The sequence below is a fragment of the Lygodium microphyllum genome, chromosome 18 (assembly GCF_053477565.2).
Source record: "Lygodium microphyllum isolate KBCC chromosome 18, Lygodium_microphyllum_v1.1.10, whole genome shotgun sequence".
NCBI classification, from domain to species: domain Eukaryota; kingdom Viridiplantae; phylum Streptophyta; class Polypodiopsida; order Schizaeales; family Lygodiaceae; genus Lygodium; species Lygodium microphyllum.
In genome coordinates, this window is record NC_141152.1 from 51175467 (window position 1) to 51247555 (window position 72089).

The window sequence follows — 72089 nt, forward strand, 5'->3', positions numbered from 1 at the left end:
TGGCTCTACACAAGCATAGATGCTCACTTGCAAAGTAACAACCAAAATTCCATACCCTAACAAAGACAAACAGAGACCCTAGAACCTCAATGGGTCAATCTAGCCACAACAAGGGCAAAAAGGCTACACCACAAAAACATGGGAAAAGGAGGGGGAGGAGAGAGAGAGAGAGAGAGAGAGAGCCACATATAATTTTTCAAAGACTCACCTTTTCCCTTTTCATGATCATATCCTATGTTCAATTGAGAGAGAGAGAGAGAGAGAGAGAGAGAGAGAAAGAGAGAATAAATATAACCCCCACTCACCCTTCAAGAAAAATCCCTCTCTATTTCTTGAATACCAAACTTCTCCTCCTTGTGCCACATTGACTTGGGAATCTTCAAGTTGGTTTAGGATCTCCAAGACATTTATCTTCAAATAATATATACAAAAGATTTATTGATAACATAATACAAGTGTCCAAAATAATACTTTGAGGCTCCAATAATAATATCCTCCAAAGAATAAATCCAACACTCTTGCTTTGACTTTCTTTTGACTTTACCTTCCACATTTTCTATTAACACTGAGATGAGTACCAATCCCATGGCACTCACGTTAAAGGTAGATAGGTAGTCAATAAAGGTAAGTAATAAGATCGCAGAGAAAGGAAGGTCTTGCAAAGTGACTGGCTACATGTAATTCCTCGGTAGTCAAATTTTTATCAATCAATATGTGATGTTTCAACTTTGGTGTCAAGTCTAGATTTCAAGCAAGGATGATAGAGCAAAGTGAAGTTGTATCATAGTAAGTTGGGTCAAAGTGAAGGGGTACTAATTGTCTATCAACCATTATTATGAGGCAATCACCATTGTAAGTAATCTCGAATTGATTGAGTGGGATTCCATTAGGAAGAAACCTTAATCATCTCATTGTTTGCAAGGCCCAAATCAATCATGGTGAATAGTTGGCAAAGGTCATGAATGTGGAGTCAAATTGAAGTAGTCATTCCATTTTAGATAAATTTTCCTTCTTTGTCAACTTTTTGCAGCCATATTGCTTCAAAATAATTGTCCTTCTTAGCCAATTTTGCAGCCATATTGCTTTAGAATTGTTCTTGTTGGCCAACTTTGAAACCTCCTATAGATTGCAACCATAGAGGTATTAGTGGATTAGGAGGGTCATGTTTAGTGGCATTGATCTGGGCGTATACTTGAGCAACTCCTCTAGATATTCTAGGGTTTGGCTTGCTTATCTTAGTCTAACTAGTGGGTTGGGGTAGTAGGGAAATCAATAGCTTCTAGTTTAGGATTTGGAATCTTAAGCATACTGCTTTTTGCTACTGTATTTTGATTAGTAGAGGTTTGATATACATCACTCTACTTTACATCATTTGCTGAAGATCCATTCTAAGTGGTAGCAAAAGCAGATGAATTATTTAGCTCTCTGTCATCCCACAACTTCTTGACGGCCATGCTTCATTACATTACAATCTCAATTTCTTTGACTGGCTTATCCCAAGGGTGAATGACATAGCACATTATCTTTCCTTTGCTTTTAATACCACACAAAATAACTCTTCATCCCATGATGTGAAGTAGAGTGATGTACATAAAACTTCCATTAACACTGACACGGTGGCTAAAAGCAGTGTGCTTGAAATTCCAAACCCTAATCCTACAACTACTAACATCCCTACTAACCCACACTATCAGTTTAAGCAAGTTGAGCCAGTTGAACCCCAAGATACTCTAGAAGAGGTTGCTCAGACTTACCTTTAGATCATTACCTCTAGATCAACCCTACTAAACATGCTTTAGATCATTACCTCTAGATCAACCCTACTAAACATGCCCTTCTTTTGGTCTCTAGTCTTTTCTTGTTTGTCGACTACTAAACATCATGGCTATTCATTTGGCCAAGAAATTCAATTCCTCTTAAACAAAATGGCTACTCCAATTTGATGCCATATTCACTACTTATGTCAAGTTGTTTGCAATGATCAAATTTAGGCCTTGCTGATGATGAGATGTGTTGAGTTAGCTCCAATGGAGCTTCTGTGTTGAGATGCAAGTTGAGAGAGAGAGAAGAGATAGAGACGCACAATTTGTGGTACTGAAGAGTGTACCTCAATAATGTTTTAGATAGGTATATGTACTATGTGTAGCCTAGCCCTTACGGGCAGACACAGGCACTGCCCTTTATCCCAAAAACCTCCCCCTAAAGGCAATGTGCCCAAAGGTAGAGGAAAAGAATCAGCTAAGTCTAAGTATGTACAAAGCTAAAGAGACTATACCTATCCAATACCCATCATCTATTGGCAATGGGTAAACCTCTCTGTTGGAAGACCCTTCATGAGAAGGTCTACAGGGTTATCATCAGTGTGCACCTTGGCCAGCTCAATGCTCTTGCTGTCAAGTACCTCTCTAATGAAATGATACTTCACCTGTATGTGTTTTCTCTTTGCATGAAAGACAAGGTTCCATGCTAACATGATAGCACTTTGACTATCATAGTGGAGAATAGGAACCTTAGTAACCCCAAGCTCAGCAATCAAGTGTGACAGCCATAAGGACTCTTTGCATGCCTAAATGGCAGCTACACACTCTACGTACATAGTAAATAGTGCAACACACTTCTACAACTTGGATATCCAAGAGACTGGTCCCCCTATGAAGTTAAACACATATCCTGTAGTGGACTTCCTGCAATCTGCATGTCTAGCATTGTCTGCATCTGTAAAGCCAATGACAAATGCCTTCTACTTAGCAAAGCAGATGCACAGATCCTTTGTGCCCTTGATGTATCTCACAATACCTTTCATTGTTTTCCAATGCTTCTTGCCAAGGTTTCATATACCTGCTAACCTTTCCCACTGCAAAAGCAATGTTTGGACATGTAGCAATCATAGCATACATCAAACTACCAACAACGGCTAAAGCATACAAAATCTTGGCCATTTCAACATTTTCATCATCAAATGTAGGGCTATCCTCTGCATTGAGTTTTACATATGGAGGCAATAAAACTATGATTTCTTTCCCCCCTCCATATTAAAATGCTGCAAAATCTTGGATACATACTCCTACTAAGATAGATAGAGTAACCCTTTTGATCTATCTCTGAGTATCTGCATCCCAATAATGTGATTGGCATCACTAAGATCCTTCATGTCAAAGTTGCCATGAATACTTTTCTTCAATGAATCTAAGGCATGAGTATCCCAGCCACTAGACAATCAGCATGTCATCAACATACAGAACCAAGATAATCAGGCTACCATCTGTTGCCTTCTTGGTGTACAAGCAGTGATCAACTTGACTTCTCTGAAATCCTTGAGACTTAGGAGCTCAGCCACGCAGGCGTCGTAGTCTGTACCAGGTGGCATGGGAATAGGAGCCATGGTGGGGTTGATTCTTCGAGCTTTTGCCATTTCGGGTCTTTTCTGGACTCAGCATCAGCAGGGGAAGGTCTTTTGGTTCTAGGTTTTGGGACAATCTCAGCCACTTTACTGACGAGAATTTGCATCATGCTCATCAGCTGGGCCATGTCCAGAGAGGGCGTGGGTTGTGGGGCATTTGGGGTGTCTGTTGGTGTCGGCACAAAGGAGGGAGGCAGGGGATGTAACAACGACTTCCCCTTGCCTACGATTATTAGGGATGCCCTCATGTTGCCACTTGCTTCGGCCTCATGGTGAGGACTATAGGGGTTGATTTCTCCTCTTCCATGAGTTTCTTCAATAGACTTGCGAGTAGCCAGTTCCTTCATCCTCAGCTCGTGGGCTTCCTCCTCCCCCTTCTTTGCCTTTTCTCTTTTTCCTTTTTTGACTCCTCTTTAACTCTTTCGAGTTCTTCCTCCTCCTCCTTCTGCAGTTGTTCTTCCAACCTACCTAACTCTTTTCAAGCCCTCTTCACCTTGGCCCGCTCCTCTTTGCTCAGTTTCTTTCCCTTCTTTTGGCTCTTGCCATTCTTCATTTGCTTCTGAGGCTCGGCCGTTTGAGTGGGTGGTTCTTCAGGCTCTCCTTTATCTCTAGCCGTCCTTTCGCTCGAGCCTTCCTCCTCACGATGTGGTGAGCCTTGGTGCTTAACTTGCTCTCCCTCCATGCCGGCATCCTTGATAGCCTCGTCAATGATTGTTGTGAGGATACCTCCGTACCTGATCGTAGAGGCCTTGATGGCAGGTTTCTTCCTTGTGGATTGTGTGGTGGAGGCCGGAGATTCCCCACTGGTTGGTGCTGTGGCTGGAGCTAGAAGGGCGGCTGAACTCTTTAAAGCCGTTCCAGTCCACCTCCTCCGGGACTCCTACCGCAATGCTTTCCAGCAGTGGCATGCTGATTCTATTCATGAGTGCATTGTATCTGTGGCTAGAGAAGAGAGAGTGGATCATCTTAGCCTGCATCCTCGTTGCAAGGTCTGGAATGTCAGCTAGACTAATTCCATCGACCGTGTGCACATCCTCTTTTCTGACTCCTAGCATGGCATACACATCTCTTTTTGGGCATCTTTCTTTTTTGGGCACGAGTCCTAGGGCTCTCTTGACAATGACTGTGTTAAGGGGCACATGTATCCTTCTTTCTTGATCACCTGCCCTCACTGTGGCTGTGCCACAGCTTCGTCTTTCATTGAAATTTCTTAAGAAATCTGCGCACATGCTGTAGTCTACTGCCTGCCCAACCTTCTCTATGTACTTTTAGAGGCTACATTTGTCCACCAGCTCTCTCATGGCCGGCTCCTCCGAGATGGCTTCATCTAGGTTCATGGTATGCTTGAATGTGAATTGGTTGACTCCCCGTGTCTCGATGCTGATTCCATATTTCGTCAGCTCCGCTTTCATAAATGGAAGTCTACTGTGTCCTGCCATGGTAGGTGCCTGTCATTACCCAAGTCAACATTAGAGTTACAACTTGATTCATTCCTAGCAAACCCCAAGAAAAAATGTGTGTGACAGTTTGCTGGGCAGATTCAAAGGGATGAAACTTTAGAAATAATTCACAACCAACATCTACTTCCTCCTTGCTCTCTTTCCTATTTGAATTTAGTTGAGCACTTTTGGCCTTTACACTTCTTGATACATCACTTGGTTAGTCCCATGGTTATCACTTGCTCTTCCCCCCTTTTTCCTAAGTGGTATGGGGATCCTTTTCAGGATTTGTGGGGGAAGGGGGAGGGCTCGCATGGGTTGTGTGGGGCGAGCTGCTTGGCCAACAGCCAGGTTTAAAGGTTAGGGTTGTACTCAAACTAGGCATGACGATCAAGTTCGCATGGATGTAAGGAAACTTGAGTGATGTAGGTCAAGACGTCATGAAAGATGTCCCCTTAGTTGAGGCGACTAGCAATGTGCAACTCCTCTTCTGTGAGGAACTGGTCAATGTACGGATGGGCCAGTACTTGATCATCTAAGTGTAAGTTGTGCATAATGGCCAAAACTCTGAATGAAAGAGGTGTCACGTACGTAGGGTCACGTTCAATTGTTTTGATTGCCCTCCTTTGCTCAGCATTGGTCATGATCCGACGGCCTTTTTTCTCCCATTGGAGTCGTAAGGCATACCATAGTTGCAAGAATGGAGAAGCCGAGTTGGCAAGCTGTGTGAGCTCTTCCAGTTCTCGTTCAGGAGTAGAGCCGAGCAGGTTTGCAGTACGAGGTGACTAGTCGTCTGAGAACAGCTTGTTCCTTTGAGATTTCACCATTAGCGATTAGCTCGGCCGCAACTTTGGGAAATTTGATGGTCATAAACTCGTAGTCTTCCCAAATGCATGGCAACGAGCAAACATCAGAAGCGAGGGTTTTGCCAAGAAGTCCTAGGTCAAGCCTCTCATAGCTTCTAGCGAATGTAGTGAAGGTGTCGTCCAACTCCTTAATGCATGTCACTACGTCATTTCTCGAGGTCTCAGCGAGATCCTTGGCCGCTGAAAGGAAGGATCATCTTTCATATGAAGGCTTAAGACCTGCTGGTGGCGATGGCGTAGTTGGGCTAGACAGTGGTGACTCCCTTGCAGGCGTCGTCCATGGGACTTTGCACTCTGGAGCATTTGGAAACGCTGCAGCGGGCTTCCGTGCCATAGGAGGCGTGCTGCATTCTATTAGAGCAGGCATGGGGGTGTCTATCTCCTCTGACCTGGATGGTGCTGGGACATCCGATTTGGGACAATGAATGCGTTGGGTGTCCTATATCATCACCGTTGCTAGTTCGATGTTCTTTGCGACTTGTGCTTTGCCTGTGCCAGCCTATCCAGCTAGAGTGGGGTTGCCCAAAGTTGATCTTCTTGGGTGTCTACCCTTAGGCGCCCATATCTAGGGGTTTCCCTCATAGTATCCTTGTGCTTGTAGGAGATCTTTTGATATCCATCATGGCGTGGTGGTGCGCCCATGTCGATGGCATCTGGGCTGCCTCTTAGGCTGCGGCTGATAGTTTTTGAGTTTAGGAGCATGCTTCTGTGGTCTACCAGGAGGTGGCACTCGCCGTTTTGGCACCCATATGCGTATGGGCTCCTTGGCCATGTGAATGGCTTGGGTGGTTTTGCTTTTGGTGGTTGGAGTACAGGGTAAGATATCCATGCCCTTCTCCTTAGGCTTGGTTGTGGGGGTCTCTATCGGTGGCTCTGCAGTTGTAGAAGACGGAAGATGGCCCTTGTTAAAAGTAGTTACTATGTGCACATTGCCCACGGTCAGATGGATGCGATCTAGGTTGTAGTCCACATTGCAGTTTGTCTGCTTTTTGAAAATGCACCTTAGTAGTGATTTATCACCGGCCCCTTTAGTGTTTGATAACACATAAAAGATGACTGGGACACTTTGACTTGACAGAGACAGCCAGTTGGCATTTTCCTAAGAGAGGGTAAGTGTTGCCCCCCAAATGGGCTAAGTTTCGCGTTTGTGTGTGGGCTGTAATTTAGGCTGACCACTGCATGTCCAATGGTCATGTGTCAAGACATTACGGTCAGCACCTTCGTCGATTAGGGCATCAAAAGAATATGCCCATTCTGCAGTGACCGTGATTCGGAGGTAGGCGGGTGCTACTGCTTCTTCATCTTGATCTGTTAGTTCGGTAATTGTGGCCACGCAGATGTTGACAGGGGCTTCATGGATCGGTGGCTCGTGCAACGGATGGGAAGGAGGATAGTACTTTTTCATGCGATTGTCATTGAAGAAGCCTATTCCTTCCCTTTCGAGTGTCTCCAACTCGACATTGCCCGTTCTACTAATTGCACGCACCCGGAAAGGTCCTAGTCCTCGAAATTTCATTTTCTGTTTGTGCCCTTTCACCGAGTAGAGTAGGACAAGGTCCCCTTGATCAAAGTTGCGCTGGTTGACATGCTTGCCAAAAACAACTTTCGTCGTGCCTTCTCACATATCAGAGCATGGGTGGCTAAAAGTCGAGTCTCAGTGAAACGCTCTAGCTCCACTAAGCAGTTAGTCCAAGCCTCTCTTCCCTCCCAATGCTCCTGTGCTGCTATTCTTAAGCTAGGGACAAAGAACTCTACAGGTAGAATGGCCTCGGTTCCATGGGTTAGCCTAAAGGGTGTTTGTCTGACAGCCGTCTTATAAGCCATCCGATAAGCCCACAAGGCCTCCATTAGTTTATTATCCCAGTCTCTTCGTGATGTGGATACTACCTTAGTAAGCACTTTGACTAGGATTTTATTTCTGGACTCCGCTTGGCCATTTGCTTGAGGGTAGTAGGGAGAGGACCTTCTATGAATGATTAGGAAGGTTGAGAGCAGGTAGGATATTACTTCATTAACGAAGTGAGTGCCTTGATCACTCACTAGTTCGATTGGACAACCAAACCGTGAAAAGACCTGTTCCCACAGGAACTTCGCAGTGGTCCTAGCATCGTTCTTTCTAGTGGCTCTTGCCTCCACCCACTTTGTCATGTAATCCGTTGCCACAATGATGTAGCGTGCTTGGGAGTATTGCGCTGCAGGATTGATAGGTCCAATGAAGTCAATGCCCCATTTTTCGAAGGGCTATCGCGCTATTACAGGGGTTAACTCCATCTTATCTTTGCGCATGGGCACCTTAGTCCTCTAGCACTCATCGCAGCGTTTGACAAACTTAGCGGCGTCACGGAATAGGGTGGTCTACCAGAGTTGGGATTGTAGTACCTTACGGGCGGTCGTATCCCCACTAAAGTGCCCACCAGCTATCCCACAATGCACCTCTCTCAATACATCATGCATCTCGTGCTTGCACACACATTTATGCAACAACTCGTCCTGTCCCAACCTATAGAGTTGGCTAGCGATTAGTTGGTATGACTGGATTTTTAAGATAAGTCTCCTTAGCCTGGCTTTCTCAATAAGCCTCTTAGGCAGACCATTTTCTAACAATTGGACAACATCATCGGCCCAATATGGCGTCAAATCAGCCCTAAACAAGTCCCCTTCGCTAGACAGGCCAAAGAGGTGTGCGTCCGGTAAGTTGTCAGGTATGCCTTGTCCAGCAGCTTCCCCTGTGGGTATGCGGGACATGTGATCTGCCGTGTAGTATTGCTTTCCCTTAAACACAATCATCGAGAAATCAAACTCCAACAGGAGAAGTAACCATCTTGCTATGCCACCTGTGGCGCACGGCTTGTTCACCAGATACAACAAGGCTTGATGGGTCAACGAAAAAGATGAAGGGTGTGGCCAACAGGTAATGCCTAAATTTCTTTACGGCAAACACCATGGCTAGCCCTTCCCTTTCTATAGTGGAATAGTTCATCTCTATTTCGGTGAGCTGCCTGCTGGCAAAGCTCACAGGGTAATCAAGACTATGTTCACTAGGTTGGCATAGAATGGCTCCGATAGCAAACTTGGAGGCATCTATGTGTACATGGAATGTTACACTCTAGTCTAGGGCTCGCAAGATTGGTGCGGTGGTGAGAGTCTTCTTTAACTGTTCATACGCGCGTTGGCATTCCTCAGTCCATTCGAATATAATCAGCAGCTTGTACAATGGTCTAGCAATTAGTGCATAATTCAGTACAAAGCGTCGGTAGTATCCTGTGTGGCCTAGGAAACACTAGATGCCCTTGTAGTTGATGGCGGTGAGAGGTCGACAATGGCCTTGACTTTTGAGAAGTTAGTGGCAATGCCATTCCTTGACACTACATGCCCTAGGATGCATCCGTGCTTCACCCAGAACTGGCACTTCAAGGGGTTCAGCGAGAGTTTGTATAACCGACATCGTTTGAAGACAGCTCTCAACCTCTCTAAGTGTTTGGTCCAACTAGAGTGTATGCACAAGTCATCTATGAATACCTCTAGCTCGCGTCGTAGCATATCCTTGAAGATCATGCACATTAATTGTTGGAAGGTTGCAGGTGCATTCATTAGCCCAAAGGGCATACCGATGTAGGCGAATACACCCCACTCCGTGGCGAAGGCAGTCTTGTGTCTGTCGTAAGGGTGCACTTGCACTTGATTATATCTAGAGAAACCATCTAGAAAGCTGTAAGCTTCTTTGCCTGCCACTCTCTCCAGCATGTGCTCGCGGTATATGGCAAGGGGTAGTTATCCCTCTTCGTAGAGGCATTCACCTTCTTGTAATTCACACACACCTGAATCTTACTGTTCTTTTTCATAACGATCACTATGGGCGATACCCAATCCATGTGCTCGATCTCATATATAAATCCCGCCTTCATGAGCTAATCGATCTCTTCCTTCACCGCATGGGTGTGTTTGGGATTCATAGGGTAAGGTCGTTGCTTCGTTGGCACTGCTTCTGGGACCATTGGAATATTATGGGTCACAACCCTAGGATCGACTCCTCTTAGTTCCTCCAAGGACCAGGCAAACACATCAACATACTCTCACAGGAGAGCAACCAGTGTAGCCTCCTCCTCCTTGGTCAGGTAGTCAACAATGAACACAGGTCGAGGTTTCTTGCCTTCCCCTATCAGGTCGACTTCCTTGACCCTGGCGGGTCCCTCAATTGGTTCACTAGCTTGCCCTTGTGTCTTTGCTCCTGGCAAAACCACCACTCTATTACCCTTCTTAAACTTCGTGAAGTGTTTGGGGAGGTCCTGCGGCTTCTTTTGCCTCTCTACTTCTGAGTCTCTAGTTTGCTTCTTGGCCTCCTCCTTTATCCGTTTGCGCCTTAAGTGGACTGGCAAGTCCCCTTTGGTGCGTCTGACCTTAGAGGGTTGGGGTATTTCGGGATCACTCTGTGTACTAACTTCAGACTCCGAGTTAAACTCACATCCCTCGCTTGAGGAAGGAGTTTTTCCCGGGGGTCGTAGTTCAGTAGGTGAATCCGTCTTCAGTATTGGGACTACCAGTGATTGCGCCACCGCTGCCTACTCATAATCCATGGCTCCCATCTGCTCCAGCCAGGTCCTATCGCATTCCATCCACATGACTCCTTTTCCATTCCTACCTGTCCTTTCCCTTTTAGGCCTAGAGTCTGCCTCGATCTGTTCGATTCCTCTCCCTTCAGTGTCATATTCTATCGTGTTAAACTCCTCTTCACTCTCATCCGTCTCAGAGCAACAATGCTCACACCCCTCATCATCGGAATCTTGCCCCTTCGACCGCTCGTCATCCCTGAGGTTTTCCTCTCCAATCTCCTCTTCGTCGGTGATTAAAGCCCAGTTGTATAATAGGTTAAGACTGTGAATTTTAGTCCATTTCCATTTAGGCCGAGCCAAGAGATCACTTAGGGGTTTTAGATTAGCTGCCTTGTTGCCTTTCAGTTTATTGGTCAGGTATTCTACAATTTCTTGAAGCTCGAGCTTGTTGGTGGGGATGTGGAACGAGACTGGTCTCCCTGGGTCCCGTGAGCTTCCCGCCATCATGAAAGTGGCACAGTGGGCTCCTTTTTTGGCATGCTTGGTGATTTAGCAGCTTGCTTATACATCTCTTCCTCATCTGAGAATGGTAGGTCAATGGTTGCCAAGACATGCATCCAATCCCTCTCCTCCTTAGGGCAGGGGATGTACTTGGTTAGTGTCCCATAGGGCTTGTGTGCCTGGGCATCACCTTTTAGTATGGTCAAGATAGCATCGAGGTCGGCTGGGGTAGTCTTCTAGGTGTCCATCTCAACCCTTACCGCTTCCGTCCTATTCCCCAAGAATATGAGGTTGTTTCCCCAATCTTCAACCACTCGCGCATTCCTCATCCAGGGTCGGCCTAGCAGTATGTCATAGTCCACACCCTTCATGACAATGAAGTTCACGGAAAACTGCACTCCTGCGACCTTTATTGGCCAGTTTTTTAAGACCCCAAATGGTCTGACCTTCATTCCGTTGGCCAATGTAACATTAAACCTAGCTGCTTCCACAAGTGGGTTTCCCCAGGCCTATAGAACTGCGTGGCTCAAGACACTGACCTCGGCGCCGGTGTCTACAATTCCTTTCCGTGTTGCATCCTCCAAGGTTAAAATAGGCAGGATTGCATGCATCTCCGTGCCTTCCCAGAAAGCGTTGATGTGCAGTGACCTTGGAGCTGAGTGCAGCGTTAGGCTTGGAATTTGTGTGACTGCATCCTACTCTTGCAAGTCCATGGCAGCATGCTTCCCCTTTCCCTCCACCCAGTGCCTCAATTCTTGCCATAATGGAGGGTGCTGCCAAAGCAAATCTCCCAGGCTCACGGTCACTGGGGTGGTTACTAAGGTGGTGAGGAGGTTGCTGGGTAGTTGGCTTCCTCCTTGGTCACCATTCTTTGGCCACATGTCCTGGTTAGCTTGTTGACAAGCTTCTCCCTGGTCTTGCCTTTGTGGCATCTCTCGTGGTGTGGACGCATTCCTTGATTGAGGTTGCAATGGTGAAGTGGGTGTGCTTGCACTAGAAAGGTCCTCCATTGGATCCTCCAGTATGGGTTCTACATCTTTAAGGTGTTCTTGGGCGTCCTTGACCCACTCCTTAACTTTGGCTATAGCCTTGAGTTGCTGTCTGGGATGAGGGTATTCCCCTACCTTGGCACTACCTAGTTCTGCCATCTTGGGAGCTGAGGTCTCTGCCTCGACATCAGTGACCCCCTTTCCTGCCACTAAGGTTGTAGCTTCCTCAGTCTTAAGGGTGATTCTTGCATCTGTTCTCTTTCTCCTTCTTCTCTGGCTTTTCTTTCCTAGCGAGGCTGTTAGATATGATCAATGCCCCACCCTCATTAGGTGTTACCAATGATCCATGGTGCTCAAAGTTGTAAGGCCCCCATTATGAGGAGAAGCCAAATGTGAGCCCGGACATTGGTTGAGTCCTGACTTGTATATCAGATGAGGTCTATGTGACCGGATGGCAAAAAGGTGACTGTTGTGGGTCTAATCTTTGGGTTAGACAGAGTGGTTAAGCTGGTAGCAACTCGAGAAACATTGCATTGAGTTGCGTGGTAAGGGAGTTAAAAGGGGTCCCTATTGTGGGGTCCGAGGGCAGCGCCCCCGGCCCGATGGTAAAGGGAATATTCCCTGGAATATTCCCTGGCCGACTAGTGGAGGTTCATATGGTAGGTCGGTCAGCAGGCCGACCTAACGACCTTCGCGGGCTATAAAAGCTAAACCCCTTCGCAGCCATCACACACTCATCTTTCACCCAGTCAGAGTTGTTGTTCCAGCTAGCCTTAAGCTCTTCACTTATCTTCTGTCTAGATCGCCATCTAAGCTTCATTCAGTGGAAGCGCACGGGTGGACAGAGCCATCTTTGTATCAGTTGTTTGGAGTTAAAGAATTTTACTGATTCTCCTCTTATCTGTTGTGTACTCTCTATCTCTTTCTCAGATTCTGTTCGCTGCGCCGTGTAATATTTTACATGGTATCAGAGCCCAGGGGGCTCTAGAGATCAGAGAGCATGCAAGAGGCAAAGGCTTCAACAGCAAAGAGAAACGATGTCGACTTCGGGAAGCAGTTCTGGCGCATCAGGAAGCGGTGCAGGAGGTGGTGCTGCTGTACTGGCTATTCAAACACTGAGGATTCGTCCACCAACCTTCAGCGAAGGCAAGTTAGATGGTACAAACTACACCTTGTGGAAGTTCAAAATTACAACTATCCTTGATTCTTATGAGCTTCTGGAGACTGTGCTGGGGACTGACGCAGAACCACAGCCTACCCCCGACCCATCAAATCCTAGTGTGATGATTCCTCCGAATGCAGATCTTCTACGAGCTTGGAAACGAAGGAATGCAGATGCATTGTGTGCCTTAGTTACAAGCTGTTCTGACAGTGTTTTGACTCTGATTCAGCATACAACCAAAGCGTCAGAGGCTTGGAATGTACTACGGAGTCAGTATGAAACACGAAACCAAACAAGGATTCAAAACTTGGAGAATCAACTAGCAGCGGAGAAGTTTGCTGAAGGAGAGACGGTTGAAGCATTCATCACTCGGATTAAGAATCTGCGCGACCAGATGGCTGGCGCTGGGATACAAAAGACTAGCGAAGAGCTAGCTCGGAGGTGTCTTCGGATTTGTCCACAAAAGTTTGATGGACTAGTAACTGCCCTTAATACTTAGGTGAGACCTCAAGCTTTGACTTTTGAGGAGTTTTGTGCATTATTAATGGAGGAGGAGTTGAGGCTGAAAGCCCGAGAAGGAAGCAACAATGGAGATGCTGCATTCTCTGCCAATGCAAAAGGCAAAGGTGTTTCCTCCACCAAAAATGATGGTGACAAAAAGAAGAAGGGCGGCAAGAAGAAGTTTCAAGGAGAGTGCTTCTACTGTAAGAAGAAAGGACATGCAATTGCAGATTGTCGTGTCAAGAAGGCAGATGAAAAGAATGGTACCCTTAAAAGTAAAGGGAAAGAGACAGCCAATACGGCTGAAGCAGAGTTGGAATTATTCATGGCGACCATTGAGGAAGTGTGCTCCTCGGCGCAAGAAGAATCTACCGCTGACTCTTGGGTGTTGGATAGTGGGGCCTCCCGTCACATGACCAACAAGAAAGGTATATACAGTTCTATGCAGCCTCTACAAGAATCCATCACTGTGACGGTTGGAAATAATGCTAAATGCTCTGCTGCGGGCACAGGTACTATTTCTTTTGTTGCTGCAAATGGTGGAGTCAAAAAGCTTTCAAATGTGTTGTAAGTTCCCGAAATCAGGAGAAATCTCTTATCAGTTGCTGCCATAACTGATCTTGGTCATGAAGTGAGGTTCAAGAAGACAGGTGCAGAAATTATTGATAGTGTTGGCACAATTGTTGGCAAAGGAGAAAGAAGGAACAACCTGTATGAGCTAAGTGCTCTTACAGCCACCGCTGGAGTGGGCACAAGTAAGCTTTGGCATGAAAGGTTTGGACACATCGGATTTGCAGTATTGAAGGAGATGCAAAAGCAAGGTATGGTTGCTCACCTACCTACAATAACTGAATTGAAGGAACCATGTGAAGCTTGTATGATGGGCAAGCAACAAAGAAAGGCATTTCCACAAGAAAGCAAGAATAGAGCACAGGCTTCTCTAGAGTTGGTGCATGCTGACTTGTGTGGTAAGATGCCTACACAGGCCTTGGGGGGATCTTCTTATTTTATGTTGATTGTCGACGACTACAGTAGGAAGATGTGGGTGTACTTCCTTCGTGATAAGGCTCAAGCTTTTGGTAAGTTTAAAGAATGGCTAATACTTGTTGAGAATGAAACAGGGAAAAGTGTGAAGAAATTTAGAACAGATGGTGGTGGTGAGTTCAACTCAAAGGAGTTTGAAGGCTTTTGCAAGAGCAAAGGGATCAAGCGTCAATTGACGACGCCTCACACACCTCAGCAGAATGGTGTTGTGGAACGCAGGAATCGCACCATTGTGGAGATGGCAAGATGCATGCTAAAGGGCAAGGGATTGCCTAACCATTTTTGGGCTGAAGCTATTAATACTGCAGTCTACATTCTAAATCGGAGCTATACAAAGGCTCTCAAGGGAAAAACACCTCATGAGGCTTACACTGGTAAGAAACCATCTGTTTCACATTTTAGAATTTTTGGATGTGAATGTTATGCACATGTTCCAGATGAGAAGAGAAACAAGTTACAACCAAAAAGCTGAAAATGTATCTTCTTGGGTTATAGTGATGAGCAGAAGGCTTACAAGTTATATGACCAAGAGGCAAAGAAGATCATCGCGAGCCGTGATGTGGTGTTCAAGGAGGAGCCGCATACAGTGGAGGAGGAGAAGGCAAGTTCTTCCACTTTATCATCAAGCGAAGAAGTAGTCCACTATGAACCTGTCCCGAGAGCTATCCCTATCCTTAAGGAGGAGGAAGCATCATCTTCAGATGATGAGGAAAAAGTTCACCAACCTGACATCACCCCACCGGAAAAGCCATTGCCGCGCTGGGTGAAGCAGCTCTATGACCACAATAATCCTATGCCTGCATCTGTTGAGGAGAAGGCAGACGGACTAAGGAGGTCTCAGAGAATAGAGGAGCAAAGGAGGGCTTCTGCTCACATAGTCAATATGGCCTTGATGGTTGAGATTATGAGAGAAGTAAAGGAGCCAACTGACTTAGAAGAAGCACTTGCAGATCCATCATGGAAGGATGCTATGCAGGCGGAGTATGACAGCATAATGAAGAATGACACTTGGGAGCTAGTGGATCGACCAGCAAAGCGGAAGGTTATTGGCACCAAGTGGATCTGGAAGGTAAAGTACAAGGCTGATGGTACCTTAGAAAAGTACAAAGCTAGAGTGGTTGCCCAAGGATTTTCACAAGTTGAAGGGTTTGATTTTCAAGAGTCATTTGCCCCAACTGCCAGAATGACCACTATTCGCACAGTACTTGCAGTGGCTGCCCACAAGAAGTGGCCAGTGTACCAAATGGATGTTAAGTCAGCGTTCTTAAATGGTGACCTCAAGGAGGAGGTGTACGTGGCTCAGCCACCAGGGTTTGAGGCCCCCCATTCTGAGAACAAAGTGTGTAAACTGAAGAAGGCATTGTATGGGCTGAAACAAGCCCCCAGAGCATGGTACCAGCGGATAGATAGGTTCTTTTTAAACCTAAACTTCAAAAGATGTGCCTCAGATGCTAACTTGTATGTTTACAGGGATGGTAAAAAGTCTGTAGTGATTGTCCTATATGTGGACGACCTTCTTATTACAGGTGACTATGAAGATATGATCAACCAAACTCGAAAGGCTTTGAGCTCTGAGTTTGAAATGACAGACTTAGGCTTGCTGCACTATTGTTTGGGGATTGAAGTCTGGCAAGAGCCAGGAAAGATCTTCATCTCTCAGAAGAAGTATGCATGGGAGATCTTGAAGGCATTTGGCATGACCGAGTGCAAGGAGATAGCTACACCTATGGAGGTGAATGCAAAGTTATCCGTTGAGGATACATCAGCATTAGCAGACATTGGGAGGTATAGGAGGTTGGTCGGCAGTCTGATCTACTTGTGTAACACCAGACCAGATATCAGTTTTGCTGTTGGTGTTTTGAGCAGGTTCTCAAACAAACCTCATGAGAGTCATTGGAAGGCTGGGATGCGGGTGCTCAGATACTTGAAGAAAACTCTTGACTATGGTATCACATACAGTTTCGGAACTTCTCTTGTGGGGAACTGTGACTCAGATTGGGCAGGAGACATTGATTCCAGGAAGTCAGTTTCTGGTTATTGTTTCTCTTTGGGTTCAGGAATTTTCTCTTGGATTAGCAAGAAGCAACCAACAGTGGCATTGTCTTCTACCGAAGCAGAGTACAAGGCAGCTTGTTTTGCTGCATGTGAGGCCGTATGGTTGAGAAGGATTCTATGGCATATGGGAGTGCAGGATGAAGAACCAACTGTGCTAAGATGTGACAATCAGAGTTGCATCGCCATTGCCAAAAATCCAGTGTTTCATGCACGCACCAAACATATAGAGATCCAGTATCACTATGTGCGTGATTTGATGGAGGATGGGATAGTGGAATTGGTCTACTGTCCAACAGAGGAGAATGGAGCAGATATCTTCACCAAAGCACTTACGAAGGATCTGCTTCAAGTTCATCTTCAAAGACTCAGCATTGGGCCGAGAAGATAGTTCACCTATGGGTGGACATTGAGGGGGGGTGTTAGATATGATCAATGCCCCACCCTCATTAGGTGTTACCAATGATCCATGGTGCTCAAAGTTGTAAGGCCCCCATTATGAGGAGAAGCCAAATGTGAGCCCGGACATTGGTTGAGTCCTGACTTGTATATCAGATGAGGTCTATGTGACCGGATGGCAAAAAGGTGACTGTTGTGGGTCTAATCTTTGGGTTAGACAGAGTGGTTAAGCTGGTAGCAACTCGAGGCACATTGCATTGAGTTGCGTGGTAAGGGAGTTAAAAGGGGCCCCTATTGTGGAGGCTCATATGGTAGGTCGGTCAGTAGGCCGACCTAACGACCTTCGCGGGCTATAAAAGCTAAACCCCTTCGTAGCCATCACACACTCATCTTTCACCCAGTCAGAGTTGTTGTTCCAGCTAGCCTTAAGCTCTTCACCTATCTTCTGTCTAGATCGCCATCTAAGCTTCATTCAGTGGAAGCGCACGGGTGGACAGAGCCATCTTTGTATCAGTTGTTTGGAGTTAAAGAATTTTACTGATTCTCCTCTTATCTGTTGTGTACTCTCTATCTCTTTCTCAGATTCTGTTCGCTGCGCCGTGTAATATTTTACAGAGGCTGCATCCAGGTTACTTGGCCCAGGCAGCGAGATGCGTGTTTGTCTTGTTTGCGCTCGCATCATGACATGCAGTGGGATGGGCGTGTCCTCCCCACCAAAGGTTTCCCCCCCAAATAGTCCCAAGGGCACGGAGTGCATGTTGGCAGAACTGAATGATGGTTTCTGTCTAGGGCAGTCAGGAAAAAGGTGCATGATCCCACACTCAGCACATCGAAGGTCAGCCTTGTCCTAGTTTGCATGTTCCCTTTTCGGGCAGCGTGATGAGATATGGCCTAGATGACCACAAGTCCAACATGAGATTGGGTCCTGGCTTGGTCCTCCAAAGCCTCTACCTCTTCCTCTACCCAGCACCATCACTGGTATCAGTCCATAGTCCATCAGGACTGGATTGCCTTCCTCGTCATAGGAGATGTATGGGTTTACATAGCTTTCTTCTTCACTAGGTTCCTCCACATAGTGAACAGGAGCGTCACTCGATGGTTGGGTTATGTAGGGTCTTGGTGGCTTGGGTATGCCTTTTGGGTTCATCTCTAGCCTAGGGATGGCTGGTCTCGCATCATTTGGTGCTGGAAGTGCCAGCTGGGCTCCCTTGCCAAGGAAGTTAGATGGCCTGTTGCCTAGGTAAGGAGGGTTGTATTGCTGCGCATATGGAAACCTCCTGGGCAATTTGCAGTGTAATGCGTGATGACCGAACCTACCATAGTTCGAACACGGCCTAGATCTAGGATCTTGACACTCGGTTGGGAGGTGGTTTCCACCACAGTGTATACACTGCACGTGAGTTCGCGTAGGCTTCCTTATTTGTTCTTGCAAACGTGCAAGCTCCATTCTCACCTCAGCCAGGTCCTTGCCTTGGTCAACTCCCTTTCCCTTATCCCGTGTGCTAGAGTTCTCTCTCTCTTCCAACGTCATTGCCCGCTCTGAAGCCCTTTGGCCTGTATCGTCCCGACTGGTGTTCCTCATGCTTCACTCCCTAAGCTGATCGTCCACCCTTATTGCTTCATCAAAAACCCTAGCTAGCACATCTCTGTGTAGGGTGGAGTTACTAGCCAAGGCCTTGTAGAGTTCCTCATTTCGGATTCCATTTATAAACACTGTAGACATAGCCTTCTCGTTAGGTCGCTCATTGGCCGGGATCCTCTTGAAGAGGCTACGTACATGTGTGATGTAGTCTGTCACGTCCTCCTTTTTCCTCTGACTGACATTCATCAACCGGATGATGAGGTTGTAAGAGTATCCTGCCTCAGAGAACCTCTTGATAAAATGATCTTTAAGATGGGCAAAGTTCATGCACTCGGCTGCATCTAGACTAGTGTACCAAACCCTCCTCTTATCACCTAAGCACAGCCTAAAAGCTTGGGAGCATTGTGCAGGGTTTGTGAGGCTGTTTGCTTCACAAACTTGTTCGAACTGCTCCACAAAGCTATATGGGTCATTGCTAGGTTCATACTTGTCTAGTTTTTTAGCCACTACAGGGATCCTAAATTGCCCCTTTGCCCCTTGCGTGACCCCTAATCCCGAGAGTAATGCTATGGCTAAGGCTGGTGCACCCTGATCAGTGGATGTGTTGTCCATGAGCCGCCTGGCTACAAGTTCAATTAATGATAAGTCAGCCTCCACTGCCCGCTCTCTCTCCGCATTTGGTCCTGCTTTGGCTGCTCTCGCCAGGGCTAGCACGTGCCGGGCCTCGTACATATCCACGTCTTGTTGGAGTTTCCTAGCCTTTTTCTTGTGGTTATAGGCAATCATGATCTCTAGCGCCCTTTTGTGATCGCCTTTCTTTCCTCTTCTAGGGTTTCCACCACTTCCTCTACTGGCCTACCTTGAACTACCATCCTAGCCAACAAGTCATACTCGTTGACTAACTCCTACACCATGACTGGGAATTCTCCCAAGTCCAGTCATTGTCTACCTTGTGATCCTGACATTGCTCCCACTTCCAACTCCACAAGGTCGTCGATCAACTTGAGTAACTCTGGCAGTGTCTGATTCTCTATGTTGTTGCCCTTCGGATCTTCGTGTCCTCTTAGGGCCCTACCGATGGGGTTCTCTAGTAGCCAGTTATGCTTTGAGATCTTCTCCTAGTAGTGGGTTCCTTGATGTTATTATGTTTCTCGATGAGCTCCTTCTTATAGGAAACCGTCTTCAATCTTATCCACAACTTGTGCTTCGTGCTTTCTAGTGCTCAGTGTGAAAACATGCTTTACCTTCTATTCAAACTCTAGTGAACTAGTCCGATTCTGGGAATCGAACGGGATGGTTCAACTTTGGGAATCAGACGGGCTAGTCCAATTATGGCAATCGGATGGGCGGGTCCAATCTTACTGAGGTCCGACTTCCCTAGTCAGACGGGGGTGGTCCGACTACTACAATGGGTCGAGTGGTTCAAGTCTGGGGTTAGGACATGTGGCCTAACTTTGATGGGCTGGTCTGATTATAAGAATTAGATCGGACCAACGGTCCATTTTTTTGGCTGGTCCGATTATGGGAGTCGGACTGTTCGACTCTCGAAATCGGACAATCCTATTCTGGGACTCGGATGCACTGGTCCAATGATGCAGACGACGGCTCGCAAGTTGCACGCAGCGCCTCTAGGTCAATGTCTAGTCTATCAAATCGTGCCGTGACTTCCAAATAGGTACGAGTAACAGAGAGAAACGTTTGGCATACCTCGAAGTGATGGGGCGCTCGAATCGGTCAGCACTTCGCGATTTCCCACAGCTCTCTCTCTCTCTCTCACTCTCTCCGTGGCTCTTAGGCTCACAGTCTTCTCAGAAGGCAGGATGTCAAATGTGGCATCCCCTGGTCCCCTGGGCCCCTGGGCCCCTTATTACCTTGCACACTCTTCTAGCCAGATGTCTGAATCTACGCCCCAACTTCCCTGTCTCCAGCAGCAGCAAAACCCTTCTGTTCCCTTCTTTTTCCATATCCTACATTTAACCTAATGCAACAGAAATGAGAAACATAAATAAAGACAGATGGTCCTACTCTAACATTCAGCAGCAAATCAAAATACTTACTTGCTCCAGGCATTAAAACCTCCTAAATCTCCTAACTATCTTGAGCACTGGTTCAGGCTGCAAACCACCCTACTGCTATGCTCGATTTGATGTGCGTGGCGCTCAAGGCTTGATTCCGTCTGTCCCGGCAACGGAACCAAAATGTAGGGGAGCTACAGAGCTCTACACTGAGACCTACAAACCGCTTATTGATCAAGCGTTTCAAGCCGAGCGGCCATGGCTACCTCTCACATAACCGATGCACAATGCCTACCTTGCGGGTGTAGTGAGCTTACCTTGATGCTTGATCCAGTTCCCTCCTCTCTCTCACACTCCGATAGCTCCACGATCCTTGTGGCAAGTTCAAGCAACCTCAAGCCCCCTCCGTCAAGCTCCATCCTCCATAGGCTGCACGAGACAAGAGAAAAGAAGAAGGGAAGGAAAGATGAAGAGAGAAGATGGGGAGATTTTTCTCCACGATCCCTCACTCTCACACACTCACTCCCTCACTCCCTTACACTCCCTCAATCCCTCACTCAAGCACAAGCATGAAAGTTAGAAGAAAGAGAAGAGGAAGAAGAAGCTTTAGCCACACCCAAGAATGAGCTTCTTATTCACTTTTGAACTTTATATACATGCCCTACCTTTTGGGCGGTCATCCACACTTTTTACATGGCCGGCCATTAGCCTAGGCCATCTTTTCCTATTTCCCACCGTTCCAACTTAACTCGTTCCCACTAATGCATACAATTTGCACAGGAGTGAGCCCGGTGCTCTTTTTACAAGGATTTGAGTGCGCCTTCATATTTAATGGCGCGCTTTTACTCTTTTCTTTTCTCGAGGCGACACTGTCATTCAAATCATTCAAATTTTTAGGCTTCCATTTTTTTCACACTTTTGCTCCATTTTCCGTTCCTCTGTGCTGCGGTATTCCTGCATCTCTGCTCCATTTTCCGTTCCTCTGTGCTGTGGTAAACAATGCGCATGGCCCCTCGCTCTATCCTGTAGACACCCCTTCTTTGTGGCTTGGAGTCCGCCCATATTTGTTCTATTTCATGTCCCTCAGTGTCGTATTCTATTGTGTTTATCTCACCCTCACTTTCATCATTGAAGGATTGGCAGTCTTTGTACTCGTTATCAGAGTCCTCTGCGTCAGACTGCTTGTCGTCTCCTAGGGCGGGCATGGTATATCTCTTGTCGTTGATCAGGGACTAGGGCTCATTTGTACGTAAGGTTTAATTCATGCACTCTGGTCCATTGCCACTTGGATTCGCCTAAGAGATCCTAGAGTGGTTTGAAGTTTGCTGCTGGGTTGTCAGCTAGTTTGTTCGTTAAGTATTCTAGAATCTCATGGAGTTTCCTTTTGTTGTTTGGCACTTGGAAGGTGACGGGCTTAGCTCTCCCACAAAGGGTTCCTGCCATCATGCAAACTGGTACGGCGGGCGTGCCGTAAGGCCTAACCCTCATCTCAATGGCTTGTTCATATGCCTCATGATCTGAGAATGGCAGGTCGACTGTAGCAAGGACATGCATCCAATCCCGCTCATCCTCTGGGCATGGGATATATTTGGTCAAGGCTCCATAAGACTTCTTGACTTGAGCGTTCACCCTTGAGTATTGCGGAGATGGCATCCAAATCGGCTGGTGAGGTCTTCCAAGTGTCCATCTCTACCCTCACAGCTTCCGTTCTGTTGCCTAGGAAGATCAAGCCATTACCCCAATCTTCAATAACTATGGCATTGCACATCCAATGTCGCCCTAATAGGATATCATAGTCCACCCCCTTCATGACTATAAAGTCGACAGAGAACTAGAGACCTGCGATTTTCACTAGCCAGTTTTTAAGTACCTCGAATGGCTTCACTCTCATGCCATTTGCTAATGTGACATTAAACTGAGCAATCTCGACTGGTGGGTTTCTCCAAGTCTGAAGTACTGCATGGCTCAGCACACTAACCTCGGCTCCCGAATCCACGATCCCCTTTCTTGTTGCGTTGCCTAAGGCTAGGACTAGTAATACTGCATGCGTCTCGGTGCCTTCCCAGAAGGCATTAATATGCAAGGATTTTGGCACAGAGTGCAGTGTTAGACTCGGTATTCGTGTTTCTGCATCATGATCGTGCAGATCCGCAGCTTGTTCTCGTGACCCCTTAACCCACTGCTTGAGGTCTTGCCATAGGGTGAGATGCTGCTTAAGTAGATCTCCCAGGCTTAACGTCACAGGGGTGGTCATTAGCGTGGTAAGGAGGCTGTTGGCTGCTTGTCTCTTCCCTAAACCAGATTGTCCTGGCCAATGGCCGTGACTAATTTGTGGGCTTGCAGCATGAAGGCTTGGCCTAAACGGTGCTGCCTGCGGTGCGGTTGCATCTCCTGACTTTGGTTGAGGGGGTGAGACCTGCATGCTTATGCCGGGGAGATCATCAATCTCATCCTCTAGGATGGGCTTAGCATCCCTTAAGTGCTCTTGGGCCTCTTTCATCCAGTCCTTCACTTTCTCTATGGCCTCACAGATGTGGGTATTCCCCTACCTTGGCACTTCCCTTTTCGGCCATCTTGGGGGCTGAAGTTTCTGCCTCTGCATCTGTGACCTTCTTTCCAAGAGGCAGAGTCGTAGCGCTCTCACTTTTCAATGCGATCTTAGCTTTCGACCTCTTCTTCCTTCGCCTACAACTCTTCTTCCCTATTGAGGCTGCATCAAGGTTGCTGGGTCCTGGTAGTGATATGCCGTTGTGCTTCGTCTGGGCATGGGCCATGACCCGCAATGGGATAGGTGTGTCCTCCCCATCTAGGTTCTCGACTCCAAACAGCCCCAATGGGATAGATGGTACATTGGCTGAACTTGAAGAAGATTTTCGCTTTGGGCAATTGACAAAGAGATGGGTGATTCCACACTCAACGCACCTTAGGTTAGCTTTGTCTCTGTTCTGTTGCTCCCTCTTGGGGCAACATGATGAGACATGACGTGGGTGACCACAAGTCCAATGGATGATAGGATCCTGCGTCTGCCATCCTAGGCCTCTACCTCGTCCTCTCCCCAATGCCATCACCGGTACTAGTCAATAATCCATAAGGAATGTATTGCCCTCGTCATCGTGAGAGACATAAGGGTATAAGTAAGTCTCTTCCTCATTTGGCTCTTCCACATAGTGGACTGGAGCATCACTCGGTGGATGGGTCACATAGGGACCATGCGGTCTAGGTATGCATGTAGGGTTTATGTCCACCCTAGGGACAGCCAGCTTAATGTCATTAGGCGCAAGAAGGGCCAATGGGGCTCCCTTTCCGTAGAGTGGCTACGGCCTATTCACTAGGTGAGGCTGGCCGTATGGTTGGGAGTAGGAAGTCTTCTGGGCAATCTGCAATGCACGATGTCATGACCAAACCTGTCGCAGTTATTAGCACAAGGTGTCAATCGAGAGTCTTGACACTCGGCCGGCAAATGGTTTCTGCCACAGTACACACATTGGACGTGTTGGCACGTTGGTCGTCTCCACATGTCTTGCAGCTTGGCTATCTCCATCTTGACATCAGCCAAGTCTTGGCTCGTCTCGGTGGCTTTCCCCTTATCTTGGGATGATGGAGCTGGTCGTTCATTAGAGGCTGATGCTCTCTCTGAACTTCGCGAGTTGGTTTCTTTTGAGTTGGAGCTCCTGGAGATCCGCTCTTTCAGCTGATCATAAACTCTGATGGCTTTCTAAAAAACCCTAGCTAGCACGTCTCGCTGCAAGCTCGAGTTGGCTGTCAAAGCCTTATATAGTTCCTCGCTTCGAATTTCACTGATGAACACAATTGAAATTGCTATTTCAGTCAGTCATTCATCTGTAGGGATTCTCTTCAAGAGACTCCTCATGTGGGTTACGTAATTGCAAATGTCCTCCTTCTCTTTCTGCTTGACATTCATCAGTCGTACTACTAGCAGATTGTCGGAGTATCCAGGCTCGGCAAATCTCTTGATGAAGAGATTCTTGAGGCCATTGAAATTTTCTCGCTCTGCGGCATCTAAGATTGTGTACCAAGTCCTGCCCTTGTCACCTAAGCAGAGCCCAAACACTTGAGAGCGCTGAGTCAGGTCACTGAGGCCGTTGGCTTCGCAGACTTACTCGAACTGCTCTACAAAGCTGTATGGATCATCGTGGGGTTGGTACTTGTCGAGCTGCTTTGCGACTATTGGGATTTTAGATTGGCTCTTAGAGCCTTGGGTTGCTCCTAATCCTGCCAGCAGTGATGTCGCCAATGCTGCGACTCTTTGCTCTACTGTGGTGTTGTCTAGCAGCCGCTTCATGAGAAGCTCGCTCAGTGTTAGGTCTCCTTCTAGGGCTCTCTCGTGATCCGTTTGGTTTCTACCAGCTAAGTTCAGCACTCGCTGCACCTCATGCAACTCCGTGCTTTGCCTTTGGCTCCTGGCCTGCTGGTCTCTATTGTATTTAACTATGCTTTGCAATGCTTTGTGGACTATCTTTCTCTCTTCTTATAAGTTTGCGATGATAGCATTTGCCGTCCAGCCGTGGTGCTCATACCGGGTGTACGCATTGTAGCTGCTAAATAGCCTCTAGGAAGACGCCTAAGTTGAGTTCCTCGTTAGACCTGCAGTCTGAGCTTTCTTTTGCCATAGTCGAGTTCTCATGCTCCACCAAGCTATCGATCAGGTTGAGTAGGTTTGTCAGATCCACTTTGTTGGTGACGCTTGCTAGGTCCTACTTCGTGTGTCTCTGTCTGTGGGTTCTCTCCTATTGGTGGGTTCCTTGACTGAGTGGCTTATCTAAGTGAGTTCCTTGACTTATTAAATACAGTCCTCAATTCATCTCCACTCAGTGCTTGTGTTCTTTCCAGTGCACATATGCTCAATCAGGCTTTCAGTTTTCCTTAAGTGCACTTTAAGTGCGAAAATTCAAGGTGAGTGCAACAAATAGTCTCTAAGCGTCTTACGCACCCTCGCTTCATTTTGGGCCTGATAGGCTTTGTCGATAAATTCTGTAGCCGTCTTGACAGGACTTAGGGCTTTTTGATTACGTTGCCTTGTCCGTTTTTGGGTCCAATCAGGGTTTTATGGCTCAGCGGGTTGCCTCTAGGTCTCTAGGTTTCTAGGTCTCGCGACATCCCACTCAAACTGCTAAGCGCATGCACCTTACGATTTTGTCTATTTCGCATGCCAAAATCAAGTTCTGAGCATCAGGAGGGCTTGCGATAGTTTGCGCTGCTGAGCTCTAACCGGGTCAGGTCAAATTTTTGAAAAGTTAAGGCAAATACACACTCGGCCCAACTGGTCTGAATTGTAGGGCCGAGTGGGTGACTCGGACGGGCTGAATCACACTGGTCCGAGGACACAACTTTTCGTAGGCCGAGGGCCGAGTGCCGTCACTCGGACGGGGGCCGAGTTTTTCTCACTGTTATTCTTATATGTGTTCTCATAATCACTTCCAATCTCTTGGTTACTGTATTCAGATTCCTCCACACCACTCTCATCAAGATCATTAAAATCCTTGTCTAAATTTCTTTCTGTTACAAGGCGTTTGTAAGAGATCCATGAAGACTCCAAAGAAGATCCTTTGTTCACAGCAACAATGACCTTTGTACTGAATCAGATTTTTCCTTCCAGCTGGTATGTGGACGAAAATATTTACAAGTGCCAAGATGCTTGATGATGCAGCTTCTGGAAACCACAATTCTCCATGTGCTTAGCATGATGTGTCTAAGGTGAAGCTGTCAAGATAAAGTGTCCTGCATAGCGACTGCTGGCATAAATCGAACAACACCAAGCATTCTTGATTTGCCTTTCTCCTTCAGATTCAAGGATCTGAGCTCGTGGATTTGTAATTTTTCTTTAGGATGGGATAGATCAATCCTGTGTTTCTGATTAGTATCTCGCATAAAGAGGAGATATTCCTGTCTGGATCATCTGGCCATGAGTTAAAAAGCGGCATCTCCCACAGAGCACAGTCCTGAGCTGATGGTGCTTTCTCTTATTCCCGAAGAAGTTTTCTTTTCCAGTAGCTTTGGCCCCATCTTTTTCGATCTCATCAAAGCCTCCCCAATATGCTTTTTTTTTCAATCGCTCCCCCCCCCCCTTCCACAATAGCTTCCTCTTTCCCCCCAAAACAGGATTCACCTGCTCTCTGAATAGAAAAGCCTTTTCACGGCTCTGCCTACTTGCTTTTTCCCCCTTTTAATAGCATACCACGCAACTTTTACATATCGAAAAGCGGCCTTCTCCCTTAGCAAATATAAATGGAGAGCAACGAGGATAGCATCACCTGGTTGCCTGTGGTTAGTACCTTCCATTTACTACTTGTGCATAACTCTCCCACACTGTGAATGTGGGGAAGCTACAGTCCTCAATGCGACAATCGCAGGGGTGCAAAGGGATAGACAGCATGGCAGGCTAAATCTTCTTTAAACAGAAGTCTTACAACAGAATCTCCATTCAACTGCAACCACAAGCCGCCCCGGATAGTGTGCAGCCGCAGCTATAGCATATCCCATACCAACACCCATCGTACCCCATGTGCCAGCATCAAGACGTGTTCTTGGTTTTGTCTGTGGTAACACAGATTGGCCAATGTCCATTGTATTTGCACCCTCTGAAACAAGTATAGGTGAGGGTGATCCCAATTCAGCTAGTGCATCCTTGATTATTCTTAATGGAGCTAAGAAGTTGAAAGGCACCACATCCTTGCTTAAAGACTCTTGCATCCTCTCACTATTCTTGGTTGCCTTTTCTCTGATAGCCTCAAGCCAGGGGTGACTATCACCAAGGGCAAAGGGATCATCCTTTATCTCTGCATTTAACTGTTGTAGAACTATTCTTGCATCACCCAAAAGCCCAACAGCTGGTTTACGAAGCTCAATTTCCTCTCTTGATATGTTCACCAAGATAAATTTCACATCAGTTCACCAAAGATGTCTCAAGTACACATCCTGAGTACCATTTGGGTAATGCTCTGTAACTGGAATTGATGTGTTGTAAGTGATCACAGACATCTGGACATAACGCAATTCATCAGTGCTGCCTGAATCCTCATCATATGGCTGTACACCCAGCTCTCTGTTCAGCAAGTCGGCCTTGCTGGATTACAAGTGCATCTAATGCATGTTTCCTGTAAGCACATTCAATCCCTTTTTCTTCAATAGTTAGCACAGTTTAAAACTGTAATACTTGAACTTCTTTCTTCTATCCAATCCAGTGAGCTTGGTCCTAAGCTTGTAAATCGACCTATGGATTCCAATCTCTATCATAAAGAATGACAACATCAGCCGTTGCCATATTAATTTCCAACCCTCCAACCCTTGTAGATAGTAAGACAATGAACTTGTCACTGCCTGGTTGATTGAAAGAATCAGTAGCACTTTCCCAATCTTCCCCACTTGTGTCTCCATCAATATGACAGTACTGTTAGTCTCTGAAAACACAATAATCTTCCAGAATATGTAGCAGTTGTGTCATCTGCATTTTGGATCAGATGTTCCCCTGTTCTGAAAGTCTGTCAAATACTTGATAAGCTTCTGCAGCCCAACCACAACTGTTATACATGTCCACAAGTGTATTGCCAACATGATTTTAGGCTATAAACAAATGTACTAGCATCAGCAGAAATACCATCCAGTTGTAGATGTTGGAAACATCCTCACAAAGCCCATAATCGGCATATCTTGAAATAAGTGTAGCCCATGAGATTGCATCTCGAGTTACCAGTCTACCAAAAACTCCCTGTTCTTCTACAAGCATGTCACATTTAGCATACATGTCAACCAGAGCATTGTTGATTAATTCCTCTTGCTCCAAACCCTCTTCAGTATATTTCCCGCGTAGAATGAAAAAGCAAACATAACGACTAAGTATGTACAAAGTATCAAATCACACACACAACTTTTGGGTGGTTTTCACACCTCCAATGCGCAGCAATACGACATCCACCCCCTCTAATCCTACGCATCCTCCGGATGGGCCAACTACCCATGATCGTTATCATCAAGATCCACAAACAGATCAATCTCTTCATTATGCATTTCCGGTATATCAACAAGATTATCTATCATATCATCTGTCTCTTCCATTGAAGTTTCTTCTCGTTGCTCTTCTCTTGAAAATTCTTCCAATGATAGCCTCAAGCCAGGGGTGACTATCACCAAGGGCAAAGGGATCATCCTTTATCTCTGCATTTAGCTGTTGTAGAACTATTCTTGCATCACCCAAAAGCCCAACAGCTGGTTTACGAAGCTCAATTTCCTCTCTTGATATGTTCACCAAGATAAATTTCACATCAGTTCACCAAAGATGTCTCAAGTACACATCCTGAGCACCATTTGGGTAATGCTCTGTAACTGGAATTGATGTGTTGTAAGTGATCACAGACATCTGGACATAACGCAATTCATCAGTGCCTGAATCCTCATCATATGGCTGTACACCCAGCTCTCTGTTCAGCAAGTCGGCCTTGCTGGATTACAAGTGCATCTAATGCATGTTTCCTGTAAGCACATTCAATCCCTTTTTCTTCAATAGTTAGCACAGTTTAAAACTGTAATACTTGAACTTCTTTCTTCTGTCCAATCCAGTGAGCTTGGTCCTAAGCTTGTAAATCGACCTATGGATTCCAATCTCTATCATAAAGAATGACAACATCAGCCGTTGCCATATTAATTTCCAACCCTCCAGCCCTTGTAGATAGTAAGACAATGAACTTGTCACTGCCTAGTTGATTGAAAGAATCAGTAGCACTTTCCCAATCTTCCCCACTTGTGTCTCGTCACTCTTATGTGGATGGTGAATCCAGTGGCTCAAAACAGAGCATTGATGATGAGTTGGGTATTCCATCTGTTGTTACACCAGGAGTAAGGAAGACTAGGGATGTTTTGAGAGCATCTAGAAGTGAGCCTACTTTGCACAGGTCTACCAGAGCTAGGTATCCTGTGGATAGGCTGAAATATGATGGATTTACAGCCATTCACTATGCCTATATAGTCAAAGTGATACAGGAACCAGAACCCACTTCTTTTGAGCAAGCCATAGGAAAAGAAAAATGGGAGAAAGCCATGGATGAAGAAATGGATGCCTTGGAAGCAAATGCTACATGGGAATTGGTACCTTTGCCTAAAGATAAGAATGCAATTGGTTGTAAGTGGGTTTATAAGGTGAAGCACAATGCAGATGGTTCTGTGAATAGATACAAGGCAAGATTAGTAGTCAAGGGGTATGCACAAACATATGGCATTGATTATGAAGAAACATTTAGTCCGGTTGCAAGGATGGCAACCATAAGAGCAGTCATTGCTATGGTTGCATCAAATGGATGGTCTTTACATCAGATGGATGTAAAGAATGCCTTCTTGCATGGTGATTTGCAAGAAGAGGTCTATATGGAGCAGCCACCAGGTTATGTGCATGCTGTTCATCTTGAGTTTGTTTGCAGGTTGAAGAAAGCCTTGTATGGCCTGAAGCAAGCACCTAGAGCATGGTCTGACAAGATAGGACAGTATCTTTTCACTATTGGCTTTCAGATTTCCAAGGCAAATTTCTCACTTTATGTGAGAAAAACAGAGAAAGGTATTATGTTGCTTGTCATTTATGTTGATGATTTGATTATCAAAGGTGATAGTGATGAAGATATCCTTCATGTGAAAATGCTATTGAAGCAGAAGTTTGAGATGAAGGATTTGGGAGAGTTGCGTTATTTCTTGGGCATTGAGGTGATTAGATCACCAAGTGGGATACGGCTCTTGCAGAGGCAGTATGGATTGGACATGCTATCCAAATATGGGATGACAGGCTGTAAGCCTATTTCAGTTCCTTTGGAGCAGAATGTGAAGCTGAGCGCAGATGCAGGTGAGCTTCTGGAAGACCCTACTATGTATAGATGCATAGTAGGAAGTTTGATTTATATGACTATTACCAGGCCAGATTTGAGCTATGTTGTTGGATTAGTAAGTTAGTTTATGCAGGCTCCAAGAAAACCACATTTGGATGCAACTAGATGCATACTCAGGTATGTGAAGTCCACATTGCAGTATGGACTATTTTATGAGTCTGGGGTTCAGATATAGTTGCATGGATACACTGATGCTGATTGGGCTGGTAGTATTTCTGATAGAGGATCTACCAGTGGATATGTGTTCTCTTTTGGGAGTGCTGCAGTCACTTGGAGCAGCAAGAAACATCCTACAGTTGCCTTGTCGAGCACAGAGGCTCAGTACAGGGGTGTAGCAATGGCTGCATGTGAGGTAGCTTGGTTGCATAAGCTACTTTATGATATGCATCAACCTATAGATGGGCCAGTTGTCATTTATTGTGATAACATGAGCAGTATACACTTGGCAAATAACCCAGTCTATCATGCTAGAACAAAGCACATTGAGGTGCATTATCACTATGTGCGGGAGAGGGTTTTACTAGGTCTTATTGATCTAGTTTATGTTAGCACAGAGGATCAGGTAGCTGCCATATTCACGAAGGCATTGGACGCAGAGAAGTTGCACAAGTTGAGAGACCTGCTTGGTGTCTAAGAATTGGGATTGAGCTCGAGGGGGAGTGTTGAGATATCAAGCTCCACTCGTGATATGCTAGGGTGACCGTTGTGCATTTATGTCAACGACTTGTTAGCTGCAGATGCGGTTGGTACACCGCCCATGAATAATAGCTAGATGACAGCTAGGCTCAGTTAGTATGCCACCTTAGTTAGTTGAGTTTGGTTTGAGACCCATATATAGGGTTCTTCTATTTCTCTGTACTAGAGTTCTTTTTGGCTTACACAACTAAGAAGATGAAAAATGTTTTCAGCCTCCACCGTTGTGTGTATTCCCCCATTGTGCAAGTGAGAAAGATTCAAGTGAGACTCCTTCCTTCTCTCCCACAATCTTGACATAAATCACATGGTAAGTGTTGAGAAATAGACAAATGATGTATGCTCCAAGAGGAGCTGTCCTGAATCCCATATGCACAGTGAGGAGAGTGGAACAACTCAAAGCCTATAAAGCATTGTACTTGACTATGAAATGAATACAAATCATGATGCTTTGTACTATCAGTTAAGTGTCTGTCATTGTCAATTCCACACAAGATTGTGTTTATGAGTCCAAGCTAATCTATCTTGGAACCTAATTCACTTGTGTAATAGTTTATCTCTACTTGTCCATGTCATTATGAACTTGGTCTTCATCTTTGATCCACCATAGCTTGTGTCATGTCCTAGATCCACATCATTTAACATGGTATCAGAGCCCAGTTGGGCATGGCACAGCTCATACTCTGAATCTCTAGTCTCCCTTCACCTCTGGTGATCTCTAACCATCTCACATCTTCAGCTTCAACTTCAAATCTCAGTTGGACCTTGTGGCAGCCATAGCCAGACTGCACCTACCCACCTTGGAGCACTTGGATCTCTCTCTACAGGCCATATCTTCAAGTGAATCCTTCTGGAAGTATGTTCCCTTGCTCCAGGCGCTTCAGCCTATCACATCGGACAGCAACATTAGCATCCACAGCAGGCAGCATTGCGCGATTTCTAGAAATGGCGCAGTCTGAAACTGCGTGACGGTTCGTACAGCTACACGCACAACACGCAGCGCAATCAACGCAGCAACCATAGGGCTTTTGTAGCCCATGACATAAGCTTCATGGCCATGTAAAAATTTCTGAAAATGATCAACTCTAGCTCTAGATATCTGAAAAAAACCAAGCCTGGGTCAAAACCCTAATCCAGGAAGCCATAGCCATCAACGTGCAAGCTCTTTTTTCCTTCAATTTCTCATTCCTTTCAACTGAGGGCACACACTGCCACTCTTATCTGAGTTTGAACTCAGTTCTCAGCAAGATTAACACTTCAAATCAACAAGCACCGACATTCAATACTAAGCTCAAGAATAGTATCTATTGATACTCAACTAGTGTCAGTTGACACTAACCTCCTTGTGACACTTCACAAATCCTCCTTGCTGGTCTTTTCTCAGTTATTTGGGGCTGCTCAACATGGCAGAACTTGAGCAAATACCAAAATTCAATGGAGAAGGCTTCCATGCCTGGAAGGAAAAGACCATGTATCACCTAATGCGGAAAGACTTGTGGGACCTATTTGAAGATGATGCAGATAACAAGAAGGAAGATGATGAAGATGGGTTCGTTGAAGAAGAACAGTTCAAATCCAAAGAATGGAAGAAGATGAATAATAAGGCACTAGGCATCATTGCCTGGGGATTAAGTGATGATGTGCTACATCATATATCTGGCATTAGAAATGCTAGAACCGCTTGGGAGGAACTTGATAAAATATTTGGTACTCAAGCAAAGAATTCAAAGGTAAAACTTCTCATGCAGTTTTATAAACTGGATATCAAAGACAGTGCTTCTATGACCATACACATTAATAAGTTTAAGAGTTTAAAAACTCAACTTGCATCTCTTAAAAAGAATATTGAGGAAGATGAAGCAATAGCCGTACTGCTTGCAAGTGTAAACAAGGATCCATATGAAAATCTTGTGTCCACTTTGAGTAATGTTCCAAGCCTCACACTTAAAGATATTGAGCACTCACTACTCGACGAAGAAGGCAAAGTAAAAACCATGAATGCAAAAGACAATGTCTCATCATCTAGGGAAAATCTTTTGTACACCAAAGGAGCTGCTGGACCTAAAGGAAGAGGTCGAGGATTCATCAACAACAATAACAAGGATCGGATTACATGTCACTATTGTGGTAAGACTGGCCATGTAGCCAGTGAATGTTTCCACAAGAAGAGAGCCCAACAATTGCAAAGTGATCATCACCAGAACCAATACATGGAGGAAAAAGAAGAAGAAGAATATGCTTCCACTACCATCAACAACTCTGACAGATTGTTTTCAAGAACTTTCATTGTATCTCTCATATGTTAGTGAATTTGATTTATATAACCCTTGCCAAGATGTAAAGTCTCAAGCTTTAACTTGACTAGGCTGCCTATGAGCTAGTCTTCCGGGCCATGTCATCATGAAGGGGGGGCAAAAGCCAGCAAGTGTAGGGACTCATCATTTGAGGGGGGGTGTTGAGAAATAGACAAATGATGTATGCTCCAAGAGGAGCTGTCCTGAATGCCATATGCACAGTGAGGAGAGTGGAACAACTCAAAGCCTATAAAGCATTGTACTTAACTATGAAATGAATACAGATCATGATGCTTTGTACTATCAGTTAAGTGTCTGTCATTGTCAATTCCACACAAGATTGTGTTTATGAGTCCAAGCTAATCTATCTTGGAACCTAATTCACTTGTGTAATAGTTTATCTCTACTTGTCCATGTCATTATGAACTTGGTCTTCATCTTTGATCCACCATAGCTTGTGTCATGTCCTAGATCCGCATCATTTAACAGTAAGGATGTTGAATGCCATCATTGTGGCAAGAAGGGTCACTTCAAACATGACTACTATAAATGGAAGAAAGAGAAAGGGAAGGGCAAGAAGATAGATGATAGCAAGGAAGAGAAGAAAGAGAGTCAACCTACTAAGAAGAGTAGTGTAAATATCGAAGAGGTGAATGCAATTAGCCATGAGAGCAACAATGGGAATGATGTATTCTTCATCTCTTCATGTTTCAATGCACATGATTTGATAGTCCATACGGATGATGACATGCTAGAAACTCTGAGAGAGTTTCAATGTCAAGCAAAAAATTAGGCCCGAGTACTCACGATAAAGGAAAGTGCACGAGCTAGTGGAGATGAAGACGGAGCTAGCCAAATTACAAGAAATGATGAGACGACCAACACGCCCTCATATCCAATGCATGTGTTGTGGCGAAAACCACTTGCCTGCCCGAGTGTCAAGACCCGAGGTCCCAATCTTGCGCCAATTGTGGTAGGTTATTTGGCTATGATACCCTGAATTGTAGGCTACCAAGGAGACTCTCGTACTCACAACCATACGGAAAACCTTACTTAGCGAATAGGCCACAAAACTTTTTCAGGAGGGAAGCCCCATTGGCTCTCTTGGCACCTAATGATGCCAAATTGTCCATTCCTAGGATAAAATTAAACCCCATTGGCGTACCTAGACCACTTGGACCCTATGTAACCCATCCCCACTGAGTGATGCTCCAATCAACCATGTGGAGGAGCCAGATGGTAAAGAGCTTTACATGCACCCCTACATATCGTATGATGAAGAGGGCAATGCAATCCTTATGGATTACCGACCGGTATCAGTGATGGCATTAGGAAGGGATAAAGGCAGAGGCCTAGTGTCAAGATTGTGGAAGAGAAGGAAGGAGTCTCACTTGTAGCTTTCTTGCTTGCACAATGGGGGAATACACACAGAGGTGGAGGCTGAAAACAGTTTTCCTCTTCTTAGTTGTGTAAGCCAAAAAAGAACTCACATACAAAGAAATAGAAGAACCCTATATATGGGTCTCAAACCAAAGACAACTAACTAAGGTGGCATACTAACTGAGCCACGAACTAGAGTAGATAAGGATAGCTGTCGTCTAGCTATTATTCATGGGCGGTGTACCAACCGCATCTGCAACTGACAAGTCGGTGACATAAATATACAACGGTCACCCTGGCGTATCATGAGTGGAGCTCGATATCTCAACACTCCCCCTCGAGCTCAATCCCAATTCCTGCACACCAAGCAGGTCTCTGAACTTGCGCAGCTTCTCTGCGCCCAATGCCTTCGTGAATATGTCAGCTACCTGATCCTCTGTGCTGACATAAGCTAGATCAATAAGACCTAGTAAAACCCTCTCTCGCACATAGTGATAATGCACCTCAATGTGCTTTGTTCTAGCATGATAGACTGGGTTATTTGCCAAGTGTATACTACTCATGTTGTCACAATAAATGACAACTAGCCCATCTGTAGACTGATGCATATCATAAAGTAGCTTATGCAACCAAGCTACCTCACATGCAGCCATTTGCTGCACCCCTGTACTCAGCCTCTGTGCTCGACAAGGCAACTGTAGGCTGTTTCTTGCTGCTCCAAGTGACTGCAGCACTCCCAAAAGAGAACACATATCCACTGGTAGATCGTCTATCAGAAATGCTACCAGCCCAATCAGCATCAGTGTATCCATGCAACTGTATCTGAACCCCAGTCTCATAAAATAGTCCATACTGCAATGTGGACTTCACATACCTAAGTATGCGTCTAGCCGCATCCAAATGTGGTTTCCTTGGAGCCTGCATAAACTGACTTACCAATCCAACAACATAGCTCAAATCTGGCCTGGTAATAGTCATATAAATCAAACTTCCTACTATGCGTCTGTACATAGTAGGGTCTTCTAGAAGCTCACCTGCATCTGTGCTCAGCTTCACATTCTGCTCCAAAGGAACTGAAATAGGCTTACAGCCTGTCATCCCATATTTGGACAGCATGTCCAATCCATACTGCCTTTGCAAGAGCTGTATCCCACTTGGTGATCTAATCACCTCAATGCCCAAGAAATAACGCAACTCTCCCAAATCCTTCATCTCAAACTTCTGCTTCAATAGCATTTTCACATGAAGGATATCTTCATCACTGTCACCTGTCATAATCAAATCATCAACATAAATGACAAGTAGCATAATACCTTTCTCTGTTTTTCTCACATAAAGTGAGAAATCTGCCTTGGAAATCTGAAAGCCAATAGTGACAAGATACTGTCCTATCTTGTCAGACCATGCTCTAGGTGCTTGCTTCAAGCCATACAAGGCTTTCTTCAACCTGCAAACAAACTCAGGATGAACAACATGCACATAACCTGGTGGCTGCTCCATATAGATCTCTTCTTGCAAATCACCATGCAAGAAGGCATTCTTTACATCCATCTGATGTAAAGACCATCCCTTTGATGCAGCCATAGCAATGACTGCTCTTACGGTTGCCATCCTTGCAACCGGACTGAATGTTTCTTCATAGTCAATGCCATATGTTTGCGCATACCCCTTGACTACTAATCTTGCCTTGTATCTGTTCACAGAACCATCTGCATTGTGCTTCACCTTATAAACCCACTTACAGCCAATTGCATTTTTACCTTTAGGCAAAGGTACCAATTCCCATGTAGCATTTGCTTCCAAGGCATCCATTTCTTCATCCATGGCTTTCTCCCATTTTTCTTTTCCCATGGCTTGCTCAAAAGAAGTGGGTTCTGGTTCCTGTATCACTTTGACCATATATGCATAGTGAATGGCTGTAAATCCATCATATTTCAGCCTATCCACAGGATACCTAGCTCTCGTAGACCTGCGCAAAGTAGGTTCACTCCCAGGTGCTCTCAAAACATCCCTGGTCTTCCTTACTCCAGGTGTAACAATAGAAGGAATACCCAACTCATCATCAATGCTCTGTTCTGAGCCACTGGATTCACCATCCACATAAGAGTGACCTGCATTCACATCAAACATGGGCTGATCAACCTTCTCTTTTCCTTTTCGTGATACCTGCATACCACTATCTGCATTACTTTGAGAAGATTCTCCTGATCTCAATCTGCCTGTCCATGGCGAAGAATGTGAACCACTGCTAGAGGACGCTCCAGGTCCACTAATATTTTGTGACTGCTGCTGTGAATTCTGTGCAGCATTACCATTTTGTGCATCTACATCATCAATCACATTTACTGGTTTATACCAGCTACTCATCTCATCAAAAACAACATCTCTGCTCACTGTAAACTTACGAGTCGAAGGGTTATAGCATCTATACCCTTTTTGCTGCAGAGAGTAACCAATAAAGATGCACTTCTCAGCTTTTGGATCCAACTTGGATCTCAACTCATCTGGCACATGTACGTAGGCAATGCAACAAAAAATTTTCAAATGAGAAATATCTGGTTTCCTACCAGTATACCTCTCCTTTGGAGTCATTCCATGTATTGCTGCAGTGGGAGTCCTGTTCATTATGTAGACTGCTGTAGCAACTGCTTCAGCCCAATAAAAATCTGGTAAGTCTTTTTCATTGAGCATGGCACGAGATACCTCTCCAATATGCCTGTTTTTCCTTTCTGCAATTCCATTTTGTTGTGGGGTATGACTGCATGAATATTGCTGCTTTATGCCATGCTCCTGGAGGAACCTTGCAAACTCATTTGAGAGGTACTCTCCCCCTCCATCTGACCTTAGGCATTTTATCTGCAGGCCTGTTTCTTTTTCAACCATAGCTTTAAGAGTTTTGAAATGCCCAAAAACTTCACTTTTCTTTTTCATAAAATACACCCAAACTTTTCTGCTATAGTCATCAATAAAAGTGACAAAATAATGACAGCCTCCAAGAGATGCAGCTTTAGTAGTCCACACATCAGAGTGGATTAATTCCAATGGCTTCTTACTCTCTTGAACATGTCTAGGAAATGGTTTCCTTGCCTGTTTTCCAAATTGACAGGCTTCACATATCTTATGCATTTCTACAACCTTGAATTTGGGCAATCCTGCAACAATATTTTGGGCCTGCATTGATTTAAGTCGCTGTACATTAACATGACCAATGCATTTATGCCAGATATCAATATCTGCAACTACACCGGTCCCATGTGCAAACATTGCTGCACTCAATTCAGACATGTCTGCATCCAATGTAAACATTCTTCCCTTCTTCTTTCCTTTTGCTATCAAGCGACCTTTATTTTTCATATCCTCAACAAAGCATCCATGAGGATTAAATCTGACCTGCAAGCCCTGCTCAACCATTTGACCAACAGAAACCAGATTCTTGGTGATATTCGGGATATGAAATACATCGGACAGGTATTTCTTTTTCCCATCCTGCATAGACAAAGGAATTTTTCCAATCTGCACAATAGGATGTGCAGTATCATCACCAGTCTCCACAAATCCTGGTTTTTCCATTTTCCTTGCATCCTCCATCCATTCTGCATGACCTGTCATGTGGTTTGATGCACCTGAGTCAACATACCACACATCGTTGCTTTCTTCTGCACTTGTCACAGAATTGTTCATGTGCTGCACCATAAACAAATGCTCATTTCTGTCATCACCCTGTCTACTAGAAGATGCATAATTCCCTTGTTGCAATTTTCCATTCATGATGTCATTCTTCTTTTTATAGCAGTCTTTAGCCATATGACCCATTTTACCACAATAGTAGCATTCAACATTACTGTTTGCATTTTGCCCTCTTTGCCATCCACCACGACCTCTTTGGCTCCCCCTGCCTCTAGAGTTACCACGTCCTCCTCCATAGGACTGGTTTTCTTGAGTTTGCTGCATATTCTGATTTCTGCCACGGCCTCCAAATCGGCCTCCTCTACCTCTGCCTCTACCTCTTCCAGCATTTGAGTAGAAGACAGCTTCTTTTGAAGTTCCTCCTGAAGAAGATGCACCACCATTTCTCTGCTCCTCAGAAATTAGAAGAGCAATCAACTCCTCAAAATCAGGAAATCTTTCACGAACTGAAATGGATGTCCGAAACTGTGCATAATCCTTTCCTAGACCATTCAAGGGATATAAACTAAATTATCATCTTCCACTGGCGACCCAATGGAAGCAAGTGCATCTGCAATCTTCTTCACCTTCATGTGGTAGTCGTTGATGCTCATATTTTCTCTTTGCACATTGTGCAACTCTTGCTTGAGCTGCATTTTCCTGGCTTGCGTATTTGTGCTATACATTTTTGACAAAGTATCCCATGCCTCCTTTGGCGTACTTGCATCTTGAATATGCACAATCATAGAGTCTGAAATGCTGATAGACAGCCAGTACATAACTTTCCTGGCTCTCTCATGCCATGCTTTAAATGCCTGCATTTGCTGTTGATTGGGAACATCAGGAAGAACTGGTTCTTCTTCATTTCCTGCAACAAATTCCCAATATCCTTTTTCCATAAGGAAATTTGTCATTCTAAACTTCCATGCTTGGAAGTTGTTCTTATCAAGCTTTTCAGTGACAATCTGTGAAAGAGAATCAGACGCCATTACAGAACACTGCAAAAAATTCTGTCACTGCAAAGAACACAGCTTCAGCCTCACAAGGGCAAATCTGCAAAACTGGCGAAAGTGGTATTTGACCACACAGTCACTTCCTAGTGACGATTTTGCATATACAGGAACCAATGATGATTCTGTAACTCCCAATGTCTCTGCACACGAGCATACGATGCAATATCTGTGGTAACTTTTCACCGACCTGTAGAACAGTGGTCGCACATCATAAAACAGGGCTTTTTCTTGAGTGCGTGCAGAAAACTTCCGCCTCCAAAACAGGCCCCGAAATGGCCTCAAATCAAAAAAATAGGGTCGCCAAGGGCTAAAGCCCTATCCCGCAGCATATACTGCCCTCTTCCTTCACCGCGAAGGGCGTCTCAACCTGAGACAATGCACTCCTGCAATTTCCGGCTGTGCTACCTGCAGAGATCTACTCCCAAAACAGAAAATGAAAGCAACACTCCTCCTCTTACCAGAACACCGCGAGCTTGGCTTGCTTTCTTGAGCTCCTTACCACGAACAAGGCTCTGATACCATGTCAAGATTGTGGGAGAGAAGGAAGGAGTCTCACTTGTAGCTTTCTTGCTTGCACAATGGGGGAATACACACAGAGGTGGAGGCTGAAAATAGTTTTCCTCTTCTTAGTTGTGTAAGCCAAAAAAGAACTCACATACAAAGAAATAGAAGAACCCTATATATGGGTCTCAAACCAAAGACAACTAACTAAGGTGGCATACTAACTGAGCCACGAACTAGAGTAGATAAGGATAGCTGTCGTCTAGCTATTATTCATGGGCGGTGTACCAACTGCATCTGCAACTGACAAGTCGGTGACATAAATATACAACGGTCACCCTGGCGTATCACGAGTGGAGCTCGATATCTCAACACCTAGGGGGCAGTTCCCAAGAACCAATTTCTTGTTGGAATTGCGGTCACCCACCAGGACACATCTCCTCATGCTGTCTCAAATGGGAGCATGCTAATTGGAAAAAGGGCGATCTTAGATGCCCAGAGTGTGGAATCACTCACCTGTTTGCCAAATGCCCTAGACAAAGGCCCACTACCCTCAAGTATAACAAACGAGCCATTTGTACCATTGGGGTTGTTTAGAGTTGAGACATTTAACATAGAGGATACACCCATCCCGCTGCATGTCATGACCCACGTGCTGACAAAACAAGCTAGCATATCACTGCATGGACCCAACAACTTAGATGTAGCCTCAATCAGAAAGAAGAGCTGTAGGCAAAGAAGAAAGAAAGTTGACGCAAAGTTCACATTAAAAATCGAGAGTGCCATGATGCTACCTGGCGAAAAAAAGGTGATAGATGTAGAAGTAGAAACATCAACTCCAAAGATAGCAAAGAGAGGGAATGCAAAGGTCGGCAAGTACCCCAACCCGAAGCGCCAACTCGAGGCCATGGAAAATGTCAAGGAGTGGGCAAAAGAAGCCTAGCAACACCTGAAGGATGCTGAGCCCATATTGGAAGATGAGATTGATGATCTCTTAAGCGTAAGCACACCAACCTTGCCTCCATGATCAAAGTTGAGGGACATGGCCATATCACAAGTAGTGCCGCTTAAATAGAGCCTACAAGCTATGGACCAGCAAACCAGTTGGAGCCATTAGCCAAGAAACACAAAATTAGGAGAGAGGCAAGCAACTAACCACCTCTTCACCATGCTGGTAACCACCCCAATGACTCTAAGCCTAGGAGATCTGCTTAGGCAGTATCCAACACTATAGCAATACTGAAGTAGTGGACTGAAGAACCAATGGAGCAAAGGGCAACTGATCTACACGATCATGACATAGTAACTCACATACCCAGTCTGACATTGCACTTGATACCCAAGTCCTTGCATGCCAATGCTTTTTGGGAAGGCACCAAAATGCATGATGTCTTACTAGTCCTAGCTCTAGGAGACACCCCTTAGAAGGAAATTGTGGATACAGGAGCATGAGTTAGTGTGCTGAGCCACATAGTGCTCTAGGATTGGGGTGACCTACCTATTGAGAATGCTTAGTTCAATGTCACCCTAGCCAATGGAATGAAAGTGCGGCCATTTGGAGTATTAAAGAACTAGCCATTGAAGATCACACAGATCCAATTCTCTATTGACTTTATAGTCATGAAGGGAGTGGACTATGACATCCTGTTAGGCCAGCCCTAGATGTGTAATGCACGGGTCATAGAAGACAGGGGTAATGGTCTAATATTCTTAGGCAATCAAACAAAGGCAGTAAAAGTAGAGATGGATACATGGAAGACCACACCAATCAACTTGGATGCCATCTCCACCATGTTGAAGGGTGATGCATGAATTAGAAAATCGTACGGGTCACTCACCAAGTACATACCTTGTCATGAGGATGAGCGAGGTTGGATGCACATGCTCACCACGATAGATCTGCCATTCTCAAACAGTGAGGAGTAAGAGCAAGCTACTACGACAGCTGATAAGCCCAGAAATACACCCTCAGTACCAATCTGCATGATAGCCAAAAGCTCGAATGGACGATCCAACCCGGTCGAACTCCACATCCCAAGTAACAAGCGAGAACTCATGGAGATCCTAGAATCTTTGACAAGTAAGCTAGCTGGCAATCTAGCCGCAAACCTTAAACCTCTCCAAGATCTCTTGGATGAACCTAAGTGGTGATGGACCAAAGTGCACGACTTCAACTTGACATAGACCTAGGAGATGACGAGCAGTCTCAGAGGAGTGTGGTTCTAGCGAAGAATATGAGGATTGCTATTCCTTTAGTGATGGAAGCGAAGGAGAGATGGACATAGTGGAATATGACACTAAGGGAAGGGTGATAGAGCAAATTCAAGATGACTCCAACTTGTGTAGGAAAACAGCCTTTAGAATTGAGAGAGGAGTCATGTGCATGGATTGCCATCGAGCCTTGCTAGAGCACACAGGGGAAATTGACTACGAACAAGCAGGCATTCCCCAGCCAAGTGCTTCACCAGTGCTTAAGAAAGAGTCACCATTTGAACTACAATCACCAGGAAAGACTCCCTCTTCTAGTCAAGACAGAGAGTTTGATTTTGAGTCAGAGGTAAGTTCAGATAGTGATCTTGAGGTGCCACAGCCACCTAAGACGAGACACACCAAAGGGGACATACTAGTCCACCCGACGCGTTGAAGGTTAAAGGAAGAATGACAAAGTAGCCTAAGGATATGCAGCCTCCTGAAGAGCAAAGGAAGTTACAAGACCTGCCAAAGAAATTAACTGAGTTTGAGAAAGGTAATAGGGTAGTGATTTTGCTAGGAGCCAAACGATAGGGACAAGCAAGTGAACTAATAGAAAGACCACCTAAAGTCAAGGATGTTAATCTGGCTAAGGAAGGGGAGACATCCCAACCTGTCTTTATTGCCAACAATGACTTGACCAAGGAAGAGGAGGCAAGTCTCAATGCTCTCTTGCAAGAGTACATGGACATCTTTGCTTAGTCCCTCGCAGAGCTGAAAGGGGTAGATCTAGGTGTTGTAACTCATAATATCCCCATGACCCTCGACGCAATGCTAGTCAAGCAGCACGAGCGTACCCCATGAATCCCAAGCATGCTCACGCTGTCAAGGAAGAAATTGACAAGCTACTAAGGGCACGATTCATTTATGAAATTGAGTATACGTATTGGGTCTCGCCCATAGTGATTGTATTGAAAAATAATGGAAAGATCAGAGTGTACATCAACCACAAGAAGGTAAACGTTGCTACCAAGAGGGACAATTATCCATTACCGTGCACTGAATACATGCTTGAGAGAGTAGCAGGCAAAGAGGCCTACAATTTTCTGGATGACTTCTTAGAACTCTCTCAGAGTTTCTAGCATTATCCTCCTCACAAGCCAAGCTCTTGGAGCTTCTCTCTTTGAGCTGGTCATCCACTCTAATCGCCTCGTCAAAGATCCTAGCTTAGTGCATCTCGCTGCAAGCTTGAATTGCTTGCCAAGGCCTTGTAGAGTTCCTCACTTCTTATCCCATTGATGAAGACTGTGGAGATCGCTCTTTCGGTGGGTCGCTCACCACTTGGGATTCTTTTGAAGAGACTCCGCACACGGGTGACGTAGTCTCTGATCTCTTCCTTGTCTTTCTGTTTGATGTTCATCAACCGCACTAAAAGGTTATCAGAGTTCACTCAGCCACTCTTGACGCTGTTGAAGTCAGTTCACTCAGCAACATCAAGACTCTATATCAAATCCTACCCTTATGTCCTAGGCATATGCCGAAAGCTTGCGAGCGCTGAGTAAGATCGGTGAGGCGGTTGGTCTCACAGACTTACTTGAACTGCTCTATAAATCTATATAGGTCATCGTTTGGTTGATACTTGTCTAATTGCTTAGCCATAATAGGGATTCTTAATTGGCTCTTAGAGCCCTGGTTAACTCCTAAAACTGCAAGCAACGAGGTTGCCATTGCAACTTCCCTCTTCTCTCTTGATGAATTGTCTAGCAATTGCTTCGTAAGAAGCTCGCTCAATTTGAGGTCGCCTTCTAGCGCTCTTTCCCTATCTGTGTCAGGTCATGTCCTATTTCTGCTTGCTAGGACTAGCACTCGCTAAATCTCATGTATTTCTATTTTTTGTAGCAAGCTTCTGGCCTATTGTTCCTGATTGTAAGCCACTATGCCCTACAAAGCTTCCTGCTCAAGTCTTCTCTCCTCTTCGAGGTCCACTATGATATCCTCAAATGTCCTACTATGGTGGTCTGTCTAGGTCTATAGATTGTAATTGGTGACTAGTTTTTGGATTTTCATCGGAAAACCACCTAGGTCAAGCTCTTTGCCACGTCTGTGGTTGGGTAGTGCTTAACTCTCTGCCATATTTGAGGTCTCATGCTCCACTAGGCTGTCGATGAGATTGATCAAGTTAGGTAGATCCACTCCTCCAATGGTGTCGGTGTTAGGACCAAAAAGCAGACCCGATACTGGCTATAGGCACTAGTTGAACCACTATAACACTCACAAGACAACCCCACATTATCTCGCGCGGCCAAGAGCATCTAAGGGACACACTCTCCTAATTGATGTTGTAGATATCGCGTTTGTAGTAGAACGTAATCCAACGAGTGCCCTTCCTTACTCCTCAGAGGGAGATCCCATACATCTTGGTATAATATACCACTTAACATAAACATAGAGGAGGCAAACCCTCTAGTTGAATGTCATGGCCCCACTACAGCTCTCCTACACCGAGAGGATTGGTTTCTCGATGCGCTGCTCTAACATAAAGAACATACGAACAGTCTCCACTCTTATTTATTTCAAACGTAGGATATAAAATTTCCTCACTTGACAATTTTCCAAAGATTTGATCGTCTAGCCTACAACTTGTCACAACTCAACGTAGGTCATGTAATTGGCAATCAATTGTTATGCATCTACTAGGAGTTACCATCATGTGATATGCATAATGCAATTGTGGATGACACACCTCATGCTCAAGCATTTTATGATTAAAAAACCAGCCACGTGAGGTGCAAAACCAATCCTTTAATGATTTCCATGCTACTCATAATTGCGGTGTTGCTAGAGACTAGCACCGAGTTTCCTCGTGCTACTAGTCTCTCTTAAGTTTAAACGGTGATCAACCTGTATGCTATGCATAATCTAATACATCAGAACTTGAAACATTTTCAGCAACCACTCACTTTTACAAACCCTCTTTCCCCCTATCGGTTAGATTTTGTATTCGTTGGGTAGGTGTAGGGTTCATTTTTATGTAATTTTTCATATAAAAATCGATAAAAACACACTACAACATAGAAATAAGGCTTGATTGAGGCTTAATCCTCATGCTCCAGCCTTGCTATATGCTCACAAATATAAATTGTATTTTTTTCTAAATTTTTAAGTGTAAAAAAAACTACTTTTCTTCTTATTTTTTCTATTTTTTTCCATTTATTTCTTCATAAAAATAAGATATTCTAGAATTATGAGTTCTCATGGATCAAGGACACTCAGCATTATTTTCATATCCATTTTCATCCCATATGATCCCAAAATACTCAACAAAAACCCCAAATTCCATTATTTTTATAAAAATCGCAACTTGTGGGTTTTACGTGTTTTGCGAAAATTATTATGATATCATATTTTCTAGTTTAATTTCATATTTCAAAGAAAATGTGACATGAAAATCAAGAACAAACAAAATCAAGCACTTTCTTCAACCATTTTCCGTACAACAAAAGAACCGCTCACTTACACATAAAAACTGTGATTCCCAGGCTTGTATCTCGTAGACGGGATGTCGTTAATGCTTCTTCTTTGCCGTTGATGCACTCTCTCGGTCTGATCTATGTCCTCCATTGCTCCAGCATCATCATTTCCTCCAAATTCTTCATCACAACCCTCCACCTTCTCTCTTGAATTGATGCATATGAACAACCGCATAGAGGAGAGAGAAAAACTTAAAATCATATTTCTTAATCCTCCATGAAAAGGGGCACAACTACAGCCATCTCCTTCCTCTCTCTGTCTGGATCGAGAATCTCTCTCTCTCTCTCTCTCTCTCTCTCTCTCTCTCTCTCTCTCTCTCTCTCTCTCTCTCTCTCTCTCTCTCTCTCTCTCTCTCTCTCTCTCTCTCTGAAACAGAGATTGTACTGTTGCTTTGTGGATTTCCGCAAAGCCTTTGACACGGTTCCGAGAGAGAGGCTTTTCAGACGCCTACTTGATCTGGGGGTGGATGATGACATGATGTGGGGTATTTATGCACTATATGAGCGGGTTACTGGCAGAGTCAGATGTCCGGGAGGTATATCAGATCCCCTTGTGAGCACCATTGGTGTGAAGCAAGGATGCCCACTCTCACCGACTCTATTTGGGCTATACATTGATGAGATAGCAGAGTTTATTCAACAGCGAGCCGGTGGAGGTATAGATCTCAGTGGAGCCACAGTTGATATCTTACTATATGCAGATGACATTGTGTTGGTCTCAGACTCAGCTCAGGGATTACAGCAGCATTTATTAGCATTGGATGATTTTTGCATACAGAGAGGCATGACAGTGAACCTTGGTAAAACCAAGGTTCTTATATTCCATACATCAGCCCAGATATGCAGACAGAGTATTTTCATGGCAGCAGGAGGGAGTATTGAGGTCACTGGATCATATGTATATTTGGGAGTCACCTTTACAGCAGCTTCAGGGACTTTCTCGATGACACAGGCAGCTCGTGACCGCCTCACTAGAGGATACTCAGCATTGGCTCTTATGGAGCGACAGTGTCATCAGGCACATTTCCAGGAGCCCCGCACCAAGGGGTGGCTCTTTGATACTCTAGTCACTCCAGCACTGATGTATGGAGCAGCTATATGGGGGCCAGGCCTTGCCGATTATGTATGGACATTGATGGAGAGACCTCAGGTGATCATGATATCTAGATTGATTCGCAGCAAGGCCTCAGTCCCACATGACAGTGTGCGAGCAGAGCTTGCCACACCGCCCATGCTAGTCGAGGCATTATTTCAGACAGTCTGCTTCCTACACAGATTTCACGATATGGACAGAGATCGCATTGCATATAGAGCATATATGGCATCTCAGGAGATGGCTCAAGCGGGGGATACCACATCATGGTATGCACAGACTAGAGCTTGGTTTGACAGACATGGGCTGGACATTGATAGACTCCCACCTCTTCTATATGATACTCAGGCTCCCACTTACACCCTCTCTCTCTCTGAGAGGAACAGAGTCATCAGACAGGAGATATGGCATATTTATATACAGAGGACATGGGTCAGCCCTGCACAGCCACTGCCATCGAAGATGGCACATTATTATACACAGTTCTTGAGGATATCAGAGCAGAGATTCATAGAGATTCCGAGATATATGCAGATCTATATGCCACATCGATTGAGAATTCTTATTGGACAGCTCAGGGTATCATCACATCAGCTTATGATTGAGAGTGGCAGAGCCAGTGGCATCCCGCGGGAGGAGAGGATATGCCCCCTTTGCAGATCAGAGGTGGAGAGTGAGGAGCATTTTGTTCTCAGATGCCTGGCATACTCAGAGTTGAGATCTAGATACACATTGAGCAGCTCACTTCAGGGATGTATGACTGATATGGATCAGAGATCATTTGGCCGTTTTCTGGGAGAGGCATGGCACATCAGAGAGCAGAGCACACAGTGGGTCCCAGTCAGAGAGGGGCCCACCCAGACGACTATTACACAGTTCTTTCAGACAGATAGAGTGAGAGCTACTGTACCAGCCTCCAGCCAGACCTTCGGGCTCACACTACAGCAGGCTGAGGACCAGCGTACCCGACGCCGCACGAGGATCCGTGGGTTTCGGACCCCACAGCCACACCGACAGGAGATCCGGAGGATTCTTGATCTACATCGACAGCAGACTGAGATCCGACGACACTCGACACATTGGATCTCAGATCTCCAGTTTGCTCTTTCTCCACCGCCGATGTACCACATCCTGCATCCAAGAGGGATCACCTGCTATTAGCGACTTCGACGACTGCTACTACATCCTAGGATAGTATATCTCCCTGCATCTGTTACATATACACATTGCACCACTTTATCACAGCCGACAGTTGTTCCCCTATCACAGCCGACATGTTCCCCTTTTGTAGCCATTATCTGGAGTACCAGAGCTACATACGCACATACACATACACGACACTTATCACACTCACAGCACCGTATTTTCAGTTTCCAGTTTTTAGCTTTTCATTCAGCACTTTTATTTTGGATAGCTAGACCTCATCAGTTGTATCACAGTTTGTCTCATAGGACAGTTTTGGTCTTTAGAAGACGTTAATATAACTTTCTTTCTCTCTCTCTCTCTCTCTCTCTCTCTCTCTCTCTCTCTCTCTCTCTCTCTCTCTCTCTCTCTCTCTCTCTCTCTCTCTCTCTCTCTCTCTCTCTCTCTCTCTCTCTCTCTCTCTCTCTCTCTCTCTCTCTCTCTAAACGGATGTGAATTGGAGAGACACCAATTTGATTTTGAGAGGGTGCAAAAAATTTTGCGTCCCCCCCTGTTTGTCAGTTTTTCTATTAATTTGAGGCTTCTTATTAAGCCTAAGGTTAAAACCTTTAAAATAATTGGTTCATCTCTTTGTGTTCACATTGTCCCGCAAGTGGATATTTCGATTTCAGGTGGGTGAACAGACTCGGATTCGAGATCCGTTTGGACAGATGGCTTCGTGACATTGAAATGTATAAACCTAGGACCACCACACACTTTTCGGCTCCCGAATCTAGTACCTACTTTATAATGCCAAACCTGCTAGGGATTAAATGGGGGGTCAAATGACCTCCGATCGACGAACTGCCTAGCAAGTAGGCAGGACAAGGTCACAAGGAATACCCTCTAGCAGAGGTCTTTATCGCCTGGCAATGTCGAAACAGGAAGTAGACAAGCACTCAAATCTCCCCCAAATTTACCTAACCAAACCCTGGGACTTCATGGCTTGATTGCTGGTCCCCAACAAACAAAAAGAAATTAACCCCTATATACACATATAACATTAACTACTTAAGGGAAAAAGACTCGAAAAGGGGACGATACCACCTCGAATGGCCACAAAAAGCTCCTCTGCAAAGGCTCCCTCCAGTGACTTCGTCAACCTATGTGATGCAATCACTAAAACAGAAAACCATTAAACATACCTACACCAAACAGACATATGGCCTCTTGGTCTAAAGGAAATATCACATTTCACACCCAACAAATTGGCCCTCATGGCCTAAATAAATTATTCAAACTTGACAAAAATCGTCCCTTTCCAAACCATCGTCGCTGGTAGAAGACATCTTTCCCACTGACAACCAGTAGAGACAGGCTCCGTAGGAGGTATAATCATGACAATATTCTCATTCCTCTGATCCATGCCCATAACAGTAACTGTATTCCCTTCTCTGATGTACCCTTCCTTCAGCCCCATCACACGATCGTCACTAGACAAACTACGGGTTGATAGCCAGCGCAGAAAATTAGAAGGGAGCTGTCCATTTTTGCCGGTCTTCCAAATCAATTTCCTCCTCTACATATGGTGTAACAGTTGCACCATAACCCGCTTTTACTAAGGCCCGCCAGCCTGACTGGAAATCCGATATGTAAAAATCAACTGCTTGGCGCTCTGAATAGCGCAATTCCCCAAGTGAAAAAGCGATGCTTTGGCCCTGCTATATGTCACCGGAATTCCAAAAAAAAAACAGGAGTGACAGTCGCTGTGGCTGAATGATTCCCGTCCCCCTCGTCGACTGAGAAAAACATTCCCTCTATCTCCGTTGAATTCGCGTCGTTCCCGTCCTCCACAAGATGCTCCTTCCTAAGGAGAAAATAGGGCTCATGCCCTAAACTAAATGGATCAGATTGTGACCCATGCCTCCTGCAAATAAAGCAAGAGGTGTATGCATAACGTGTCGTCTGACCAACCTATGGGTCCAAGATAACGAAGGCAAATGGGTTTGTGCCACTCTTTGCATCACCCATACTAACCATCGCCTGTCATATAAGGCATGTTCTGATAAATTTCTCCATAATCGATCGATTCCTATCTCATCATTAATAGAGATATCCGAACCAGGACCACAATTGAAGAAAATGTCTTTTTCATAAGCAAAGTTTGCTAGCAAGTTCGCAAACTAATTCCAATAACGTGGAACCTACTGAAGAGACACCCTCTCAAACCTATCGAGCAGGGTCATAGCAGTGCGATAATACATAGAAAGAATGGGATTTCGTGATGTGTACATGTCCCATTTAGTTGGTTCAATATCAATTGGGAATCCCCCTTTACTAACAACTGACGGATACCGCCCTTCTTAGCAATGTTCAAGCCCATGATTAAAGCTTGTATTCCTCCATGTTATTGGTAAATCCAACCCCGAGATAAACAGCTAATTTCATCACGACTCTACGGCATGGGTCTTTAATAACTACCCCTATACTTCCTTTCTTGTTGAGACCCCTGGACACTCCATCAAAGTGCAATATGTATGTCCACAATGGATTCACAGAGCCCGCCATCGTCACCTCTACTCGAAATTATGATAATCAAAGTTTAGCATGTTCAGAGGATGTCCTAAAGGATCCATCCCACCTTCTTTGTTGAATATAACTGGGATGCTTGTCAAATTTCGTAAGCCGTGATGATAGAAGACTTTTATTTCCCAGACAAATGATCCATCCTCTTGCTCATTCACTTTATATCCTTTACTCCACCAAATAAGCTTTCCCTGATGATATCGTTGCTCCAAGTATGGGTGTTCCAAGTAAGGAATAAGTCACTCCATCAACCAATATTTTCTCTTGCAAATTTCTGATCAGCCCCGCATGACCTACAAGGTATTTATTTCGTTAGTGCATTTAGAGATAATAAGGTTTAATCTTATTAAGATTAATCTTATTTTTAAATTCCACTCCCTCAAGATTAGCTAGTAATGTCGTGGACTTATTTTTCCCTATTCTTACAATCTTGTAGGGACCGTCCCATTTGGACTCAAGTTTTCTTGGAAACAGTTCTCTACATGCATCATAATATAGAACTAAATGTCCCTTCTTAAAGATATATTTCTTCCCTTTTAAATCATGCAACTACTTCATTTGATGCTTAGCCATTTCCTGGTGCAATAGACTCTGCAATTTGAGCTCATCCAAGTGGGCCAGAGTCGTAAAGCACTCGAAAAGGGCATCCTCGTCACCTAAAGAATGATTGATTGCAAATCTTATAGTTTGCAACTCAATCTCTAAGGGCAAAACACACTCCTCCCCATAGACTAGCTTGAACAAGGTGTGGCCAGTGGATCGCTTAAATGTCGTGTTATATGCCCACACCACCACATATAGTTTCGTATCCCAGTCTCGCTTCTTTTCGAACACTATTCGATAAAATACCAGTAAGTTGCTTGTTAGTACTTTCAACCTGCCCATTCGCCTGTGGGTTAGAAGGAGTTGTCTTATTGTGCTAAATTTGCTACGCTTCAATAACAAGCTTTTAATCACCTTGTTTAGGAAATGGGTTCCACGGTCTGATACTAATTCTTTCGACGGACCAAATCGGCATATAATCTATTCTAGTAGGAAACTAGTAGTCTCTTTTGTGTCATCCTTGCTCGTCGCTCGTGCTTCTGACCACTTTGTAAAATACTCAGTTGCCACTATGATATATCTCTTCTGCGTAGAAGATGAGGGGTAATAGGACCTACAAAGTCGATGCCCCACTTGTCAAATGGAAGTATAGCCATAATTGGAGTAAGTGGTCGCTTCCTATTCTCCCTACTATCATATCATTGACAAGTATCGCATCTCTTGACATACTTGAATGTGTCTTGGAAAATGGAGAGCCACCAATATCCTACTCTTAAATCTTTTGGGCAATCAACCATCCAGCAAAATGCCCTCCACAAGCCGAGTCATGGCACTCTTCCAAAATGAATGGAACCTCATCAAGCGTCACACATCGGTGATATATATCATCCACCCCCTGCCGATATAATGTTCATGTGATCAAAGAAAATTTCAAAGTCTAATGTTTGATTTTTCTCTTTCTGATTTTGATAAAGTAGCTCTAGTCTCTCCCGTTGATAGATAATGGATTATAATAGGATACTAAGATGGGATCAAAGCTGTATCAATTTTAAACATTTTCTCAATATCACTTCCTTAAGCCAAAGTCTCTTTTGGCTCCCCGAAATCCACAAGACATTCCACAGTACCCTGCAGCTTCTTCAATGGCTTACTTCTAATCTCATAATCAAGCTCCTACAAAGTGATTAACCACTTTGCCAAACGATCAGGTGGCTATAGCTTGTTCATCAACAATCTAAGCCCCTCCGCCTTCGTATAGAGAACTACCTTCTCATAGAGAATGTAGTGCCTAAATTTTTTAGTCGCAAACACCATTGCAAGGCAGAACTTCTCCATATAGGTATAGTTGATTTATGATACACCCAACTTTCGACTAGCAAAAGCGATCGAATGGTACCATTTTTCCTCTCAAATTTGGGGTAAACAGTAGTTAATGCTATGCATGGTGGCTATTGAAAATATGTAGAATGTTTTGCCCCTTCTAGTTGCTTTTAAAACTGGTGCTTTTACTAGCTCCTATTTCACATCATCAAAAGCTACTTTATAAGGGTCACTCCATACAAATAGATAGCTAAAGAATAATAGATTCGTTAGTGGCAATGTTCTTTCTACCATGGCATTTATGAACCTCCGGTAGTACCCTGTCGATGATAAAAAGTTGTGCACTTCTTTCAGAGTGCGTGGTGGACTCATAACAACTATGACCTTGATCTTTTTAGGGTCAGTTGCGTGATCCCTACTGAACTGACCACATGGCTTAACAATAGCCCATAAGGCACCCCAAAGACGCACTTCCGTGGGTTAAGCACTATGCAAAATTGTCTGCAATGCTCAAAACACTTCCTTAAAATAATCAACTACCTTTCTCTTATGGTGGCTACCCCTAGGTCATTGATAAATACTTTCAACTCCTCTGGGGAGATATCACAGAAGGCCATATCTACTACTCATTGACATGAACCAAGTGCATTGCATAAACCAAAGGCCATCACATGGTACGCAAAGGTACCAAAGACAATAATGAGAGTTGTTTTCAGTTTATCTTCTTCTGTAATTGCCATCTGGTTGTATCCCGCAAAGTAATCCATGAATGAATATATTTCCCTACCTGCTAGCTGGTCCAAAATCTAGTCAATAAAGGGCAATGTGTACGAGTTCTTAATTGTCTGCTTATTCAGCTCTCTAAAGTCCGAATTTGATTATTTTTCTTCTTCCTAATAACAATGGGTGAACACCATTCAGTATGTTAAACAGGGAAGATCAAACTAGCTTGTCACAATTTTTGTAGCTCCTCGAACAACCTGTCCCTCAGTTCCAAAGGCATACGCCTTACTTTCTAATGCATAGGATGGCTACCTTCCTTTAGAGGAATGGTATGAACAGCCTAGTTGAGAGAAATACCTCTCAGCTCCTCATCATAAATCCAAGCAAAAATGTCACAGAACTCCTGAATCAAGGACACATAGTCCTCCTTTTCTTCTGGACTGAGCATGGACCCTAATTTAATTGGCCACGGATCATTTGGCATACCAAGATCTAGCTCAATCACATCTGCATCTCTTATTCGAACTTGAGGCTCTACTGGCTCATTTAGAGTTATTTGATAGATGTCCTTTGTAGTGGACCCTTCTTTGGATTCATCACTCGATGATGTCTCACTAGCAAATACATCTTCTAATGTCTCGAATTATGTAGAGGATAGAGGAGCTATCTCGCTTTGAGGAGACTCCGGGTATGCATCTACTACCACACGATTGGCACCTCTACCAAAAATCAAACGACTAGCAAGTATATCAACTTGACAGCCGGATCGCAAGATCCATGGCCTTCCTAACAATACTTGATAGCTTGGCTATCCTGTGAACCTAATAACCCTAAAGTCCACAGTGCATTCGACACTAGCAATAGTCACAAGGACTTTGGTAATACAACCTTCAGGTTGTCTTAAACTATCATCAATCATTCACAGAATTGTGGAGGTGTCCTTTTGGATTGCTAGGCCCAGTCTCTCCATCAATTCTAAACTCATGATATTAACAGATGATCATGTATCTACGATAGCATGATCCACCAGTATTCCATCAACGTAAGGTGCAACCCTTGGGCAACGTCTTTTAGCATGCTCCCACCAATCATCCCCTACTCACGCTATGCCCAAAGGTTCCACAATATATCCAATACGTAGGATCTTTTTAAATTCATTTGCACTCCTGGAGACATCTTAATCAACTGAAGAGATTTACATCTGGTTTAACTTCACAAAGAGAGTTTGCCAAATCGAATTTGTGTTAATTCACTAGAGCTCTCTTCTATCGCTAAACCATTCTCTCTTTTGATCATTGAACTGTCTTTGATGCTTCCTTCTTAGCTTTGGCCTTTCTCCTTGGTAATTCTTTATCCTAAAGGTCTCCCTTCCATGTCGAGGTTAAGGACTTACGTCCCTTTGTCATTTTTCTTAAGGTTTCCATCAACAAGTTTTACATTATCTTTGTCGCCTTCTATACCCTTTTTCCCTCTCGTAATGGCTTGTAGATTAGAAACTTCAGTGCCATTAACCCGTACATCCTCAATGAGGCCTCGACAGTAGCCTTACCTCTTTGAAGTATTTGTTTTGGCCCATCATCTCGCTGAAGATTGTTTCCTTATGCACGATGGTTAACAGGACCTGGATGTCTACTACCTTGTTGGAGAGAATTAATCTTACTCCAATAGGTGGCAGCCAAATGGTCGGTTCCCACATATGTCGCATTTGACATTTGGACAATTTCTAGGATAGTGCTGGCTGTTGCACCATTTACAACTAAATCTTGAGGGTGCACCCTCTTCAGGGCATCTACTTCCTATCAAATTCTGTGTTTTTTAAGGAAATTGACATCAACAACTATTTGCCAATATTGTTCGAAAATCATGTGAGTGTAGTGCTTCATCATATCCTTAACTTCATCAAGGACATTATAGGCACTCGACTCATAGCCGTGATCGTCTATCCCTCGTTCCATTGGCCTAACAATTTGATTGGGCATTGGTTGCTGACTCACAGGAACAACGTTAGGGTTCAATGCTTGGCCTCCAACATTTGGTGGAGCCATTTGACTAGCCATAGGCATAGTCACATTGGGAGGAGTTGGCAATAAAGGTACATTTTGGACCATGCTTCCTCTCACAGTCAAGTTAGTCATAGCTATCCCTTGACTTCCATTGCCATTGGTCAATGCCAAATTATTTCCCAAAATTAGACACATATTCAGATTGGTTCGAGAGACATAGGCCACTTGTAGTCGAGATTCTACTTCTTGTGTGCGTCTAATGGCAGTGTCTACACATCCAGCAAAGTGACACTACTCAGCTGCACTTGAATGCTGAAATCCAGACCATGCAAAAAAATATTGCAATTGGGCAGTTGCTATTGGGATAGGGATAGAGGCTTGTAATTTGTGAAAGACCTCTTTTAACTTCTTGGCATACACTCAAATATCCTCATGTGGCTCTTAACATGTCACATTTAGTACATGTAGCTAATATTGACCACCCCTTTCAAGGGAAAACTCCCTTCGAAAGGCTTCGAAAAATAAATCAATAGTGGTTATGGTTCTGGCTTCTAGGCTGTGGTATCATATGCCAGCTCTTCCTTTGAGAGTCATGTTAATTTGCTATATTTGTTGTGCTACTTTTGGTCCAATCTTTAGCTCTTTAGTGCTATTAAGTTGATCTTATTATATAAACCCAAACCCTAAACCTACTCTTTAGTGCTATGAAGTCACTCATTCTTCTTGTTGCTCATTTCACCTCGCTTGTTTGGAATACCTTGGCCGCAGCTGAGAAAGTGCTAATGTGGAGTGGCGGAAAATATGATGTTTAATTGGCATTTGAAATCCTTCATCAAGTTTGAATTCTTTCGTCAAATTCTAAATTTTTATTAAATTTGGAGTAAATTTGGAATATTTCATTGAAATTGAAATCTCTATTGATTTAAAATAATTTGTTGAGTTCAAAAAGTTAAATCGACATCTTTATATTTTTGCAAAATTAGACAATTTGGTTTGAATCTGATATACATAAGAAAACTCTAAAAATCTAATGTTTTGAAGTTAGAGGCTAAGATGAGTTTTAAGTGTTGAGAGCTATGGTGGTTAAAGGTACCCTCTTTAAGTTGAGGCTCAATTCAAAGATTAAGCATAGATAGATTTACTTTCCTCAAGCTATTTTGTATATAATGCAAAAGGTTGTGCTACATAAACTTCAAAAACATACTTCCTTTTAGAGGTGACCTTTTGTACTCTTAATGCAAAAGTTAAACTTTTCTCAAGTGCATTGCAACCTTGAAATTTTGAATGTTGCATCTAGCAATTCTCAAAAGCTCAATTCCTCTCTCATCATGTTTCTTCTTAAATATGTTTGATCAAATAGCTCTTGATCTTTCCAAAGCAAGAAGATACATCACTACCCTCTAGATGTGAACTATGTAACTATAAATTCTTTTAAGATCTTGTAACACCTCAAATTAAGAGCATCAATAATTTTCGGCCCTCTCCACTGAAGGCCCACTTGTTCTACTTCAAATTACACTCAAGAACTTTGCACTTTTAATGATCTAAAATTTTTAGCATTGTCCAACTAGAATTTGAGAATTTCTGATTGAGAATTTATGACTTGTTAAGAGTACTTTCAAGTCAATCTTGTAGTTCTCATTTCAAAACTTTTCTCCAACCTTTCTTCTCAATCTCTTGGTCACTAATTTTGTCATTTAAAAAATCACTCTCTTGCATGCCTAAGTGCTTTTTGGAAAAGTATTGTCAGTGCACAATTATAAATTGTTGGAAATTTGTTATAAAGCTCCAAGCAACCCTTGATATTCAAGCATACAACTCAAAAGAAGATTTGTGCCAAAACCTTGAATAAGTGCCAAATTTTCAAATTTGGTCTTAATGAATTTGGTATAACTAGTCACACTTCTCTTGTAAGTGGTAGCGTAGCAGTGTTAATGTTGGCAACCACCTATGAGTGCTGTAGTGCACCACTTGTAACTAGCTCCAATAAAGTAAAAACCGGTTCATAGACAAAAGAGTGGTGTATCAAATAAAACACTTGTTCAAATATAGAAAAGAATTATAGTACACCACTTCTGACTAGCTCCAATAAAATGAAAAATTGGTTCAAAGATAGAAAGGATTGACAAATAAGCACAAGGAGATAAAGTAATGTAGAAATATATAGAAATATTGAAGCAATATAACATTGTAAATTGTTATAGACTAGTTTATTAAATTGTCAAATGTAAGTAATTAGCTTCACTTGCCATTGCTAAGTGATGTTTGGATGTATATAAGTTGCTTTTGTAGATTCCCACAAGCTTGGCAGTTTGCACTATGCTCATGTCATAGCACTAAAATGTTGCGAACCTTTTGGGTAACTTGTATATTTCTCCTGAGAAGATTCTATAAGATTCCCTAAAAAATCATGAAAAATCGGTCATTTTTGAAAATTGAGTTAATTTTTAACAAATCTAAATCTAGTATATTTTTTCTAATTATACTACTTTAGTCGTCATAAAAATTCTTGGTAAACTAGATATTATTAAGCAATTCATATTCACACAAGTATATGGTTAAGTACCAAAATTTTCATGCATCATAAACTACAAATTTAGTTATACATGAGACAACAATTTTATGAACAAGGCTCTCTTTAGTGTGTAAATCGGATGCCATATGCGTACGTAGTGAGCGCCGGAAGGTCTCCAAGAACAAAGAACTCTACTTTTTGCTCAAAAACCAAGAGAGAAAACTTGCACGACATGAAGAAAAAAGACCAATTGGGTACAATCTCCCCCCATGCCTTGTGTGAGCGCTCCACAAAGCATGGATTTAATATATTATTCATCTCCAAGCTCAAAAATAGCCCAAATTTACAATTAGCACGCTTTAGCTTTTGTGTTTGCTTTTGTCCCCATGCGCATACAAAATAATAAATATATGTCAAGCGCTTTAATAAATAAGCGTATCAAAATAAATATTGGCACCACACCTAAGATGTGCACGCGTCAAAAATGATAATTTTTTTTTTAATAACTTGAATACAAGCTATCGCCTAGTGCTTCCCAGCACCACTGCCACCTGCTCTACACATCAACTGAAGCATTCACAATTGTTAGAAAATAATAAAATTAAACCGATAAAAGTGAATACCTAGCCGTCTTCAGCTAAAAAATAAATAAATAGGTTAGAACTCTGTCCTAACCTTAATTTAATACGAGTGCGCACTCTAAACTCATAAACGTCCATTAATTTAAATATGTATTTTGCCGAATCACCCACTTGCACAATAAATTAACGAGACGCCCGAAAAGGACAGGCGTCCCCAGCACAAGGATTCCACCTTATGTACGAGCCCCGAAAAATAAATATAATTTTACGGAATCCATCGCAAAACCTCACAGAATCCACCGTGGAATATGCCTCCTGGCATCATACCCCCGGGGATAACAACTGTCCTTAATTGCTATTAGCTCAATGTGGAGAGAGCAGTGAGGGGTAAGCACTTAGGTTACGAGCATGCATCCATTGGGCCTCTTCAACGAGATGATTTTTAAATTTTACCAAATATCTAGAATATCTATGGCCAGTTCTAGTGGTCATAAAGTTGGTATCTAGAATAGTCTCAAGTTCAAGGATTTCAGTTTCTTCTTCTAACAAAGGAGGATTTTCATAAACATGATGGACAGGTAATTGGCCTTTGAAAGGTCGTAACAAACTGATATGAAAAGTGTTGTGAATTTTCCAGTGTTGGGGTAGTTCTAATTTAAAGGCATTGTCATTGATTTTGTAAAGGATTTTGAAAGGTCCATAAAATCTAGGAGCTAACTTTACAACAAGGTGTTTCTCAACACTTTGTAGTCTTCGCTTTTCAATTCATAACCAGACATGATCATCAACTGTAAAATTCATAGATTTTCTTTTCTTGTTTGCTTGTTTAGTATATGATTGCTAGGCTTTCGCAATCATATCTTTAACTTCATCAAAAATAGTAGCATGCATGTGGGCAATATCATCAACAGCTTTAACTTTGTTTGAGAATGAAGTAAGAGGTGTAGGCAATCTATATCCATAAATGATTTCAAAAGGTGCTTTTCATGTAGCTGTATGTGGAGTGTTATTGTATGCAAACTGAAGTAAATGCAAGTATGTATCCCAAGTTTGTGGTTTTGAAATTGTGTATGCACGTAAAAGATCCAAGATTGTGATGTTTGTAGCTTCTATTTGTCCATTTATTTCAGGATTAAATGTAGATGAAAAATCAATCTTTATTCCTAAGTTAGCAAACAAAGTAGTCCAAAAATTATTACAAAATCTAGAATCACGGTTAGAAATAATAACTTTTGGTAAACCATGGTTAGTGAAAATAATTTTCATAAAGAATTGAGCAACTTGAGATGCAGTTAATGTTTTCTTGCATGGAATAAAATATGTCTGTTTGCTAAATCGATCTATAATAGTCCATATCATATCGTGATTAGCTTGAGTGTTAGGCAAACCAGTAATAAAATCCATTGAAATATGCTCCCATGGTCTTTCAGGGATTGGTAAAGGCATTAACAAACCATACTGCTTACCATGGTGTCGCTTAACTCTTTAACAAATTAAACACTCAAATACAAAGTTAGAAACATCGGATTGCATCTATGGCCAATAAAAATCTTCAATCAAAGTACGTAAAGTAGAAATAATACCTCTATGGCCTTGATATGGGGGACAATGAACTAAAAGGAACAGTTACACATATCCTTTTCTCATAAAACATAAATCCATCATCATAAGACAATGAATCAATTGGAATCCAGTTATTGTTAATTAATTTATTCCAATCAGCTTGAAAACTAGGGTCTTGGTCATAGGTATCTTTCATAGGGATAAGAGAATCAAAAGATATCATAGAGATATTATGAATAGTTGGTCTTCTAAGGCATCGGCAACAACATTTTCTTTTTCGGGTTGATATTGGATAAGTGGATGAAAACTTTGAATAAAAGTAGCCCATTTAATGTGTCGGTCAGATATTTGTAGTTGACTAAGGAGATGTTTAATACTTTGTTGGTCAGTTTTAATCATGAATTCAGATCCCATTAAATAGTGTTTCCATTGACGTAAAGCTTGTACTACATCTAGCAATTCTTTATCGTAGATAGAATACTTAAGTTCAGAGGGTTTAAGCTTGCAGCTGGAGTAAGCTATGGGATGGGAATCTTACATAAGGACAGGTCCTATTCCAGATCCACTAGCATCAGTGACTACAAGGAAAAATGGTCTAGTAAAGTCAGGGAGTTGCAATACAGGAGCATGAGTTAAAGCACATTTCAATAAATCAAAGGACTTTTGTTGATTTTTAGACCAATGCTACACAATACCTTTCTTTAATAATTTTGTCAAAGGTAATGCAAGCAATGAAAAATTTCGCACAAATTTTCTATAAAAGCTAGCAAGACCTAAGAGAGAACGTAATTCATGCACATTTTTAGGTATTGACCAATTCAAAATTGCTTCTATCTTTTTAGGATCAACTTTAATACCTTCAGATGAAACAATATGTCCTAAGTATTCAATTTGTGTTTGGAAAAAATCACTCTTTTCAAGATTAGCATATAATTGATTCTCTTTCAGTAATTTAAAAACCAAATATAAATGTTCATAATGCTTGTTCTCATTCTTACTAAAAACCAATATGTCATCAAAGAAAACAATGACACAATACTGATGCTTCAAAAATATGAGATCCATCATGCGATTGAATGTAGCTGGTGCATTAGTTAATCCAAAAGGCATAACAAGGAATTCATAATGTCCAAATTGAGTTCTAAATGCAGTTTTGAAAATGTCAGATGTGTCCAGTCGTACTTGATGGTATCCTGATTTAAGATCTATTTTGCTAAATATTGCAGCCCCTTAGTTTGTCCATAAGATCATCTACCCTAGGGATCGAATATCTATTTTTGACAGTGATTTTATTTAGGGCACGATAATCAATGCACATCTTATAAGTGTTGTTTTTCTTTTTAGCTAATAGGACAGGTGCACCAAATGGAAAACTACTAGGTCTAATGAGTCATCGGGTTAACAATTCTTCAACTTGAGTTTGAATTTCTTTCTATTCAATTTGATTATGTCGATAAGGTGCTTTACATGGTGGTTGGGAACCTAGAATTAAGTCTATTTTATGATCTTCAAGACGTGTGGGTGGTAAACCAGGTGGTAAGTCAGCAGTAAAACAGTCTTTAAATGGTGAAAGAAATTGTGCGTGCCTAGGATGCATGTTATTTGTTTTAACTTCAATTTCATTCACCTAGATTAAATAGGATTTGCTACCTTTTCTTAATGCACGTTTAGCCTATGTATGACTAAGCAATGGAAAATTATCAAAAGTTGCATACCATGCAATGTGATTTGTTTTCCATGAGAATGAATCTTCAATGAATCCGTGGAATAATCTATATCGGGATTATACTGATGATGCCAAGACATTCCTAAAATAATGTCACTAGATTGCAAAGGCACAACTAAGAAAGTTCTACGTTCAACATAATCACCAATTTTAATTTCTAAGTCATGTACTTCTTGTGTTCCATTGTATCTAGTGCCTAAGAATGCAGTCTTGATACGATAATGAGTGGAAACAGTATGTAATTTCAATTATTTGACTAATTTTGCAGAAATAAAGTCGTGTGTACTCCCATCATCATGTAATACAGTCTTTTCTTTACCATGCACAAGACATTTTAGAATGGGGATTTGGTATACCTGGTAAAGTATCTGAAGTAGTGCCGTTATCGTCATCGTCTTCCATGAAATCTGGCATTTCTTCATGGTCTTCATCTTCAGTCGTTCCCAAATAGTTGATGTGAACAATTGGCTTTTTGGATTGATAATTCACCGCTAGATGTCCAGGTTGGTGATATTTATAACAGACTATGGATTTGGCTTTAGATACATTATTGGTAATAGCGGAAAGTTTAGGAATGTTGGGATTTGGCTGAAGAGATGGCTTAGGATTTGGATTTGTGTTTGATGGTGGTAAAGCAGGGGGTCGTGTCTAAGATTTACGGAATGAAGATGGAAGGAAGCAGTTTTGATTGAATCTTCGAAAATTAGAATTGAATTGTTTTGTACCCAAATTACCATTGTTTGAGAATTGTTGTGGTTGCTTCTCTCGTCCTTGAATTTTGTCTTCAGCATCATGGGCCAAGGAAATTGCATCTTCGAGAGTCGTTGGCTTGAACATGTTCACTTTCGCATAGAACTGACCAAGTAACCCAGACATAAACTTGCACTTATGGGTCGCCTCAAGTACATCTTCAAGCATTCGAAGTTGCAATAAAGCATTCCAAAAACACTCGGTATATTGGGAAATAGACTCGCGATCTCTTTGTTGCAGAAGATCCCACTGTTTGATTTCTTTTTCATGGAATTGGGGTGGAAGAAAATTCTGCAAAAATTTCTTTTGGAAAGTCTCCCAAGTAGTAGGACAATCAATGCTTTTGTGGACAACAGTACACCATAGGGATGATCTGTCCACTAAATGATTAGTGACACACTTAATTTTGTCTTTTTTAGCATATTGTTCTTCATGGAAATAATCATCAAAATGACTAATAAAAGCAAGTATAGTCTTTCCATCCCGTGACCCATTAAAAGTACGAAATTTGAAATTTCTTTTACTTATCTTTGTTTCTTTCTGAATAGATTGTGCTTCAAGTGTTGCATCGTTCGTACGTCGTATAATATCTTCAGGTTGTGGTCCATCTTGATCAGTAGTAGATCATTGAAGACTGTCCAATTGAGCTTGCAAAGTTTGACGTGCTCTTCACTCCTCTTGAAGATGCATCATAATTAGATCCAGTTTTTGTTCCATCGTTGGTTCCCGTAAATCACCTTCGGCCATAAAATCTTCCATATTTTGATCGGTCATCCTGCAAAATTTCAAACAACCTCACACACTCGAAATCATATTAGCAGGATAAGCGTAGCTCAAATTTGGGATTACAAGGCTTGTCTTTTTTTTTAAGTGGCTTTTTATGATATTTCTTCTTCATGGCTACAAAAATTGATGTCGGTCTTCTTCCAACATGATACTTCGTAATCTGTTTGCTAGAATTTGGCTCTGTCAGAGCACATGTGCGAACAGGGGCTTGTAGAGAGGTCGAAAACCGGTTTGGGATTAACCAGTGTGAGCACTGGCTAAGAAGAAAATTTTAAAGTAGTAGTCTTTAAGCTGTAAGCTTTACTAAGCTTAAAAAGCTTAATCTTTAATAAAAGAAATGTGACTTTCTTGGAATCAACGCGACAGGACGGCGGCATGTTCTTGTCGACGTCAACTGTAGCAAATTCATACTTCCGCCGTCGAGAAGATGAAATTTAGATTTGAAAAAGTGAAGCTTGAGCGTTTGTTAAGCCTTAAGCTTATTATTAATGAAATTCTTAAGTTTCTGTCTCTGAGAAGAAAGATGACTTTCAAAGAGACTTCCCCAGTGGTCCTTCGCTTCCTGAGAGTGGTCCCTCGCGATCTGATTGCGTACCAGAGGGTTCTTCACCGCCAGGAATGCGCTGGTATTGACGGATTGTCACGAGACTGACTGTAGAGCTCGATCGTTCCAGGAGCTTCGCCTTCACACGAGATGGTAAGCGATTAGAAGCCCTCGATCTTAGCTTCGCTCTAATACCACTGGTGCGGAAATCGGATGCCATATGGGTACGTAGTGAGCGCCGGAAGGTCCCCAAGAACAAAGAACTCTACTTTTTGCTCAAAAACCAAGAGAGAAGACTTGCACAACATGAAGAAAACATTAGGGGAGTTTTGAGGTCTCAAAAATGCCTTTTAGGATGTGGAGAGAGAGTGCTCTAGACCAATAAGAGCAAAGCCTCCATAACGAAACTTCTATTTAAAAAATTTAAAAAATCATTTATGAAAATATATAAATATAATAATATTACGAATTTGTATTTTTATTATGTATTTTTAGTCTCTTATATTCGTAATTATGATATCTTTTACATTAATGGCATAGAGTCTCGGCTACTTTTATTTAATGATGTTTCTAGATTAATGATAATGACTGATGTAATCGAAATTCAAATTGGTGAAAAGCATGGTGCTCAATTTTTTCCCTCCTTTCTTTTATTCCTCTATTGTTTTTCCCTCCGTTATGGTAGCCTAGTCCTCTCTCTCTCTCTCTCTCTCTCTCTCTCTCTCTCTCTCTCTCTCTCTCTCTCTCTCTCTCTCTCTCTCTCTCTCTCTCTCTCTCTCTCTCTCTCTCTCTCTCTCTCTCTCTCTCTCTCTCTCTTGCATGTCTCTCTCTCTTCTACCATGGATACAGAAATTCGACCTTCAACAAGGCGTACAAGCTCTCAAATCACATCCATATCAGTGCTTAACTCATTCCAAACTAATGGAAGATGGATTCCTACTATCATTAGCAAAGGTAGTTGGATCACCATGCAACAAGCAAAACATGGAAAAAGGCAAAGACATGAGAGCTCGCTTATCTCTGCTTGGAAGGACAGAATCCGAGATTTTAAGCTTGGAGCAAATAAGAATAGCATCAAAGAGGTACTAGTGCAACATGTGTTCATGCATAGAGAGCTGTGTTTGAGACCTGGATCTTCAAAGCTTCCAATGCATAGACCAAATTGTAAGAATTTGATTCTTAAAGTTTTTCCTTTCTTAAACATGGTTTAGGTTTTTCCATTATAATATTTGTTTGTCTTGTAGATGTCTATCCCTCTAATCTTGAGGAATGGCAACCAGTGGAATCTATTATTGATGTTATTGATGTTATACATGGTTCAATTGGAGAAGAAATGTATAGAGGCAAAAAGAAGACAGAGCTTGCAGAGAATGGAATATTCTTTTATGACCATTCTTATGTTATTCCTATGCGGCGTTGCCAATGGGGATCAATAAAACTCCTTCCTTTGCCAGATTTTTCAAGCTTTGAGTGGCCTTTGCCAAGTCCATCTACTAGTGAGGGCTATAGATGTAAGATATTTTCTGAGATCCAGAAAGCACTAAAATCTAATATCTCAAGTAGGCTAAGCAAAGTTACTTTATTTATGCCTATTAATATATTTATTGATTTCTTCTCTAATATAGAGATAAGAATAACAAAAACCATGCTTTCAGTGAAGAGACTAACATATGATCATATCATACAATTTGTTGATGAAGGATGGGATACAAAGATAGAAGGAAAAATTATATGTAAGATAGATCAAGACTCTATAGCTTGTAAATATATGATTGCTACTCAAAATTTTATCCTTAGCTTTTACTATAGTCGATGGCATTTTGTTGGTAGTAGTCTAGTTGCTTTAGACCAGAATCTTAATGATTTCAGCAAAGATCCTATAGTGGATCTTGATATTTGGTTCAACGAGGATATTATTGCAATCTTAAGGATCAGAAAATCATGTACGCTACATCAAGTGAGGATGGATTTACAAAATGAAGACATTGAACTACCATGCTCCTTTGTATTCCAACTTAACAAGAAACGAGTAAGTTTTCACATCATATTATATCTACTTAGATGTATATCAAGATCTCACTTTCTAACTAACAAACATTTGTAATTTATTTTTTTCAGATATCGAAAAGGAGAGAAAATAATATACACTGCAAGGACATTCAAGAAAAGATATCTTTACTATCAATATAAAATATATGTAGAAATTTTGTAGCAGATGTCTATCTGCCATCTCTATGAGATATATAAGGGCTGAAGGGCAAATTTCTATATATGAAGGCTTACAAGGCGATATGGCAAAGCTATTTCTTTTTTGGAGAACTATTCTTTCTAGGAGTCCTTTTGCCTTTCTTTCATGTCTTGGGTATAGAAGGTGTTGAAGCTGTGGCTTCGCCTTCTGTGGTTATAGGCACCGCATCTCCTTCATGGTGCAAATCCCCACCAATCTCTGTTGTTGGATGTATACAATTGACCATTATATACTTCAAGAGCTTTGCTCTGATGTACCAAACATGCTTAGATGTATAGCAATCCTTCGAAAACTGTCACACATTTATAGAAAAAAGAGTTTTAGTTCATTATTGTTCTTACAATAGACTATATTTTTATCATCAATGGACTATTTGCAATTAATATCTATATTAAAGTTTAGCATCTTTCATATTACCTTTACATGTTTATCATCATTAAGATAAACAAAGTTAACCATTCTTCTAGCATTTGCAATCACCCTCCAGCCACAAGAATGGCTATCATCCTGATGGGGACACTACAACCACCAACACAAAGTAAAACTATAAAGAGGACGGATGGTAGTTCATTGAATAAACTCATGTTTCAATTATTTTAATGAATAACTTACCGTAACTTGTCTATATTGCATTGTTGCAAGCAAATCAGATGGCATAGAGGGTCTTTTCTCTAGCTCTTCAATTAATCTTTTGGCACCTCTATATATAAAATATGTTGAAATTTAGAGTACTTACAAAAAAAAGAATTGAAATATCAAGGAGCCCTTGGATAATATAACTTACAATTTAGCATTTCCATGGCTTCCTTTCATAGAGTTGATTAAAAAGCATTGCTTATCCACAAGGTCTATTGCAATCAAGCTCCAATGAGAACTAAAATCAATCATATCTCAACAAATTAGTAGGATAAAATCTCAAAAACTCTAATAGAATATTGAATCACTTACTTTTCATTCTATGGAATTATAAGGAGCTCCAAAGTATCGAAGTCAATCAGATTGAACCAATGCTCAATAAAACTTGTATCAAGCTCGTTCCTCATAAAGAATGAGATAGATGGATCAAGAACCTCAATTTTTTGTTGTATATCCAAAGGAAACTCATGCATTATACACCTAGAAAAGGCATAGAAATAGTGAGTATAAACAAGAAAAATCTTATTGTTAAAAAAATATCAAAAAGTATAAGTAATTATGGATGGATATACCTTAGGCCAACAAGAATAATACTGTCATTTACTTCTCTTCTTTTATCCTTAAGAATCTGAACACATACAGCATCAAAGGAGATAACCTCAGTTCTTTTGCCTAAGTCACCAGGTAAGAAACAAAACACACTGAATCCTTTTGGATTAGCTGCTTCAAGAAGGGTGGCTAGCTCATTTTCAAAGGACTCTAGTTGCTCTGTTTCCCTTTCTTCAACCCTTTGCCTCCTATACTCTCTCCATTTATCTGCCTGTTCCTCTTTAGCTTTCTCCTCTTTTTCATGTTGCCTTGTATCCCTCTCATGGGTGACATTCTCAACCCTGAGACCAGAATCATCTTTCTTTCTCCTAGTTGGGGGCACATTAAGGATATTAAATGTCTTCACATCAGTGAGGGGAATTGGCTCAAGGACCTTTGAAAATCTATATCTTAGCCTCCTAAGAATTACCATGTCATTGTCCATGAGTGTGAGCCTATGAGCATGAGCAGCACAAATATAGGCATCTTGAAAAAACTCAACTAAAAAATCCTCTATGGCTTCTTGTATACAATTAAGAGCTGTTCTTGTCCATCTGAAACTATCCAAACTATATTTGTCACAAATTTCCCTAACAAGCCTCTGAAAAGACAACTTTGGAATTGCATTGTCAAGAACTTTTATTGCCTTCCTAATCTCCCTTAGGTACCTGACATTTTGAGAAAACTTTCTCTTTGGCTTTGACTTTCTAGAGAGCTTCTGAGGCTTTGAAGACTGATGAATCTTTGATGTTAAATCCCTAGGATCAATCTTCTCCTTTCTTGCTGTTGCCTTAGTCCTAGCCATCTACCAAAAAAAGACATGTTACTTCTTCTCCAGCATGTCCAGCGAAACGCGAGTCTCAGACAAGAGGTATCCATGCTGCATGTCGTTTTCGTGCTTCAGCTGAATTTTTCTCGAGCGTGCCCAGTGAAACGCGAGTGTCAAGCAAGGTGCCTCCTTGCAGCTGCTTCTTTTCGCGTTTCACTGGACTTGTTGTCCATTGTGTCCAGTGAAACGCGAATTTAAGACAGGAGGCATCCTTGAAGCACGTTCTTTTCGCGTTTCACCGGACAACTCATGAATAGCAAAGAAATCGACAAAACCAAGAAAAAAGAGCTTTGATCTAAGGAAAGCTTTTAAAATTACATAAAATATCCACTGAATTAGGGAAGAAGTTTGAAGATTTCCTTAAATCTCCACAACATTAAGGAATGCTCCCACTGTGGAAAAAATTCTTTTGTAGTGCTGATAAGCTCATAATAGCATAAAGGATTAAGGAAAAGTATCAAAAGAATGCATTGAATGGAGCCTGTTATTGAAAAGCAATATGCAGAAAACCATACCTTCTTTTTAGCTTATTCTTCACAATCTCAGCCTAATGACGAGAATATGCTCGAAGGTTTCCTTTGTTGGGGAAGCAGTGAAATGCTTGGAGATTGGAAGGAATACCAAAGGTAAAGCCGGAGTAGCAATGTTTTCTACTTGCTGGAAATGCGGTGAAAGGCGAAGGCGGTGAATTTGCATGGACTCAAAGTTCTTGGCAAAGTGTTAAGTAGCACACATGTGACGTATTCTCGCTTACCGAAATTTTTTTATCTATGGTACAAGCATTACTTGGAAAAGTGTTATGTAACACACGTGTGACGTATTTTCGAAAAAAGGGAGTGTGCACGTCTTCTGAGGAGTTTGATACCGTGTGTTAAGTGAGACACGTGTGCAATTCTGAGGCATTTCGTGCATGCAAAAATATTGAAAATTTCATCCAAATTTGCGGTCCCGTTTATTTTTCCATCATTACACGAACTTTTTCGTTGGAACTATCACCACATGCTTAACGGTCAATATAAAAGCATTTCGAAGCCATTTCTCCGACATTGTCTTCTTTTCTGTCGAAATTTCATCTCGACTTCCCTTCAAGGTCCTTGCTTCCTGTGTGAAGAGCAGTTCAACAATCTTTGATAGGTAACAAAATTTTTTTATTACAAGTATTTTAACAAAATAAATTTGATTAATATAGAAATAATTTTTAATAACACTTGAATAATTACAGATGTTATGTGCTTTGTATCTATTAAAAGCAGCATAGCTTTTCCAGAAAGGATTTTATCATAAATTTTTGTGTTTACATAGAATTAATTTATAGTTCATGTTTCTCTTCTTAATTTGCATCTTTTGACCGGTGAAACGCGAAATAATGTCCCTATTAGTGATATTTTGCTAAGTATCGCGTTTCACCGGTGAGATATTGAAATAATTTTCGTCTTCAAGGTAGCGTCCGCCGCTGAAACGCGATTTCTTCACAGGCATTTGCCTTGGACACTTTAATTTTCGCGTTTCACCGGTCAACTAAAAAAAATTCTCCTTTTTTGATTTTTTTGTCTTGAAAAATGCAATTTTGGGGCCTCTTTCCATGGTTCCATCTTGTTTTATTGGATATTGTTGCTATTCTGCTTTGTTTTCAGGGATAAATCTTTTTCTGGTCAAGATGACAAAGAGGAAGCTATCTCTGGAAGGAATGGATGAGGAGGAGCTAATGGAGACATCTGATGATAGGCTCTTTGATTTCTTACACACCACTGGAAATTCTTCCAAGTTTGGCTATATCATGGAAATTTTCAATGTTCCTTTTGATTTGAAGGAGTTATTGGAGGATCTTGAAGATAAACTTAAGGAGTATAGATGTTTTTATGATAGACATGTGCAAGGTTTGGAAGTCAATGGATTTGTTCATTATAGTGATATCATGGGAGCCACCAGTACATCCAGGTCAACTTTGCTAGGCAGGTTCAACCTCATTGATGAGGAATTCAGAAAGAAAGAAACATGTTGCCCTTTCCACAGGTATCAACACCAATGCCTTCTGATCCACAAGGACGTTGGATTTATTGTGTATCTTCAGTACATGGAAAATTCTTCTCCAGATATAGACCAACAGGGAAAGCTAGAGGATATTGCAAGTATGGATAAGGAGGTCGAAGAGAAGGAGGAGATGTTCCAAGAAGATGTTGAGAATCAACTTGTCCAAGGTTTTGATGTAGGTTTGTTCAAGAGTGACAATATCACAATGGTGGAAGAAAAGGAGATCGAGCCAAGTGCACAGGTTGATGAAGAAGGTCCTCTTGCATGTGTTCCAACATTTCCCACTTATCTTATCAACAAGAAGAGATATGTGTTGCTAAATGATATTCAACATCTTTTTGATCTTAGAGAAGATTATTGCTTAGCAATCCTTGCAAGTTGGGGCAAAAATGACATGAATTTTATAGGTTATGAACAAGAACCACTAGCAAGTCTTGATGTTGAGGGAGAGAATTTCCAAGATAGCTCTATAGCCTTACATACATGTACTAATCAGATCATAGAATACGAAAAGGGGGGGCTACCTACAGAAGAAGAGTTCTTGCAGGTCCAGAAGAAACTTCATATTGATGATGTAGGGTATGAAGAGAGATTGAAGTCTCCATCAGATGAGAAGCCCAAGAGTTCAATAAATCTTTATGATGATAGTCTTCTTGAAGAAGACGAACACCCTAAGGTATGAAATATAATTCAAAGTTACCTATTGAGTTTATGTTAGACTTTATTATGCATTATAGATAAATATCTTATATCTTGTACTGTTGTGGTTTGTTCTGTAGATTGAGATTGAAGATCTTGACAACTTTCTTGGAAGGGCCAAGGGCTCTAGGCCAATGAAGCTTGGAAAAAATCAAAGCCTTGGCCATTATATTGGAAACTTAAACAATCAAACAATTGTAATATATCATAGTAGATTGTCAAGCTCTCCAAGTCTACCAATGATGGCTTTGAGAGCTATCTCAAAGGTAATTGGATCTCAAGTTTTCAGCAGAGGTTTGGACAAGATCATTTTAGTGGAGAAGGAAGAAGCCATAAGAGTTTTTGGCTTCATGCCTAGATACAGTGGATCTAGAGCTTGATATTTTGGAGTTCTTGGCTCCTATTTGCTCTCTTATGTAGGAGATAGTAAGAATTTGAAGCTTCTTCCAGGCTATCAGAAACAAGAGTTTTTGAAATACAGAGGTCTTATTGAGTGGGATGAAACAAAAGATTCCTCTAGAGGCCCTGTCGAGCTACCTGAAACCAAGGACTCCTCTGAAGGCCCTGTTGAACTGCCTGAAACTAAGGACTCTTCTGCAACACAATCCGACTAGAAGATGCCAAAGATTAAGGATTTCTTGAAACCCATCTTTTCCCAACTCTTTGTTTGGTTTGTAACCATTCTATAAATATTTGCTTTGCGCAAGAATTTAAATATCTATCTTTTCTTCTTTGGGTAACAATTTGTATAGTCCTTGCTAAAGATGATGTATTGCTTGATGTGGTTGTATCTTTAAGCTTGAATTTATGCCAAATTTGTCGATAGAACCATTGAAAGACCTCTAATAAACTGTTGGCTTTGTGTCTTCCACCTCCATGTCTTGTGTGTCTGAAATATTTTGTTCTTGCTTGATAATGTGATTTTTCCATACCTTGGGTTGACCAGATAGATAGAGATCCATATTGTTTAATAAAGTATGGAGCATGGTTGTATAGAATATGCTGCATAGTCAACAAATAAAGAAAGTTATTAAAAAACATTATATGAGTTCGACAATGAAGAAACAAACATATACAAACTTCTTACCATATAGTGAGTAAAGTGTTGATCACCCCAAGCTTATGTCATCGCCTGTTTAACTCTACAGCTGGTGACATGCAGTATAAGCAAGGAGATCTCGAGTTAGCTCCCTTTGATACATTATACATACATTTGAGTGTCTTTAGGTCACCAACTATGTGCCACTCAATCCTGTAGTTCCCAAATCCTTTAATAAATAGCTCTTCTCCTGCTTGTTGCCTTTGAATAACATTAGGTATTGATGTTTGATGAAAAACCCAATATAGTATATCAAAATTCTCAGTATCTACCTCAAATGCTCCTAGCCACCAGATGTTATATTCAGATTGAACACTAAATGATGTTGAGTGATTGCAATGACCTGACGAAAGTGCTCTATTTATCAAGGTGATAGAGATTCTCTCCAATTTTTTACATTTCTCACTTTCATCAAGTTTAATCACAAATCTAGCCACTCCATGTGCCTCTGCT